This window comes from Schistocerca gregaria, chromosome 2 (assembly GCF_023897955.1).
Source record: "Schistocerca gregaria isolate iqSchGreg1 chromosome 2, iqSchGreg1.2, whole genome shotgun sequence".
Classification (NCBI taxonomy): domain Eukaryota; kingdom Metazoa; phylum Arthropoda; class Insecta; order Orthoptera; family Acrididae; genus Schistocerca; species Schistocerca gregaria.
Window position 1 is genome coordinate 271178086 of NC_064921.1, and position 72089 is coordinate 271250174.

Genomic DNA, 72089 nt, shown 5'->3' on the forward strand with positions numbered 1-72089 from the left:
TTATGACAGACAGTAGTGATGTTGGTTTTGCTGCTCATTTATTTCAGGAGGTTGAAGTTGATGGTGTTATTGAACATAGATCACTTGCATTTGCCAGTAGAATATTTCAGAAACATGAAAAGACATACACTGTAACTGAGAAAGAACCTTCAGCTGCAAATTGGGCATTCAACAAATTCAAAAGTTATTTACTAGATCACAAGTCATCATCTACACTGATCACCAAACATTATGTTACCTTCAGGCATGTAAGATGTGCCATAACAGAATTACTTGTTGGGCCTTGTTTTTACACCAGTCCAATTACGAAATCACATACATTAAGGGCACAGACAATGCAGTTGATGACACTTTGTCTACACTACCTTTAGGGAGTGAATCATCTAACAGCTTTGGAGAAGAAGAGGAAGAGTTTAAAACTATGTACCTGAGAAGTGTCAAAGAGGGAAAAGAGATCTTGAAAATTTGCAAAGAATCTGCAGGTATCAAAATCATGATCAAAACAGGAGATTGGTTAAGAGCATGTTGGGTAAGAAAGGAGAAAAGACAGAACATTAATATAAGGTACACAAGGGTATTTTATTCAGGAGATATAGGACTGACTCAAAGGATTGGAAACTATGTTGGCTGGAACAGTATATTTATAATTTAATTACTTATACACATGAGAGTTTTCGTCATTGTGGATTAACCATATGTACACAAAAGATTCAGGAAACCATCTGCTTTTATAACATAGGTATCAAAGTCAAGAAGAAGATTGCCAGCTGTGACAGGTGTCAAAGAGTGAAGGTAAGTAACCAAAAAAGTAGAAGCCAAATGCAAAACACTAGGCCTAATAGTAACCTAGATCTAATGTCTGTGCATGTTTTTGGACCCTTACCTAAGGCTAAGGATGGAGATTTTGTGGTGATTGTTGTATTTTCAAAAGTTCATAAAGCTGTTTCCTCTTAAGAAAGCTATCAGTAAGGAAATCATCTCTAAGTTTGGTAACACATATTTTCATCACGTGGGTATTCCTAAAACAATTTTATCTGGTAATGGTTCTCAGTTTACATCACAAGTTTGGAAAGATTTTGTTGATCACACAAAAATAAGGCATATTCTAACCTTGTTGTACTATCCTTCAAGTAACCCTGCAGAAAGATATATGAGAGAGATTGGAAGACTGCGTAGAACTTATTGTAGTAAGAATTACACGAATTGGATAGATCATGTCAGTGATTCTGAGGATATTATGAACAGCTTACAACATTCTTCAATAGTTTTTTCATCATTTGAAATCATGTTTAATCGCAGACCAGCTAACCCTGTTTCTGAAAATGTTCAGTTTCCGCCATGTAAAATTCTGTCACCACAAGAGAGGGAAGAGTGTGTCAGGAAAATGATGAAAAAACAGGTGGATAGAAGAAAGCAGAGGTATGATGGTAAAGGCAGATTTTCTAAGTTTGAGGTAGGAGAAAACATTGGTGAAAGCCAAAGAGAAATCTAGAGTGTTGAAATCTGAGATAAATAATTTTTTCAGTATTTGTATTGGACCATTTAAAATTCTTGAAAATCCACATCCTAATGCATGCTGCCTTGTATACCCTAAATCTAAGAAGTTGTTTGGATTATGCAATATCACTGAACTGAAAGTGTATAGACATGACCCATAAGTATCTAATTTTTTTTCCTAGTATCATGAATTTAATGTAAGTTGATGTGATTTCTAGAGTTCTGTCTTATCTATTGACTGAATTTAAATCTATTTTTAGATTTTTTTAAGACTATATAATTGAGATTTGTTTGTCATAAATTTAGTATGAAGGTTGATGTGATTCCTAAAGTTTTATCTTACCTATTGACTGAGTTAAAATCTATGATACTCCGTGGTATATAATTGTTTTGTAATAGATTTATGCTTTAGAATGTGATACATATATGGCATGAGACTAGTAGATACTTTTACAATTTTGAAATGGGACAATGTTCATAATTTGTACTGTAAAAATTAGGGATAGTATCTTAGTATATTTCTGTATATCAACTTGTTAATTCTTTTTTTCATTGCATTTAACTCTGATTATTAAAATGTTTCATATGTGAACACTTTTTAATCGCACCTGATGCAAACCCTAAATAATTGACTTTGGAAAATGAATAGGGAAAGCATGTCTTGTGTGATGTGAAAAATGTATTGAATAGCATATTTAGTACACAAAACAATGTTTCAGGATTTGTTGTGAATGCTAGACAGGAAGTTACCTAGCTGTTGGAGCATGTGATGAGAACTCTAGGGAGGGAACTGAATGATGTGGGTGGATCCACTCCACACTGCTCTATGGCTGTACCCTGCTCGACCAGTCAACATGTAAAGAGATCAGAGGTGCTGGGTAACATACTCAAGCATCTGTGAAATACATCGGTGTTGTGATTGAGATGTGTAAATTGTTTATGTTTTTTCCTGTCGGGGGATTGACTTCCTAACACATTACATAACTTACAATCAGTATTTTTTATTTTTTATTTTTATCAATTGTAGATGGATCTTCTAGGCCTTTACATACATAGCTCAGTTTGTATGGACAATTAGCAAATAGTATGGAAGACATGTACTAGTATAGACAATATAACAAGATTATACATGTGTGCTTTTATACACTGATTTTGGTTCTCAAGCTACTTGATTATATCATCATTCAAAACTATTTATGACTCTGTTTACCTGTTTTTATACTGAGTATTGCAATATTGTGTATGACTGGAACTTGAGTTGTGGGCAGGTTCATGCTTAACTCTGTTTCGGGTATGCCTGGTCATTGTGACTCTCTGTCTCTCTCTCTCTCTCTCTCTCTCTCTCTCTCTCTCTCTGTGGTGTGTGTGTGTGTGTGTGTGTGTGTGTGTGTGTGTGTGTGTGTGTGCAGAGATGCTTCTTACAATTACTCTTTGCATATAATTGAAATTATTGATATGATTATGAGCTTTATTCATTTTGTTGTGTTGAAACATATTTTGCTGGTTTGTACCTGGTGTGGTTTGTATTCATGGGTCGATCCCCACATCGTAAGCTAGGCACTAATATTTTTTCATTATTTTGATCTTTCATGAGGCAGCATATCTTCAAATACTCTGGTTTATGGTACTGATTGGTTTTGTACTATATTCCTACTCATGATTAAGTATATTCTTTTGGTCTGTACCCGTTGTCCTGAGTTTTTTGAGTCAACTTACTTGTCGTACACTTAGGTTCTGAATTTTTTTCTCCTCTTTTGAAGACTTTCAAGGTTTGATTTTATGGATGTTAACTTACAATTTGTAATTGTTGTAATTTACATTGTCTGTATATTTATTTCTATAGTTTAGTGTTGCGGTATTGTAGTTTTGACTTTGTATTATTTGTCTTGTGACAGCATGCTCCAGAGATCTGAAAACCTGAATGCCAAATCCTGATTTATGTATACATTATAAACTTGTATAGTAGATACTTTTCTTATGTTTTCTGTAATATGATACGTATCAGATACTTCTATAGATCTGTGATCCATCTCTTGGCATCTTTTTGTACGCCGTTTGCCAAATCTTATAGTCTGTCACAAAATATTGTAAACACACTGTTTCCAAATTTTGTGAGGGGGATGCTGTAGTGGGACACCATCCTCTAACGTTACCTTTCTTTAATAGAAATAATTGATGTCAAATTATTTTTGAGTCTTGCATAGTTTAAAATTATCTCAGTTGTTTCACTAACAGAATTTCATATGAATTTGTATATGATGTATTATATTTCAGGCTAAAATGTATAAAAAGAAATTACATTATTACAATCAATATGTATTAATTCTCTATATACAGTTAAAATTACTTTTCTTTTGAAAAAAATTGAAATTATGAAATATCTGGCATACTTAAAATTCCTGTTATTGATTGCACAATCTGATAATATTTATTAAATCTATTTCTGGACTTATTTATAAAATAATAATATAACTTGGCAAAGATTCTTCTATTGTCTAGAAAGTTTGTAAATTTTTTGTTTTGTTTTCTAAACTCTTTGGAATGTAGTAGTAGTGGGCATGTCTCTAATGGAATCAGATGTGTTTTTAATTTTAGCAATAACAATGTAACTTTTGGTTTTAAGAAAGTGGAAATTGTAAAGAAAGTGTGATATAGAAGATAGTGACATAGTAAAAAAAGGTGCAAACAGAAATTACACAACACCTTACTTAATATTTACCAGAATTCTGATTCTGATTCTTTATTTGCCGTTGACCACATGCAATGAAATAGGCATTACAGTTATATCAAGATACATAAGAAGTTACTACATTAGCTAGTGTTTACACTACAAGTACAAATTATTTATGCTACATTAATCAGTTGTACAGTATTGCAATAACAGATTTAAAACTCAATTTCTATGTTACAAGTATCCAAGAATTCTGTAAGACTGTAGTATGGATTGTCTATTAACCATTTGTGCAGTTTACTTTTAAAATTGTTGAAAGGTGTAGTAAGTGCAGTATGTGGAATTTGTTAAATAATTTCAAACAGTTCACTTTGTGAGAGTTTCCTGTTTTTGTTAGCCTATATCTACGAATGTCAATACTCTGTTTCTGGTTTCATGTAAGTGTATGTTCTCTCTGATGTTAAATTTTGTTCTGTTCTTTTTAGCATATATCAATTATGCATAAATATAAAGATTTATCACTGTCATTATTTCCATTTTGATGAATAAGGGACAACAGAGTTCTCTTGGACCAACTTTGCACATTATTACTAGTACCTTTTTCTGCATCAATAATACATCACTGACATGACATGAATGGCCCCATAGTAATAGCCAGTAAGATATATGAGACTGAAAAAGTTCAAAGTAAGCTGTTCTGAGATATTTGTTAATCACTAGATCAGACAGTTTCCAGATTAGACAGGACACCCCCAATAACTTTTTGCAGGCCTGGTTGATATGGGGTTGCCAGTTAAGTTTGGAAACAATGTGTTTCCCAGACAGTTTTACAGATTTTGGTTCTACCTCCTTAGCCAGTCCCAACTGCAGATGCTGAGTTTTGTCTGGATTTCATAGTAGTTTGTTAGCCGAGAACCTGTTTAGTGTTAAGGTGATAGTGTCCTGTGATTTCATATCATCTGAAACCTACAACGTTAAGAAATTTCAGCCCCAAGAATCTATCCCTAGATGTGATGAATTTCAGCCAACTACGAGAAAAGAAGATAAGTGACAAAGTTTGTTTGTACATCTTACTCCTCTCAAAGATTATGAAACAGATCAATTATTATGAAAAGAATTAAAATCAGATGGTGATACAAGGGAGGGTAAGATTACAACTTCCAAGGTCTTAAATTCATCATTCATTGCATCTTTCCATTCTTCTGCCTCATCAAATGTACCTGATTTGGCATGTATTTTTGGTTTAACAGTATCTAAAATGAATAAATGATTCTGAGAATCTGGCAATCTTAATGATCTGCGATCCCTTATCTTATATTTCCTATCAGACTGAACAGATTCCTCAGCTGCTGCTTCCTATTGATAGGTATCATCAGAATGTACATCATTGTCTCTCTTTTCATAGACTTCTGCAGTACCCTGCATTACAGGAATATACTGACAGTTATCTTCTACAGATGATAGCTTATTTTTGGGTATAAAAAATTCCACTGCTCTTAGTGGTGATGTTTCATGTGTGCTGTAGCTGTCTTTGAACAGTTTTCCTGTAAAAGTAACATCTCTGTGGAGTCTTACTTGTCACTGGTCTGGAAACCACAAATGAAAGCATTTTCTTTTTTGGTTATAACTAATAAAATATCCCTTTTCAGCTATACATCCCATTTTTGAATCTTTTTTTTAGGTACAGGGAGATAAATTTTTTCACCAAAAGTTTTAAGGATTTTTAAGCTTGGTTTCTTCCATAGACACAGTTCACATAGCACAACTCAACTTTACTTACATGTTCTGATTCAGTTGAGTGTGAATACTGCATAATTCACAACTTCTGCCCATGTTTCTGTTGACAATCCACTTGCATGCAATGCATGCAAGTCCTGGCTATCTTCACAACAGTTCTATTTTCCCTTTCAATGATTCCATTTTGTTGCAGATGGTATGGCATTGTTTTCTGATGCAAAATGCCATACTGGTTAGTGTTGATTACAAAACTGGTTAGTCTTTATTTGTAAAACTCAAACCCATTATCTTCTCTCAATGTCTTTATGCCTTTGCACAACTGTTTCTCACTCACTTTAAAGAAATTTCTCAAACATTCGGCTGTATCTGATTTAGTCTTGGGAAAATACACCATTCTCCAGTGTCTACAGAAATCTTTCAAAATCAAGATATATTTTGCACCAGCCATGGAGTCTTCTTGCATTTTATCACACAAACCTGTATGTATATGCTCACTTATTTGTTTTGGCTCAATATCACTGGATGGAAATGGCTATTTACACATTTTCCCAACAACACAGTCTTCACACTGAAACTTCTGATGGAAATTTATTTTGGAATTTGACAAAACTTGTTTAACAAGTGTGTCATTCTGATGTGCCATCCTCTTGTGCCACACAGAAAGGAAGTCACAAGCAGCAACATTTGCACAACACTCACTATTAGACACAACCATAAACTTCATTGTAAACTGTTTGTCATATCTCTGCCCCACAGCAACAAAACTTCCATCTGTTAAAAATTTCCACATGTTATTGTCCTGCTGTGTTATACCTTCATTGAGGGCTGCACCCAAAGAGAACAGATTGTTGGTTAACCCCGGATCATGCAAGACCTTGTTGATGTGCTTCTCTTTCCATTCCTTTGCAGTGTAGGCCAGAACATTAATGTCCCCAGATCCAATAGGAGGAATGTATTTTCCATCACTGATATGATCAGTCCTTTCTTCTGCAATTTCTACACAGATAATGAACCAAGAACACTGACTGTACATGTGATCAGTTGTTGCTCCTGGAGTAATATACCATACATCTCCAGTTGCATCGGACACACTTGTACTGAATATTGCTTCTCCAATGAGCACTTCTCTTGTGGATAAAAACTGGTTTGCGGTTCTGATTTTTGCTTTTTGCAGTCACATATCCAGTGACCTGGCTTATGACAATAATGCCAACTGCCTGATGTTGCAAAATGCTTCTACACACGTCAAAAAAAGTTTGGCATCACCCCAGTTCCCAGAACTCCTGAATGAAGACTTTGTGGATATTGTATCACAGATGTAGTCCCTTTGATTATTCAGAGATGTCACTAAACCTGCCCACAGATGTAAACAACCATGCACGAGCAGCACCTTTTAGATGGAGGGGGTCTGACAGCCAATCAATTCCAGTCATTCCACCAGGAAGGAGGTGCATGGCTCATGTTGCCTGTAGTTCAACCATGCCTAGATGGTCAATACCATGGTTCGATCGCATCCCCATTGTTACTTTGTGCCAGGAAGGGCTCTCAACAAGGTGAGTGTCCAGGCATCTTTGAGTGAACCAAAGTGATGTTGTTCATACATGGAGGAGATACAGAGAGACAGGAACTGTCGATGACATGCCTTGCTCAGGCCACCCAAGGGCTACTACTGCAGTGGATGAGCGCTACCTATGAATAATGACTCAGAGGAACCCTGACAGCAATGCCACCATGTTGAGTAATGCTTTTGGGCAGCCACAGGACATTTTGTTATAACTTAAACTGTGCGCAGTAGGCTGCATGATGTGAAACTTCACTCCCGATGTCCATGGTGAAGTCCATCTTTGCTACCATGACACTATGCAGCATGGTACAGATGGGCCCAACAACATGCCAAATGGACCGTTCAGGATTGGCATCATGTTCTCTTCACCGATGAATGTCGCATATGCCTTCAACCAGACAATCATCGAAGATGTGTTTGGAGGCACCCGGTCAGGCTGAACACCTTAGAGACACTGTCCAGCAAGTGCAACAAGGTGGAGGTTCCCTGCTGCTATGGGGTAGCATTATGTAAGGCCAACGTATGCTGCTGGTGGTCATGGAAGGTGCCGTAATGGCTGTACAATACATGAATGCCATCCTCTGACTGATAGTGCAACCATATCAGCAGCATATTGGCAAGGCATTCGTCTTCATGGCTGACAATTCATGCCTCCATCATACACATCTTGTGAATGACTTCCTTCAGAATAATGACATCACTCGACTAGAGTGGCCAGTATGTTCTCCAGACATGAACCCTTTTGGAAATGCCTGGGATACATTGAAAAGGGCTGTTTACGGATGACGTGACCTACCAACCACTCTAAGGGATCTACATCAAATTGCCATTGAGAAGTGGGACAATCTGGACCAACAGTGCCTTGATGAACTTTTGGATAGTATGCCATAACGAATAATGGCATGCATCAGTGCAAGAGGATGTGCTACTGGGTATTAGAGATACTGGTGCGTACAGTAATCTGGACCGCCAGCTCTGAAAGTCTCATTATATGGTGGTACAACATGCAATGTGTGGTTTTCATGAGCAATAAGAAGGGCAGAAATGATGTTTATGTTGTTCTCTATTCCAATTTTCTGTACAGGTTCCTGAATTCTCAGAACCAAGGTGATGCAAAACTTTTTTGTGAGCTGTCACTTGCTGCATGTGCTGAACTTTCACCTTTATCAGTTGCATTCATTCTACTCCCTTCACTGGCACGTCAAATAATGGTTTGCTTAGCGTTTGTTCACTTGCCTGAACAGATTCCCACGTGCTGATAAAATATTTGTATGTTACTGGTAGAATCATCAAAACTTTTGTAACCACCATCTGCTCAGGTATTTACACATCCAGAAACTGCAAGCTATATGCAAGGTCTTCAGCTGCGTGGGGCCGCCGCATGGTCTGAGGCACTTGTCATAGTTCGTGTGACCCCCCTCCCCTGTCAAAGGTTCTAGTGCTCCCTCAGTCATCAGTGTAATCCTATGGATTGATGACCTCAGCAGTTTGGTCCATAGAAACTTACCACAAATTTCCAAATTTTCCAAGATCTTCAATCCTAGCAATATTGTCATTATGTCATCAGTTGGTTTCTTTTGCGCAAATTATATCATTGTTGCAGTAACAGGTAAACAATGGTTCCAGGCTTTTGCTTGTAAATAGACTCTAGCTTGTCCCACATTTCTTCTGACATGTTGCAGTTCCTAAAATGCTGCATAGTTCTTTCTTCAACTGATGTGGCATAAGTTATTGAGCTGTTGTGTCACACATCTTCACGTTGCAACCAACTTGCAGTATGCATAGTTTTTGGATGTTTCTTCAGGTAGTGTGTGCAAACCATTCACAACAATCCAAGAATAATGTGATTTCGAAACTGTGCGTACTTGCAACTTTCACACAGACCAATTTTTGACATCTCTGACTTTATTTATGCAGATGATCTCACTTTCAATCATGAGGTTAAGTTATTTTTCTCTTCACACATTGCCGAAATACTAACCTCACATGGCACAATCATATCTGAATTACTATTATCATCTGATACTGACTTTCACAAAATATTGTTTGTCTTGCATTCCTTGGTCCATAACCTGTCAAAACTGATTATTAGTGAGTTAATAAATAATAAATTGAACATGATGAACTTGGATTTTATTTGATACACCACTATATGCTCCTCATTTGGGATGATCAGATACATACAACACAAACATAAAGATAATCGGCTGCAAAGCAAATGCATACAGCAAAGATTTATGGCAACCAAAGAAGATAAATCACTTAGCTTTAAAAATGAAACTATAACAAATAAATTTGTCCTCCATTAACAATTTTTAAAGTACTGAACACATGAAGGCCATTTTCTGTCAGTTTTTCACATTATTCCACAGATGTAAACCAATTATCAACCAAAACATTCCAATCTGAGTCTTGGGTGAGAGTAATGCAAGTTTCAGTACATCATTGGTGATGTTCATTACCTGTGCATACAAAAGTATTACACAAAAAATAAATATGAGAGTCACACATGCACAGTATTTTTATGCCATATTTTCCAGGCTTTTTAGGCAAATACATTTTGAAACTGCATTGTCCATGAAATGGAACCAACATTTCATCGATAGTGATGTTTTCACCTGGTGCATTGTAAGACTTGCACTTAGAAACAAACAGATTTCATATTTCACCCAATGCTGCTAGTTTATCATAAAATTTTCTCTCTCCTTAGGTGGAGTGATCATCAAATCAGAGACCAAATAGAATTAACGAAAATCTTGTCACACTCATGTCCCTGCCAGTAGTATCCAATCACATCCTGATTTCATACATCATGATAAATATAACAACGCAACAAAAGCGTTTAGTTCAATCAAATATAAATCTTTCATTTATAATGGGCATGATTCTCTGAACTTATCTCTACTTGTTCTTATTTTTCCATGTGTATATAACAAAACAATATTCACAATGGGCTCAGAAACAAGTAAATCCCTGGTTCATAATATATTTCCAGCTCAATATTCTTTGCAATACCTTTCAGTACTGGCTGTTGGCAATTATATTGTCAGCTCGTTTTGCGTGCATTGTTTAAACATTTTTGACAATTTCCAGATATGATTTTCACCAGTGTAAAACCTTGTTGTAGTGTGATTTTTGTCTTCATTGTCTTGAATAAGTCTATCTGAGGATGGCTCAGACTCTGAATCATGCTCACTGGTGATAAACTGATTTATTCAGCTTTACTTCCATGATCTGATCAAACAACTGTACATCATTGACAGTCACCTCTATTTCAGCTTCTGTTGGGAAATTACTAGAGCTCCAAGCACCAATAGAAAGGACTGATGCTCAAATCATTATAGGCACTGAAAGCTGGCTAAAGCCAGAGAAGTTCAGCTGAAATTTTTGCTTAGGACCTAATGGTGTTCAGAAAGTATAGGCTAAACACAATTTTTGGTGGCATGTTTGTTGCTGTTAGAAGAAGTCTATCTTGTGGCAAAATATAAATAGATAGTTCCTGTAAGTTAGTATTGGTAGAGACCATTCTTGGCAACTGGAATGAAATAATAATTGGATGCTTTTACCGACCTCCCAACTCAGATGAGACAACTGATGAAAAGTTCAAAGAAAACTTGAGTTTAATTTCAAATATGTACCCCACTCATACAATTGTAGTTGGTGGTGATCCACCCTTGATATGTTGGCAAAAATACATGTTAAAATACAGAGGCATGCAAAAATCATCACCTGAAATGATGCTAAACACATTCTCTGAAAATTATTTTGAGCAGTTTGCCCATGAGCCCACTTGAATAGTAAATGGTTGTCAAAACAAACTTGATCTCTTAACTAAAAATAATCCTGAGCTAACAATGAGCATCAAAATGTATACAGGGATTAGTGAGCACAGGGTTGTCACAGTGAGACTGAATACTGTAAATCCCAAAAGTGCCAAAAATAAACAAAGACTATACCTATTCAAAGAAGCAGATAAAAATTTTCTTCACACCTTCCTGTGAATCACTCTCCACTCCTTCCAAATTAACAATGTAAGTATAGACCAGGCATGACTTGAATTCAAAGAAACAGTATCAACAACAATTGATAGATTTATACAAAATAAACTAACAAATGATGGAGCTGATCCCCCTTGGTAAACAAAATAGGTCAGAACACTGTTGCAGAAATAATGAAAAAATCATGCCAAATTTAAACAAACACAAAATCTCAAGATTGGCTATCCTTTATTAAAGCTCAAAATTTAGTGAGGACTTCAATGTGAGAAGCTTATAATAGTTTCCACAGTTAAACTTTGTCTCAAGACCTGACAGAAAATTCAAAAAGATTATGCTCATATGTAAATTATGCTAATGGCAAAATACAATCAGTGCCTTCTCTGTGTGACAGCAATGGAAATACTATTGATGACAATGCTGCTAAATCAGAATTACTGAAGACAACCTTCCAAAATTCCTTCACCAAAGAAGACAAAGTAAGTAATACAGAATTCGAATCAAGAACAGCTAAAACATGACTAACCTAGAAGTTGATAACCTCAGAGTAGTGAAGCAACATAAATTACTTAATAAAAGCAAATCTTCTGGTCCAGACTGCATACCAATTAGGTTCATTTCAGAGTACGCTAATGCAATAGCTCCATACTTTATCATATACAACTGCTCGCTTGATCAAAGATCTGTAGCCAAAGACTGGAAAGTTGCACAGGTCAAACCAATATTCAAGGAAGGAAATAGGAGTAACACAATAAATTACAAGCCCATATCATTAATCGATATGCAGCAGGATTTTGGACATATATTGTGTTTAAAAATTATGAATTACCTCAAAGAGAATGGTCTGTTGATACATAATCAACAAGGATTTAGAAAACATTTTTCTTATGAATCACAACTAGCTCTTTACTCACACAAAGTGTTGAGTGCTATCAACAAGAGATTTCAAATTGATTCCATATTTCTGGATTTCGAGAAGGTGGTGGTGGTGGTCATTAGTGTTTAACGTCCCGTCGACAACGAGGTCATTAGAGACAGAACGCAAGCTCGGGTTAGGGAAGGAATGAGAAGGAAATCGGCCGTGCCCTTTCAAAGGAACCATCCTGGCATTTGCCTGAAACGATTTAGGGAAATCACGGAGAACCTAAATCAGGATGGCTGGAGACGGGATTGAACCGTCATCCTCCCGAATGCAAGTCCAGTGTGCTAACCACTGCGCCACCTCGCTCGGTTTTCGAGAAGGCTTTTGACACTTACTTCACAAGCAGCTGATAATCAAATTGCGTGCTTATGGGATATTACCTCAGTTATGTGACTGGAATCATGAGTTCCTGCCAGAGAGGTCACAGTTCTAGTAATTGACAGAAAATCATTCAGTAAAACAAAAGTGATTTATGGTGTTCGTGAAGGTAGTGTTATGGAACCTCTGCTGTTTATTATCTATATAAATGATTTAGGAGACAATTTGAGCAGCTGTCTTAGGTTTGTTTGCAGATGATGCTGTCATTTATCATCTAGTGATGTCATCAGAAGATCAAAACAAATTTCAAAATGAATTAGAAAAGATAAATGTATGGCACGAAGATTGACAACTGACCCTTAGTAATGAAAAGAGTGAGGTCATCCACATGAGTGCTAAAAGGAATCCTATAAACTTCAGTTACATGATAAATCAAACAAATCTAAAGGCTAAAAATTCAACTAAATACCTCAGAATTAAAATTACAAACCACTTAAATTGGAAAGAACATGTAGAAAATGTTGTGGGGAATGCAAACCAAAGACTGTTATTTATTGTCAGAACACTTAGAAAATACAACAGATCTACTAAAGAGCCTGCCTACACTATGCTTGTTACCTCTTTTGCAGTACTGCTGCACAGTGTGGGATCCTACCAGACAGGATTAATGGAGTACATCGAGGAAATTCAAAGAAGAGCAACACTTTTTGTGTTATCGAGAAATGGAAGAGGGAGTGTCAGACATGATACAGGATTTGGTATGGACATGATTAAAACAAATGTGTCTCTCACTGTGGCGGGATATTCTAATGAAATTCCAATCACCAGTTTTTTTTTCTTCTGAATGTGAAAATATTTGTTGGCACTGACCTGCATAGGGAGAAATGATCATCATAATAAAGTAAGATAAATCAGAGCTCGCACAAAAAAATATAGTGTGTTCGCTTTTTCTGCAAGCTGTTTGAGAGTGGGATTATAGGGAACTTGTGAAGGTGGATTGATGAACCCTCTTCCAGGCACTTAAGTGTGTTTTGCAGGGTATTCATGTTATTTTCATATGTGGATGTTAGGAGCCTGCAAAGTCACTGAGTTGAGAAAGTTAACATGATTTTTAGTTAGGCTATTCAGTATGATTAATTATGAGTCAATACTTTTATGTAAGTCAATTTGCACACCAAATTTAACTTTTTGAAAGATTAACCAAAATAGTAACAAAAATAAAAATCTTACATATACGTGCTGGTGGGGTCTAGCCAATTAAAAGTTGTGCCACTTCAACTTTGAGCATCTATAATGCGCATCACTTCCATCAGTGGTTAAACAATGTTCTATAGCAAGATTAACAAAAGCCTCAATGACACCTACATTTAACTCATGAAATATTACAAAAGTGTCAGCATAGTTAGGTGCTAAACTTATATCCCTTTCAGACCCTGCATGCACAATTGTGCATTTGTAGTCTTCCCTCCTTTATTTCCTTGTGATTAACTATGGGAAATTCAGACCAACACTGCACAATTGTGGGTGGCAGGTTTTGAGATGTACAATGCCTTTTAGTTCCATGAGCCATCACTGGATGTCGCCAGCAGTCAGCAAACTTGTAGTTAGAGTGCAGTCAGCCAGGAAGTGCACCTTCAACTGTTTGTCTCTATTGTCATAATATAAGTTCGGTTTAGATCTTTTTCATGGCATAAATCTACTTGAAGTAGATCATCCTATATAAATATCTCATGAATTACTGATTTATTTGAAAATTAACAGAAATATAAATTGAAACATTAGGGCATACACAACTATGTGTATTGCGCCAAATGTCGTATTTTTAAGACAACAGCATTTTGACAAATTGTTTATATCTATACTGGTTTCAACATCTCTGTCTATCATGTCTGACAGCCAGTTGCCTTCATACGATCTGTTATGTTGTTTTGTCATTACTTTGATATCACTCTGTCTTAACTTAATCAAACTATAAGATTAAATCATTGGTGCTATTTGAGCTCCTGTGAATGAGTCTGTAATTGATGCTTTCTTAGACCCATCATATATAGATGATTTAAGAGATGATGATGATGATGATGATGATGATACACTTGATTCCACTTGGCACCTAACTACAAAGAGAAATGCTGGAAACTCATGGTAAAGTTCTTCTGGGTCAAGATTTTGAAGAAGCATCTAGTTTGAAGTACAATGAAGATGACGTGCAACAACACTAAAATGAAAACCTGGAAAACGTAAACCACCAGCAACAACATAAGCAATAGCAAAAGAAACAAAATATATATGGTCTGGCTCCAGCTGCTCCAGCAAATGGTGAAAAATCTAGTCATTGCCACATCTGCGGAAAGCAAAATTTCCTCAGGTGGCTTCACATCCTGAAGATCAGATAGAGCAGCACACCTTCCCACTTAGGCCCTACTTATATTAAAGCAGAGAATTCGTGTGTCTAGAATATTGTTCAATTATAGTTTCATTTTATTTGTTTCAGCATGTTGCTGAAGTTACAAATCCAGCATCTTTTTTCCTAAATTATTTCAATGACTAATTGTTCCAAGAAGCTCTGGCCCATACAGACATTTTGTGATCAGGCACAGGAAATGAAGCATAAAAATAAGCCTGTTTGTGCAGAGTTTATTATATGAGTAACATCTTACAACTAGTGGCAGACAACGAGACACACACAGAATGAACAGGAGAAGCTAAATTGTCTAAAAATGGAAGATAACACAAATCAAAGAAAAACAGTGTTTCTTCTTTAAGATAACATTAACATGGTATCATTAACTCCCCCCTTCAGTGTTAATTATCAGTGCTACAAAAACAAATTACAAGCTCTAAGTAAGTTCTAAAAAGGCTCTAAATTTTTCAAATTTTATTTTACCTAGTGGCTTTGTCAGAAAATTAGCTTGTTGGTCATTTGTGCTAATGTGCTTTAACATAACATTCTTAGTAAAAACCTCTCTCACAAATACAATTTTCATATCTATATTTTATAGTTTATGATGGAACTGCAGGTTCTTCCAGAGGATCATTACTGGATTATTGTTTTCACAACAGACAACAGCTCTCCGACTAACAGAAAGACTATGATACAAACTACTGAGCAAACAGGCTTCAAATTCAGATTCTGTTGATGACAGAGACACTGCCCATGAAACACTACAACCTGAAACTTTGAAAAGATAGCCACTTGTGGACTTTCTGTCTACACTGTCACCAGCCCAGTCAGAGGCGACAGAACCAGTTACAGGATCAGTACGTTTTTCATACCTAGCATACAACAGACACAGTTTTATGGTTCCCTTAATATAGTACAAGATACAGTTTAAAGCATTCCACAAATCCAGACTTGCACATGATTGGTACCTGCTTATAATACAAATATCTGGTCTGGAACCTACCATAGTGCACATCAGACACCCTATTAATTTTCTACATTGTTTCTCAGTGTCTTCATTTTCAGGTTATTCTCCTTTTAGCATACTGTGATCAAACACACACACACACACACACACACACACACACACACACACACCTGCAGTCACAGGCAACTGTAGCCACAGTGGCAGTGTAGCTACAGTTACCTGAGACTGCAGTCATGTGTGTGTGAGTTTTTTGTGTACGTCTTTTTGTTGTGCCTATTTGTGACTCAGTGTCTCCTTTTCATAATATTGTTACATTCCATGCTGGAGTTTTCATCATTTGAAAAACTTTTAACACTTTTTTGAGTAAAATGCTTTGGCAAACAGTAATAGTCCCTCCCTTAAATTTTGAACAATATTAATTCCCAAATAGTTCCTAATAATACCCAAATCTTTCATTTTAAAGTTATCACTCATTAACAGCTTTAAGTTGTCAATTTCACTCTGGGAAGTTGAAGCTATCAGCAGATCACCAATGTAAACAAGTATATATACTTTATGCCTATTTTCTGTCTTTACATACAAGCAATATTCAAAATCACTTCTTACACATCCTAGGCAGTTATTACTGAATGAAATTTAACAATCCAGTTTTTGGGTGAGTCCTTTAAACCGTACGGAGTCTTTCCAGGTTTACAAACTTTACCATTCATTTTACTGTAACTCCAGTAGCTAAATTAACATAAAAGTCTCCAACTATCTCCCCATAGAGAAATTCAGAACAAACATCCAGTTGATAGATGGGAAAGTTATCATCATCACAAAATAGGTGAAAATGTCTCACTGAAGTTAGCTTTGCTACTGAACTGTACACATCTGAATTAGACAAACCTTGCTGGAACAACAAGACAAGCTTCATAAGAAACTATGTTACCTTTTTCATCTCTTTTTTTTGCCAAAAAATCCACTTTGTGTCAATAACATCGCAGTCATTTGGCTTACATACATAATCTCATGTGTTGTTTTCTTCCACCTAGGCTTGCAGCTCTCTTGCTATAGCGTCTTTCCAATTTTTAGCTTCACTACAAGACACTGCTTCAGCATAGGTGCTGGGGTCATCATCATTCACTGCTTTCAACAGGCCCAACTCCTCATCCCCCAAGTAACTCGGGTGTTGAATTTTCCTCCTGGGACTAAGATTGTACATCTTCTTGTCATCAAAAACTACATCTTCCTCTGGATCCTGAAAGGAAATATCTCTGTTTTCGCAGTCTTAACTGATTTCTTGTTCTTCTCTATGCTGACTTTTATTTTCTTCCACAACCTCAGTCCATGATTATTCTTTTTGTTCCTATGGATCTGAAGCTTTACCTATGTTCTCTTCATCACAACATATAGCATCTGATTCTTTTCCATTAACATCAGTTTTCTTCTCCCTTTCATATACTGCTGATGGCAAGAAAATTGCATCTTGATGCACCTCCGTTGTCTTTGTGGAAGGTATAAATATTCTGTACCCCTACACATCATTATCATAAGCCATAAATAAACCTATCTTGCTTTTGGGGTCCAGTTGCAGTCTTTTTTTCTTTGGGTACAAGGACAGACACATGAGCTCCAAATGTTTTCAAATCTGCTTCCCTGCCATAAAAAGCTTCAAAAGGAGTTTTACGTTCTACAAGACTTGGACCAGTTTGATTTAGTACATAAGCTGTCGTGTCAACTGCTTCAGCCCAGAAATGTTTGGGCATTCCTGAAATCAATGAATGAGCAGCTTCAACCAAGGTGCGCAATTCCATTTCAGCTCTTCCATTTTGCTGTGGTGTGTATACAATGCTTCTTTGATGGGTTATGCCATTTTCGCTCAAAAATGTACCTAAGTCAGTATTTAAAAACTCCAGTCCATTATCACTCCACAGAACTTTAATTTTCAGACCACACTCTCTCCCATACTATGGACTGAGAATCAGATAAAAAATGTGTATTATTTTTTATGAAAACTTTTCTTTCCCTTGAGGTAACTGATAGTTTTGCACAAATGCTTTGCTGTTATCAAAACAAGCACAGATGGTCTACAATCATGTCCTTTGGGGTTTAGACCAGTGACCTGTCATGTGAAATTGAAGTGTGTCTACATGCCAGATCAGCATCCTAAAGTAGTGAGTAAAGGGAACACACAGAAAAAAGATTGGGGGCTCTGCACTGTTGCAAAAGTGTTCTGCAATGTTTCATGTATACCTCAGTTTGGGTCAGGGGAAAAATGCTGCTACACCAAAGGATATGGCATACTTTCCCATGAACAGCGCAACAATGAAATAAATGTAAGATATACAACAATTACTAAAGCCATACTATGTATCATTGTGGTCATTCATATTATTCTAAAATTCCCTGGTTGTGCACTTTAGTCTTTTAGTTTAGCTGTCTGTAATAGACAATTACATCTAGAAGTTTATGACAGTTCCCAAAGAAAAATAGTCTCTATTGGAGATTCAATGGAAAGTGACCCTCTGTCACAGACGCCCATGCTCTAGGCATGAGTTTTAGATAAATAATTAATTCTGGCAGATTTATATTCTGTATTTTATTCATACAACAACAATCAGATACTACATACTATGCCAATTCTGACAGTTCCTCAACTACAGTAATAACACATCATTTTGTCTCAACAACATCAAGCATATTCCTACAGGTACATGTTTCATTCAACAGCAGGACAGAAATACTCATCTCAAAAATATACAACAAATGACTAGCTCCAATTAAACAACAATCACTTTCATAACTTTAAATTGCTTTCACATGCTTGAATGAGTAATGCACACATATAATATATGTTCTCAAATTCACAACTTTGAAATTTAAAATGGTCATATTATTCAGAAGTATTGTCACATTCATTTATAAAATATGACAACTTTTGAAAATTACATATATTTCATAGCTTATTACTTCATTTATATCCTACAACAACAACTTCTTGGATTGAACAAATATGTAATTTATACAAATGTAGTATGTACATTTTGCTTTTCAAGCCCAACTGGACCAGGATGTATTTTCAGAAGTTTAAAAACAATATTACAGTCTTTATGAATGACTACAGAAAATATTTTTAAAAGTCACCTGTAGACCAGGAATGGAAGTCTTGATAGCTCCACACACGTATACAAACATCACATTTAAAGACTGCATACAATTCAGCCTTTTTGTATTTTTTCTGCAGCATTTTTATACATCAAACGTTGCAGTGTGTGTGTGTGTGTGTGTGTGTGTGTGTGTGTGTGTGTGTGTGTGTGTGTGTGTGTGTGTGTGTGTTTTAAATTAAATGATTAAACTTTTAGGGAGTACTTTGACTTTCTTTCCTGTTCTATTACAATTCATACTTTTTTTAATCATGCATAATATAAAAAAAGGCATTCAAATACAGCTACTATCACATTAGAATCTAAAAGATTCACATATATCAAGGTTACACACTTTTAAAAGAGACAAGCAGTAAATAATATTACAGACAGAAGATAAGTATGGCCTAAAATGTGTTTAGTATGTATTTCTTACTTTCAGTTTGATTTGATGTAATTACTAAAATATCATTTACAATGTATGACAGCGTTCCACAGTTATCTCACCATAACTAAGAGTAACAACCAACATAACACAAAATAGCACCAGCCCAATAATAACACATTGGCTTGACAAAATTGAAGGACAGAATTGAAGAAACAAAAATAAATTACAATGTATACAAATATCAATCTCCAGAAAAGCTATGATGGAGCATGACGTTTCCGATTTTGACACCACTGTGGCAAACAAATCCTGTGGCTTGTCAAACCAGCTATCACATATATCTGTTTGTATAGTTTCCTAATCACACAACTGAAAATTTGGTACATTTATGCTAATATTTTGACAGTTAAGGTATTTAGTAGATCTTGAGTCATTTGTTTAAAACTCAAATATTAATTAATATTTTTATCAATATCCCATCAATGTTTAGGCAGAACAGTGGATTACATAAACCAAGTGAAGAGGAAATCAAAGAAAGATGAAACTAATGAGCTGTACCAGAAATGAGAACAGTAACTTAACATCATAACTGGTGATCACAAAGTAAATGAAGTTAAGGAATTCTGTTTCCTAGACAGCAAAATTACTCATTATGAACAGAGCAAGGAGGGCAAAAGAAAGTAGACTAGCACTGGCAAAAAGTATATTCCTGGTCAATAGAAGTATACTAGTGTCAAACATATGTCCTAATTTGAGGAAAAAATGTCTGAGAATATAAGTTTGGAGCACTACATTGTACGGCTGTCAAACATGGACTGGAGAAAACTGGAACAGAAGAGAACATAAGCATACGAGATGTTGTGCTACAGAAGAATACTGTAAATTAGGTGGAATGATAAGGTTCTCCAAAGAATCGGTGAGGAAATGAATAAATGGAAAACACTGACAGGACGATTGGACTTCACAAAAGGATCTGTAAACATAGGCTGTAAGTGCTACTTTGAGATGTAAAGGTTGGCGCAAGAGAGGAATTCATGGTGGACTGCATCAAACCAGTGAGAAGTCTGTTGACAAAAAAGTTACTAACCTGCACAAACCTTATCACTAGTCAATAAAGAAATTAAAACAACCTTATCTGCCCACTTTATGAACAAGTGTCACTTGCAAAAAGATGCCAAGACACCATGAAGGTAAGGCAAGAAATTTAATGTAATTTAGAAACAAGTTATGGCAGAATAATGAAAACATAAGTGAACTGAACAAACTTTCATTGATGCCCACCAATAAGAGAAAATGGGGCAGGAGAGGGGGGGGGGGGGGGTTGAGTAGGAAAATTAATATGTCAGAATGCCAATAAAAAAGCCTCTTGAAGGGAAAAGAAAGAACAGAAAATTAGTTTATAGCTTACTGTCAGTTACAACATTATTAGACTTTGAGCCACACTCATATTGGACAAGTATATAGAGAAGAAAACTGGCCACACTGCTTACAAACGATCTGTTCTGGCAGTCATTTTAATAAATGAATTAAAATGTGGTAATAATTGTAAGTTGCCAAAAAAAAAATCAAGAGAGGTATTCAATGCAAATTTTGTAAATGGTGGTTTCATGAAAAGTGTTCTAAAATAAAATATAAAATTGGTAACTGTATACTACTCACGGTCATGCGATGCTTGCGTAACGAAAAAATGTGAAAGAAAGTACTTAAACACTATCAAAGACAAGAATTCAATAATTAAAGAGTTGCAAAGTATAATGAAACTTTACAAATGACATGTGCTGCTTTAGAACACAAATGCAAAATTCTGAGAAACAACAATACTTTCAAAGTGGACAAAAATACATGTTTCATTACATTTAGCTCTCATGTAACCAAAAAAGGTGCAGCATTTGAAGAAACAGGAAAGGACAATGTAAATAAATAAATAAAGAAAGAAAAATAGTGTGCCAATAGTACACAAGGAACAGTGCACTACACATATCCTAAAGGTAATTATTAAATACAGCACTGCTGTATTAAAATTATGCATATAAGTGGAATCTCAAAAACAAACATCAAATCTGCAAATAACAGTTTTGAAGCTGCACAAAAACAAATACACCATAGAATCAAAGTCAAAATATTTGAAGGCAGCCATGCATACAATGTTTCAAACTTTGTATCAAACTCTGCTAAAGAGACTGTGTCTCAGTTGTTGTTAACCCAGGTGAAGTTCTTCACTGTGATCAGCAATATAGAAACGGAACGTGACATTTCTACTAAAAGTGACCTTGTTGCTCTCATAGCAGGCTGGAGCAATGTTTACTGCAATGATGTGCCATTATCTTGCAACTGATGTTGACTTGAAATGTTATATTGACAACTCTGCCAATGATATTTGATTTGACACAGCCTGTGTTGATTCTGAAATTTGTCAAACAAATCAAAAATTAAAACATCTGTGATCAAAGTTTAAAAATTCAATCTTCTTGGCATCTACAGTTATGGAAAAGCTAGTTTCACAATGCATGAACGACACTTAACTTGATCTGATGAGGCAAGACTTGCATTGGATATAAACAAAGCTGTTGACAAAATAATGTGTGAAAGCAATTATAAAAACAAACAAGCCATTACCCTAAATGCTCACACACTGTGTAACTATAGAAAGAGGCCAATTCCAACCGTAAATGTTCCAACATTAACAATACAGAACAATTATTCAACATATAAGTGGAAGTTCAAAAATCAAACTAGTTTTAAAGATGCTTTACCTGGTAATGCAATCATTAATAATTTTATAGTGGATTTGAACATTGGCAGTCTATCTGAATGAATGATCAACAAGCTTTATGATATGCAAATTCTGTGACAAAAATAAGCAGTAAAGGTAATACATCTAAAACCTGAACTCAGGTGGTTGGGGTAAAGATTGCACAAGAATATTACAAGTAATTTGTTATATTGTTGCACACCAGCTCTCCCTCATAATCAACCACTCTTTTCACACGGGATATTTTCCAGATCAACAAACATATGCTGAAGTTCAGTCAATTCATAAAAATGGAAAACGAGGAACTACAGACCTATCTCACTGTTACCAATTTTCTCAAAAATATATGAAAGAGTGGCATGTGATGAGTCAGAAAATTACAATTCATTCCACAGCATTATTTTATGCAATCAGTACTGTCTCACGAAAGGCTGCAGCAGCACAACACATACAATAAATGAATTGGTCATTAAAGTTAGCAAAGGCCGTGATAATAGAATATGTGCACCAGGAATCTTCTGTAACCTCATTTAACTTTTTGGTACTATAAATCATAACTTGCTTTTCTGCAAACTGACAATCTATGACTTTAAAGGAAAATCTCTTGGGAAACAGAAAATTATATGTTCATAACAGTGGCAAGGAATTCCTCTCTGGTTGCAAACACCCACAATCAGGTATTTCTCAAGGTTGAATGTTAGGGAAACTATTATTTTTGTATTATATCAATGATATGAATGCCATGCCACACCCAGTCTAATACCATTTGTGTAGATGACTCAACAGCAATCCACCATATTTGAGTAGGCCCTAGGGAAAGTGGTGACACAGGTCAAAACAAACAATTTGAAATTAAACAGTAATAGTTCAATTTGCCAAAAAACTGTGCAATATATAGGAGGAATACACCATATGGACAAAATTCCTTGGTGTTCCAGTAAATAAAAATATGTTGTGGAGTAATTACGTGCACAGTATACCAAGTCACTGGACAGTCTTGTTTATGTCATGAAGGTCTTATGTAATATCACTGGTTTAGATGTAATAATTGTATTATGCATAATTTGTTTTAGTCATTAGATATAGTACAATTTTCTGGGTCTTTGAGTAAACTAATATATTCAACACTTTTAGACTGCAGATAAAGGTCATCTGAGCCACACTGGGAGCTAAGGAGAAATAAATGCGCAAACCTTTATTTGAAAATCTAAGTCTAATGGTCATTCCAAGAATATGTATATTTCATTTTCACACAGAGAAACCTAAAACCTTTGGAGAGCAACTGCTTCTTGCATGAGTATAAGACGGGATGTAAAGCAGCTCACATGTTGCCTAGCCACAGACTAAAACTATCTGAAAGAATTCCTCATTACTTAGGCATGAAATTGATAAATACATTTTGGAAGGAGAAGTTGGACCCAAATCTAAAAAAAATACTGAAGAAGGCCTAGAGAACTACTAGAAAAGTAAATGCTACTACAGATTAGCTATGTAACTATGCAAAGTAGTGTGTGTCCGAAGACGTAACACCTTATGATTTGGTAATATCGTGTCAAGAAAACAGTGCAACAACACAGCACTCTCATCAAAAAGTCAAAAGTTCGATATGTAAGAAATCAAAAACATGTATCAAAGGCATCTTATGTGTTGTCTGTAATTTCTGGCTACATGAAGAATGTGCAAAGTGAGAAAGAAATTCATAAATAATGACTATCCTCATATATGCCATGACAGGCAGAATTACAAAGCACAGTTAATTTAAAAGCCAAAGTCATTACATTAATGCAGAGTGATATAGAAACACTTAAAAATGAAATATTAGCAATAAAGAAAATTTATGCTAATTAAGAAACTGAACAATCACTAGTTTGAAAAAAAAGGAGCAAACTCATGTGTTTGTAATGACAAACAAATCGTAGGCTGTGTATCTAATGAGGACACAACAAATGAAGTACTTGGGAAATCAATAACAAAATATGAACGAAAGACAGCAAAGTATAGTAAAAAGAAAAACATTTGGTGCTCTGCAGCTTGTAGAAATTGTAAATATGTCACCTTTTTAATTAATTGTTCGACAAGTATTTTATTTCCCTGGACTAGTTTTGAGCGTTGTCCATTACCAGGGGGATGCATTACACAAAAGATATGTATTTCTTAAAATAAGTTCCTTACTGTGTATATTGCAGAGTTTTATGTATCTGTGATTTTTCAGTTCATTGTAATTTGACTTGCCTAATATGTAATGCTCTCATGTGTATCCCAATGACAATATTTCTTTATGTTCATGTCATAATTCAATTACTTGATTTATGTACACATATTGGCAACTGCTGTACAAGCAAAGGTTATTTTTGGTGTATATCCCAGAATATATATTACTTCTAATTTGTATTATCTCTGTTAGCAGACGTATTCAAACAAGATCTTAATATGTATATATATTTCCATTTTAAGATGTCAGGATGTTTTGTTACATATGTGAAAATTTCTTTTTGTTCCAAAATATTTAGTAAACTGCCTTTTTTGGCAATATGTAGGACTGACAGGCATTGTGTCATGTCACTGGGATAAGCTAGAGAACATTACGTATAAGGCAAGACAAATAAAACTGAACTGAAAAATCACAGATACTTGTACATACAACTCTACAACATACACTTTAAGTAACTTATTATTTAAAAAAAATGTGTGTCTTTTGTATAATACAGATGCCACTGTTGATGGGCAGTGCCCAAAACTATTCCAGCGAAATAAAATACTATCACAAACCAGCTACTGTAAAACACTTAATTAGTTCTCAACAACAGATTATAATGCATTATAGCTCAGTATTCCATTTTTGGAACAATTGTACTGAATGGGGGTGTTGAAATAATTGTAAGCACTTGGTTTTCAGGTTGACTGCTGAAGACATTACAGCCTTACTGGAAGAAGATGCTGATTTTTGAGGGAGATTTATAAGTATATCCCCCCTGATGATGGTAGTCAGATGAAAACTCAGGTGATGAGTGTGAAAATGACATAAATCATTTAACTGGCAACCAGTTAAGATTGGTTGCAGAAGCAAAAGTTACAAAATACTGTGATTGGGAAACTGTTACCCAGGAGGTAATTATTATACTGCAGTACCAACTGAAGAGTCTGGTTATGAAATTTGTGTTTTAGAATGTTCTTGAATATTTATCTGTAACCATAAAAATATGATTTATGGTTTCTAGAAAGTTAATGTTTTATATTACAGTTATAGCCTAAGGAGTCTAATGAGCCATCAGATTAAACTTCTGGTACCACCAGCCCGAATGATGTTTTCACTCTGGAATGTTCTAACTCACGTACGATTCCTGTTACTGGAAGAGGAAAGAAGGCTGATAAGAAGTGGATTCAGAATGATGTCAATGAAGTAAAAATGAAAACATGGATGCTTGCAGGATTTTGGAAGAAGAAATGTCACCAGTACAGCTATTTGAGCTGCTCTGTAAAGACATTATCCTGGACATGTTAGCTAATTACAGAAATATTTATGCTCATCAGCATGCAGATATAATATTCAATGTGTGAAGTGCAGAAGTAAGTGTTATTGGCCATATTTCTTCTGACAGCTTACAACCCTGTACCCAAGACGTAGTATGTATTGGGAAATGAGCTGTGTCAACAGGAAGATTTGAAAAATTTGTGAAATATTTACAAAGATGACAGATTTTCAAGAGTACGATCCATTCAGGAACTCTTGAATAATAAATGGCTAAGATCTTTCTCTAATGAAAACCTGCTATGTACTGATGAAGACAAGATTCCATATTGTTGTAGACACAGTAAAAAACAACATGTGGCAGATAAACTGATAAGGTTTGGTTATGAAGTTTGGTGTCTATACACAAGGTGAAACCTAACAGGGTGCTGCAACAGGAAACACTACACCTTAACTTGGTGTATGTTGGTCATTTGTTTTAGACCTAGCATCAAAACTTCTATTTGCAACTGAATAGACATATGATTTCTTTTTTGATAACTTTTTTACTTAATTGCTACTTCTGGATGCACTGAAAGAAATTACTGCACTGGAACAATTCATTCCAACAGGATAGCAGATGCTCCTCTGCAAGATTGTCAGAAAATGGAAAAGCTCCAGTAGGATCATATGATCAAGTAATCGATAATAAATCTGGATTGACTCTGATTCACAGCCATGACAATAATATTCTTACCATTCCTCAAACAGAAGACGCATACAACCAAGTTAAAAATATAAATGATGCAGTAAGAATGAGAATCTTTATTGACATAATTACACCTACTGCAGTTGTTAGATATTACACTTACATGGGAGGAGTTGTCAGAATTAATGAAACTATTGGAATAGACAGTATTAATTTCTGAAAAAAGAAATGGTACTACCAACTTCTTGCTTTTCCACTAAATAAATCAGTCTTGTTTACTATACAGACAAACTCTACAGTACAAGATCAATCCAGTGGATCTACTAGTCTTCACGAAGTATGCGGTAAACTGCTACTTTCAGAAGTACAGCTCATGACAGTCACCAGCCCATCTAGTTCAAAAACTGAAAGCATTACACAAAAGGGTGCTCTGTGATGTACTCTAAAATGTGCAAAATAATCTGATTGTACCATTAGGCAAAAAACTAAGATGTGGCAAATACAATGAAATAATGCCAAAAACGTAAAGTTCCTTACCACACAAATTGTTTTGAACAGTTCTGTATACGCTAAAGTTGTGACAGAACTCACTAACATACTGTAAAATTGTTTTCCATTATTTGGTCATATATTTACACACAGTATAATGAGTGAATAAGTTTTTTAAAATATGTAGTCGGAAAAATAAATGTAAAAATAAAAAATACACACTCATTTCTCCCATCATTATATGTTAGGTACCTGTAACTGCCCATGTCCACTGTTCCATTCTGGAACATGCATTATTTGTTACTAAATGTATTGCTAGAATCATGAAAATGGTATTTACAATTTATCTACATTTCAAACACAAAACAAACCGTAAGTCATAAAAGATTTGAATGGGAAACCTTCCTGGATCAACTGAGTTAATGATCTGTCCACAGAACACAACAGCATGGTCCTTTAACTATGCAGATGATACAACAATAGTTAACTGGGGGGGGGGGGGGGGGGGGGGACAACGTGAATGACGAGGCCCAAAATTGTTCCGTTTATTACTTGGACAGAAGAATTACTTCCAAAAGAATCATGTAAGCTTGAACATCAGTAAAACAAATCTAATGGACTTTCAAATACACAACCAACCAGATGAAGTGCAATGGAGAGTTGTGTCTGATGATGGTACCGAAATAAAATTGAACGACAAAATAGCTTTTCTTGGCAATATGTTACATTGACATCTCTCTTGGAAGCAACATATTGATTTCTTAAGCACTAATTTAAAAAATCAATTTACGCTATGAGGACAGTGTCACAAGTTTAATTATGAGCAAATGAGTATTGTCTACTATAGTTTAGTGTATGCATATCACACATATGTAACTGATGTATGAGTGCTTACTGCTGCCAAGTGTATATAAGGGTGGGACTAAATTTTACAACAAACTTTCAAAACATTTAAAAAGCTCTAGTGGAAGCTGCTTTGAAATGGCCTTCAATGAGTTTCTTACCACTATATGTTTATATACATTAAGGATTCCTTTCGGAGGAGTAGAACACTTTCACCTGTACAAATAATCTCTATATGTATCAGTAATTGAGCTATATTTATTTTCTTTTTTATTCATTGTAATTGATCTCTTATAGTTATGAAAGGAAATGTAAAATATGTCAACAATTCACAACAAATACTTGTATTTTCCGACGCAGAACAAAGAAAAAATGTGTTGCAGCTGTAGATTATTTTGTTAACTATAATCACATAGAATAGTACCTGTTTGAAGAACTAACAACATATGTATTTACCTTAGATTACTTTTATTTGTCTGTATATAGTGTTTTAGCTGATAAGTCACCTATGTCACAATCTTTGATTGTATGACACATGTTACATGACGATAAAGATTTGATTTGATAGTAGTTAACTTCAGTATAAGATGTGGGTTCTAATTTCCCCATTCGCCTCTACTCCAATAGGTGATGTAGTACTTAATAGTGCCAAGTTTGTAAACAAGGTAGTATCTCAAAAAATTCAGAGGGAAATTTGCAAGTAGTGCTCTGAATAATACCACCAGATTCCAACCAACCTCAAGTTTTGAGATAGAGATGTGACTGTATACTACTGCCACCTACATTTCATGTGATGGAAGTATCAAATGAATTGTAGCATGGCAGAGCTCTCATTTGGTACATTTAAAATTTGTCTACAGTGAAAATGCACATATTCTTGGAGTAAAAATGACACAACAAGGCCACAATAAGGTTAATGGTAGTGTCCACATCTGTTTGGATTGTCCTGGAATTAAAAAAAAAGTGGGGGAGGGAGGCGATAGAGAGAGAGAGAGAGAGAGAGAGAGAGAGAGAGAGAGAGAGAGAGAGAGAGAGAGAGAGAGAAAAGAGTGGACAAGCCAACTGAATGTGTAATAAACAAAAGGGTGTTGTGCAGAAACAGTGGAAAAGCCAACTGAATGTGTAATAAACAAAAGGGTGTTGTGCAGAAACAGTGGCAAATCACATTTCACAAAAGATACACCATGTAAAGAATATGTGATCCACAAGTTTTTAGACATTTATGCAACTGGTGTTCATTATAAACAAAATGCCTATTGGTTAATCTAATCCAGAAAAATTAACCTCTAATGATAGAAAAAAATGACAGACTTCTTGGTGATGAAAGTAGGCACAGTTTACAAGCAAATGTCATGTTATGGTGAAGAGTGAAGCAATGCCACTGTGCCAGCAGGCATTCCTTAACTTGTTTGGTGTTACTGTATGTTGATAAGAACTGTCAGAGGTAAGAAGCTTGTGCTTTAAAAGTCGTGTAACATGGTGGGCTGATATTTTACATTACTAGTTTACACATTAACACAGAATGCAATATATTCCTAATTCAGTCAGAGAACCTAGTATACTGATGCCTGACTATAGAAAAGCATGGCATACAGACAGATCACTGAAGATTAGTATAGAAGCCAATGAAGCTGTGAAACGTATTTGCTGCTCCCAAAATATACTTCTCATTACAATCAGTTTAAAAGTCCTATCAAATCATACATATCTACTGTCCACTCCATGAGAACATGTGCATACTTCACTTTTAACCAATGCAATGAAAATTTGCTGATACTAGTATAGAATCTGATCAGTAGCAAAAAATAATACCCATAAAGCATCATGCATAATGTGAAGTATTCAATACATGCTTCAACTTAAGTTGTAATTTACCTTTAACAAATACTTGGAGGATTTGTGAAACGTGCACAGCCCTGAACCTACAACCATAAAAAGTGCACTTAGCTCATGTGGCAGCAGTGAAAACACAATCGAACAAAGATAATAGTGGTGTTCTATTTGTTATTGCTGATTTTCAACAAGCTTTTCCCACATCTCACATTTTGAATGAAACAACATTTTATTTATGTAAGTACAGTTATGGTATTCAGGTGTTTAACAATGACCATGCAGTTATGAAAGTATAATCTGAAATGTAGCTTTCTGTGTCTGTCACGTTATTGGTTCTTGCTCTTTTAAGTTTTGCCTCAGCTGATGTCAAAGCTCAGTGCTAATAAGCACATCATTTGGACTGATTTAGTGCTGCACAAGACAAAAATTTTCAAGTCAGTCTTGGAATGTATTTTGTGAAAAATAATGTTTTTAATCCTGTAAGACAATTTTTTCAGGTCAGATGTGGATAGTGATTTTGCACTTACACAAGAAGAAATGGGAGATTCAGTGTGTTTACTGCCAAACCAATGGTGTGATGTTATTGCTGCAGCAAAAGAATAACATTTTTTCACATTTAATAAAATGAACAAGGAAGGTTTGTTGACACAGAGAATGGCATTTCTTCAAAGATGAAATGATAAAAAAAAGATGTTAATTGAGCTTGTCTGTGTTTACTTTATAATTTGATAATGTAAAATTGGTTTAGATTTCTCTGATGCAGAAGCACATTAAACAGTTCAGTTTATGAATAGAAGTACAACGTCACATATTATTCTTTAATTTATAACAGATGTATAGTGAACAAAGGATGGTAAAGAAGGCTAAACACAATGAACTCATGAAACAACTGAAACATACACCATGACTTCTATACCAAGCTTCTTCATAATGGTGGTAATGGCAATGACAACTGTGGAATCTAGAACCACTATTTTAAGATGTTGCAACAGGAGAATTCTATTTCACTTCATTTTTTCCTCTGTTCATTTTTTTCTTATTACACAACACATTTTGTTTTTTAAAAAAGCTATTAACTATGGTTCAAGAATTTGCAGGCAGACATGAAAACCCAAATGTTAAAGACCATTAAAATATCAAGTTGTAGTGTTAATTTCTCACAGTTTGGATCAAAACAGATAATATCTTTTTCAGAACAAAGTTTGGTTGGGATCTGCAGTTATTATTCTGGGTATCTCAAATATCTTTGCAAATCATATTTATGACTCATTCACATGCAAGATAATGTCAGCATTGATGCTAGGCCAAAAATTCATTTTTAAAAGAAGAGGTTTCTTGCCACAGTTCAGGTCACCTTTACTCTCACAGCAACACACAGATGCCTGAAGATCACACAGACAGCTACACAATATTATTTTCATGTACTGAATATTTAGATTTCAGTTCGAAACAACCTTCAAATTGTTCCTTATCATAACATTTCTACAGTTTCTCTAAAATGTGGAAGAAAATTCTTACATAACACTCAAAAACGTACTGCTGTTTCTAACACAATTTGATCACCAGATCCTCATTGCAATTTGGGAAAGAGCAACATAACAACATAAGTGAAGCAGCACCAACTTTGTTACAGCAGGCCTAATACGTACAGTAAGGCAGGCTTGTGTAGTTTCATACAGAACAATAATCTCCAAAAAGAGACTTTCTGAGGAAGTTCAGTGTATTTAATAGCTGAAAACAATGCATTAATTCCCAATCAAAGGATGAAATGTATGTATCATAAGAACTTTTAAGTACATGGAAGAAGCAACAAAAGTCATAGAAATTCAGTGACCAGGTGTAGTGCTAATAAAAGAAAAAGCCAAATGAACACTGGAAAGCAAATAACTTTCAAATGGCGTACTTGTAAGCATCAGACATCACAATACTCTGGACAAAAGCAAAACCAATCAATGGTAATTGGGATTACATATCACAAGAAGTATGGACAACATGCAAGAAATTGAACAGAAAGCCAAATTGAAGCATATGACACACATTAAGAAAGAATATTATGAATAAAACACTTGAAGTGAAGGAAAATGATGGCAAACACCTGGAAGTTATAGGAAGATCAACAGTATACTTAAAGAAGTAGAAAGGCAAAAGGAAGAAAAAACTGGCAAAATAAGAAAAAAAGATGAAATAATGGGACAAAACTGAAAACCCCCTGGTTTAAAGATATTCAGCAAGCTTTAGAATCCTTAAAGTGACAATCATGTCACTAAGAGTAAAAAGCAGACCATGTACAAAAATATTTTCAGCATATTTTTCCACCAGTAAGCACATAGTTCACATATGGAAGAAAGCCATTTCCCTAGAAAGAAAAATACAGACATTTTTGATGCAGAAGACAGTCCTTTTCAGTAATTCTTGAGCTGTTTACAAAAATACTAAAACAATTGTATGGCATTAGCTTTACAAAAATATGGATCAGATTAAAAATCTACACCACAAGTTCATGTATTGGATCAATCACATAAAACCACCTTATCAGGCTGACAACGCAATTCTTAAATAAAGATTTTTCACAAAGGAAATTTAAAATATCTTCAATAGAACACTGCTTAGGTGGAAAACATACCAAATGTTCAGTCGAGAGATAACCAAACTTCTAAACATCTACACTTGATAACAGTACAAAAATTTTCTACACTTTTAGAAACATGATAATTAAAGCTGTTATCATAGATGAGATGGAATTAATTTCCCATTCATCTTGTTTACTACACACAGCCACATATTATATAGTATTCAATCACTTAGGTTATACTTATCACATTTGTAACAATAATATAGCTGTACACCTTTAAAACCTGAGAAACAATTGTGAACATTACCCATGATGTGAAAATTTATTAGACCTTCAGTCACTTATCAGTGATTAAACAACAAACATCCACAGTAGTAGAGTGTTAAAAAAATTACCAAGTAAATGACTTAGCCCATGTTTGGTAGTTTTATTAAAAAACACTAGCCTTTATCTTTAAAGGACAAGAGATCCATGGAGCATGTAAAAGTAACCTGCCCAGCGAAGTAAATGTTGTGTAACTGAATATCACATAACACACAAAAAGCAGGTAAACTTTCTACATTAATCAATGTCGCTAAGTCTATCACAGGATCGAACAATTAGTAACTGAATCATGAGATTCCCAAAATCTCAAAATATGTTAAAAAATATATATATCACACGAATAAATAACTTCATATAAATTACTAAATCAGCACAAAAAAGCATAATACTTGTTTCACAAAATCTATGCTTCTTACACAAAAATAAGTACCTTAAATATGCACTTCATACTACTTTTGGCAAGAAGGCCAATAATACTGAAAAATATTCATTCAATACAACAATACTCAAGCAACAGCTTTATCAATTTGTACCTTAAAATCAGTCTGTTTCACAGTAGCAACCATAATACTTCTCTGAGTCACATTATCATGTCAGTAACTTAAATCACAGAAAGACATTGCATTCAAAAGAAATTGCTTAAGAACTTTACCTGCAACAACTCATTATAGACATTGTCTCATTTGAAAATCAAAATTATAAAATGAAATTTAGTCTTTGGAAAATAAGCTTTGCAGTGATGCAAGTCTTTTAACATGATCAGCATGAAGATCTTCAACACAGTCCAAAACACCACCATAGTCTCTAGGGAGACAGTTTCGTGGAATAAATTCATACAAGGAGTCATATCCATCAGCTGCTGGATGAAGATGTAAGAGTGAAAGCAATTCCTTTTTCATGAATGGCTTCGTGAGACTCATTATTCTTCCCATGATTGGAACAACATTTACAATATGTATAGCATGTAAGCGAATAGGCATACCCTCCTGTATGTACTGGAAAAACTTCCTAAGTAAAGAAATATTAAGTTTAGTGAGATGGCCACTCTGGACTCCCTTCATATCAAAAAGCATTACGTAACCTGGTGACGTTCCATCTGAATGGACACAGGCATCTATCATCATCAACAATAGTTTAATTCCATCACTGAACACGTACCTGGAGGGCTCATAATTGCATAGACTATGAAGCAAAATAGTGTGACCAGCAGGGTCACAAACTGGCAAAACAGCGTAATTTAAAGCTGAAAGTGCCATTTGCAGTTCTGGACGTCTAATATCTCTGTTTGCAAACAACTCTGGAGTGCCACTACGTATAGAGAAATACACATTAATGCACTTTTTTGTTCTCTCAACATTAAAATAACAGCTATGGTAGAAAATTCTCAGCTGGTGTTCTGTCAGTAAGTACCGTTCAGCAGCAGCCCACTTCCTCAGGCTCTGTATGTCACTTGCGTTACCTTCACTCTGATGGGACCCAGAACTGCTTGTTGCGGCAGCCATCATACTGAAATCAGTGAATAATTTTGTACTTGAATGACATATACTGCTTGCAATAAAGCACCAATTTTCAAAATTTTGTCAGCAACACACTAACTATAAATTTACAAACTCAAATTTTTAATATCTTTGAACCGCAGCTCATATTGAGAATATATACACAGTGAGTGAGTGGTGCTTTACATTATGTGCATGTTTATACAAAAAAGTGCATTATACAGTTTTCGCTGCTGCAAGATGATAAGCAGCCTGCACTGGAACATAATGGTGTGGATTCTTCATTGGCACCACCACCCCAAGGAAATTTTGTCAGATGGGAAAACAAAAGGCAAAATCTAATGTAAAATGTGAACCAGTCATCTGAAGATGAACTTGTCCATCTGAAAACGGTAACAGCACTGCTTAAACAAATAAACACCAAAGCAAAAAGTAGCTGGTTGCTGTAAATTATGATAACTATTAATATTTTCAAGAAATGACTTCTGATCATCAGAAACGTATGACTCCCCACATTAAAAATGTTCACTGTCTCATTGGCTGCATTTACTCTTAACCCCCTCCCCCCTCAACACTCTCGCTCCTCTCTCTCTCTCTCTCTCTCTCTCTCTCTCACACACACACACACACACACACACACACACACACACACTCTCACACACACACACACACACACACACACAGTTGCCCCTGATATGCACACACCCAATAAATGGAGTAAAAAGAACATTCAACAGATTTTCATTTCTGTATGCCCAACTCTCATAATTACAAGCAGATAAATCCAAATGCATTTTTGGTGACAATGATACAGTAAGCTCTATGTGCAAGTGTGCAGAAAACATTATCATCAAGGATATGTTCTTCATATGACCATGGTTGTAATGGGTGACCTGTACTGCACAGGATGAGGGTGCAGCTGTGTAACAAACTAAACTTTTGCTGTTCTCCACTTCTGTGCCAATAACTGATTTTTCATATTAACATGAATCTTAACACAGTTTGTCTGTAGTATGTGTCAGACACGCCAAAACTTCAGTCATCGCACCTGTCTATCACAATCCATGACATTGTCACTTACTACATATACATAGTATAATGTTTTGCACCACTCACATGTTCAATATTTACGGAGCAGCTGGTATCATCATACTGCACTAGATGGTTGCAAGAATCACTGTGAATGGCCTACCAACCCACAAGAGCAAATTTACAAATTATTAAATTGGTTGTACATCGGCAACCATCCAGTGAAAGATCATAATTTTGTGAACTATCATCCTAGGACTTATCAATATAACCCAGAAATATGTTCTTATTTGAAAACATACCCAGTAAAATGATTTATTTATCTAACAGTTTCTCCAAAGATCCAACATCAACACAGTAACAAAATTACTCTGAAAATGCCAAAAAGGCAGTGTGTGTTACAGTCATTATCTTAGACTGAAAGTATAACCATCTTAGTTATCATACTGAATGCCCAATATTTCGATTTAGAAAGCACAGCAAAGACAGCAGCAGTGGCTCACTCAAGAGACTAGCATGATTCAGGTGGGATGAAACACAGAAAACTTGCCTCAATCTGGTGCTAAAGACATTCAAATTGTTGTCTTCATGAAGCAGCCAGCATTTTTGGAAGCAGGATGGAACACAAAACAGGCATCAGCTTTTAACAGTGCCACTGTAACCACTACATAATCAGTTGTATTTTTATTTTTTTTTTAAAAAAAAAAGAGGAAGAAAAGAAAAGAAACATCAGTGCTGGTGTCTTCTCTTTCTTAGCCAACCCATGACCGAAATTCTGCGGCCTCCAAATCTAACTTACTCCTTGAGCTATGCTACTGATCACAACATTCATTTAAAAATCTAGATTATTATTGGATATTAAAGGGCTTCACTAATGCACAGTTAATATACCACCTTCTTAGCCAAACCTAGAGATTGGCTACTCTGAAGATAAGTCTGTCAACATTACAATTCCCATTTTAACAACACAATATCAGTAGCAACACCAAGGCCTACTTCCTCAATATGTCAATAGTCAAATCGGAGTGGCACCCAAAACTTATTCCTATATAACTTAATAAAAAAAATAATAATAATAATTTAATTCCTGCAAAAATGTTCGTAAATAGGAAGCTTATATACAACGTGAAAAATTGAGAAACTGCCTCAAATACTTACAATTATAACACTGAATTTGATGAACCATGACACAATTGCCTTTATTTTATGGCTATTTTAACACCTTCATAGTCATTTGTAATCCAGTTATACACCTAGGAGGTGTATAAGCAACCAGCAGTAATGCCCCCGACTTAAGGCCATGCCTAGCAAAAGAAATATTTGTTTAATATTTTTTATCACCATCATAATATTAAGTATGTTTTATAGTAATATAACAGAAACCACATATCACATATTTACTGCCTGGAACTTCACAGCAGGTGCGTATGCTTACATATTGTGATTATGTTAAATGTTAAGTTCCATATTAAAAGATAAGTGAATCCCACACATGCATGTCTATCTGATTATTATTTTGGTGTATTCTTGCAGATAAAATAACACAAAATAGCCTCTCCCAGGAAACTACAAATCATGAAACAATTTTAAGGAGGACTTTTTTTGTGCTGTTTGTACACCAAGCCACTTGTCTAGTCAGAATTGTTTGAGTAGTAGCTGCTTCAACGAGCAATTTCTTAGTCTTCATCTCAATCTCATTCAAGACAGTCTACATCTACATAGACATCTATACTATGCAAATCACCATGATGTGCATGGCAGTGTGTACAACCTATTGTACCTGTTATTAGGGTTTCTTCCTGTTCCACTCGTGTACAGTGCACGCACGCACGCACGTTCAATCAATCATTCTACCTGTGCTCCGTCGTACACGAGTGGAACAGCAAGAAACCCTAATAACAGATACAATAGGTCGTATACACTGCCATGCACATCATGGTGGTTTGCATAGTATAGATGTCTATGTAGATGCAGACTGCCTTGAATGTGCGTGTGTGTGGTAATTATTCTAATCATATCTTCACGATCCCTATGTGAGCAATACTTAGGGGGTTTTATCATATTCCTAGAGCAATCACTTAAAGCTGGTTCTTCAAACTTCATTAACAGACTCTCTCGGGATAGTTTACACCTACCTTCAAGAGCCTTCCAGCTCAGTTCCTGCACTCTTCCAGGGATTAAACAAATCTGTGACCTTCTCTGTATACATTCAATATCTTGTTAGTCCTATCTGGTAAAGCTCACACACACTTGAGCAATATTCTAAAACTGCTCACACGAGTAATTTGTAAGTGATCTCATTTGTAGATTGACTACACCTTCCCAGTATTTTTCCAATAAACCAAAGTCTACCACCTGCTTTACCCACGACTGAACCTATGTGGTCATTCCATTTTATATCCCTACAAAGTGTTACACCCAGGTATTTGTATCAGTTTGCCAACTCCAACAGTGACTCGCTGATTTCATAGGCACAGGATATCATGTTTATTTTGTTTTGTGAAGTGCACAATTTTACATTCATGAATGTGTAAAGCAAGTTGTCAACCTCTGCAATAATGGCTCCGAGCACTAAGCGACTTAACTCCTGAGGTCATCAGTCGCCTAGAACTTAGAACTAATTAAACCTAACTAACCTAAGGACATCACACACATCCATGCCCCTGGCAGGATTCGAACCTGCAACTGTAGCGGTCGCTCGGCTCCAGACTGTAATGCCTAGAACCGCAAGGACACTCCGTCCGGCTAATCTCTGCAATACTTTGAAATCTTATCAAGATCTGACTGAATATTTATGGAGCTTCTTTCAGTTAGTATTTCGTTATAGCTTTTCTTTCTGCAAATAGCTTGATCTTACAATTAATATGTCTGCAAGGTCATTAATGTACAACATGAACAGCAAGTGTCTTCAACCCACACTTCCCTGGGGCACATTGAAGTTAATTCTACATCTGGTGATGACACTGTGTCTAAGATAACATGCTGCATCCACCCGACGAAAAAGTCCTCAAACCAGTCATAAATTTCACTTTATAGTCCATATGATCATACTTGTGTAGGCATAGTACTGAGTCAAATGCTTTTTAGGAATCAAGAAATACAGGATTTACCTGATTGCCTTGATCCAAAGGAAGATTCTACAACAAAGTGATGCCAAGGCTAAAGGGTGGTAGTTTTGTGAATCACTTCTACTTCCCTTCCTGTAGACAGGTATGACCGTGCCTTTTCCAGAGAACTGGGCACAGTTTTTTGTTCGAGGGACTATGATACATTATAGTTCGAAGAGGGGACTAACTCGGCCACAAATTCAGTACAGAATATGAAAAGTAAGTATCCCATGAGGCCCTACAGCTTTCTTCAATTTTTTATGACTTTACCTGTTTCTCAACATCACTGACACTAACAGTTATTTCAGTCATCATTTCAGTGGTACGAGGATTAAATTGGGGCAATAACTGAAATAAATGTTAGTGTCAGTGATTTTGAGAAACAGGTGAAATCATACATTTCAAAATGGAGATAAGCACTTCAGCTACCCTCAGTTTCAGTTCACCGCATATGCTAGGGTCTGGACACTAACTTTGGTGCCACTAACAGTCTTTACATACGACCAGGATTTCTTTGGGTTCTGCAGAAGATCACTTGACAATATTCTGCTACGAAAAGTCACTGAAGACATTACACCTCTCTTTAGAGCCATGTGTGTTTCATTCAGCATTTCTCTATCTATAGTCCTAAAGTTGTGTTTTACACATTATGCTGCAATCTGATTATTTAGAAACATCTTCACAGTATCTGCATACCACAGTGTGTCCTTCCCATCATGAACTGTTCTACTTGGTGCATATCTATCCAGTGCATGGCCAATTATTGTTATAAACTTGAGCCAGAGTTACTCTACATGTTCCTGCCCTGTTCTGAAAGTTTCAAGTTCCTCATTGAGATATGATACTACTGATTTTTATCTGGTTTACTAAACATATATATCTTTCTTCTTGTTTCTTGGTGATCCTTGTTGCCACAACCATGTCATGGTCACTGATACCAGTTTTGATGTGGACATCCTCAAAGAGGTCAGGTCTATTTGTTGTCATTAGATCCAACACATTTCCATCACGTGTAGGGTTCATAACTACCTGTCCTAAGTGGATCAGAGAAAGCATTCAATAAAGTTCCACAGGCTGTCTTATCACACCCACCCCCTAACAAAACTGTAATTCCCAATTAATTTTTGGATTATTAAAGTCACCACCGATGATTACAGCATGATTGGGTAACTTACGCAGAAGTGAACAGACGTTTTCTCCAGAGTTTTCAGTTACATCTGGAGACGAATGTGGTGGGCGATAGAAGGATCTGTTATCAGTTAGCAAGGATAACTTCTCATAACTACATATTTTGGAGCAATTTACACCTAGAAAATTGTGATAACATTAATAAAAGTATTAAATTAGTATAACCTAAAAGTTTGAAGGGAAGCTACTTTCTTGAACTATGGAGTGGTAATTTTCTTGAATAATGAGTAATATTAAATAGGTGTACTTAGAATTTTCTGAAGGAGGTAAAAATACAGTCGGCATTCTGAGTTATATGGGGAGTGACATTGGTGCTTACCTATCTGAATGTCTAAGAAATTATATTACAGCGTAGTTCTCTACAAGTTAACTCCCAATTCTGGAGAGTATATATATATATATATTATTCACTGAGTGCAAACAAGAATAAAAACAATATTTGATGATAAAAATGTTAATTTAAAGGCAATAGGCTTGCAAGTGTTCTACAAACAGCCTCACATTACAATAAGTTTGTCCTGGAAACATTACTATTTGAAAAACATTCAGAACAGTAATAACTAATGGAAAATGGCAATAATTTCTACATTTAGCTACGAAACATTCCTCTGAAAAAGGAACGATGCAAACAGAAGTAACAATCTCTGAATACCAGTGCAGTAAATTAAAATCATAGCACAAATAATTTTCTTTATTGAATTGAAAATATTTCTTCTTACTGATCTTTTTACTTCACAAATATATTTGGAACAAATACAGTTACTGTCTAACAATAAACTTGGGTCAGTTCTTATGTAAACTTCTGTACAAAACAACCGTATGAAAGAGTAACCACCCTATTTTTTTTCCGTAACGACACTGCAAATAGGCCTATGTGTAACTTATTAATAAGTAACACATGGCTTTTACCAAGAACACATTTTACAACGCACAGAATGTCATTCCATTACAGAAGTTCGCACACTGTAACAACTAGCTCGGGAATAACTACGATTTCTAGCAATGTTCTTACTCCAGGTACTTGCCGGCTGTGGTGAATGTAGACTGAAATGAGCGAAAGATACAAAACGTTTCAACTGAATTGAAAGTTTTAAAATGTTGCGCTAAACTGAGAAATTTACTGTTTTTCACGGAAATACATATAAATTACGCAATTATACGGAGCAAACTATTGCTTATATTCAACGTCCTCTTCCCTAGACACCATCGAAACTGGTTCCGCTAATACAGAACTTTCTTGTTCAGTTGTTTGACAGAATGCAACACACGACGTTTACGTTTAAATTATCGTTACCAAATCTCTCTAATTGTTATATGCAAACAGCTCGTAATCAGTGTGTACTTTATTTTTTTGATGTGTTGTTTCGTCGCGTAATTGGTTACAGCTTTTATGACTGCGAACAAATATCGATTAAATTTAAAACACTTCAACTTAATAACACAATTATGACATAAGTCCATTTACAAATTTCTCTCTCAATTTTAGCATGTGATGACAACAAATAAGATATATTTGGTAACCAACTCCATCAAATATTTACAAACCACTAACTTCAACACCGTAGAGGTGTAGATTTTACAAACATCCCAGTTCTTCGGATCAATGCATCTTAAACGTCAAATGAAAGACCAACCATATGAGTGTCCATTGTTCGTTCGACACTGCAACTATATCGATTTATAAAATCGAAACTCCGAAGACAGTTTCGCTCTTTTCGCGTTACCACTGCGTTGAATTAAATAACAAAAATTGCTAATAGTTCTAGAAATATAATACGCTACTTAAAACATAACATTCGATGTTGAATTTAACACGAAATAGGGAATATTTTGTATATAATTCTTTTAAGAAGGAGATATTAAGTACAGCACGTCTCTTCCTTTGAAAGTCCGACTGCCGTCTGCAGAAAAAGATTTGATGTTACCATCTCTGCCGAACGCAGCAGATTATCAGCAACTGAGACGTTTCCTGGAATGGTACATTTTTATCGACGTCACCTCCCGGCAATGAAAAATGTACGGACACAGCTCACAGATGTACTCGCTGGCTACGACACCACAGGACACCAATTTGTTAAGTGTGCAAGGCATTCCACGGTGCCTAGGTGAGCTGTTGCCAGCCAGTTTCACTTACTCATCAGATTCCCCAAGTGCACATAACTATAGTCGTTGACACGAGTCAACCAGTAGTCAGTGCAGTGCTCTGCCAACAAGTAACTCAACACTATCGATCACTGAAGTATCTCCCTAAAAATCGGCAACCATCCTAACAGAACCGCGGTGCAGATGATAAGGACTTATTGGCAATATACGATACAGTCAGATACTTCTGATCTCAAACAGATGCTCGGCCAGTAACCATTTTTACAGATCCATAACCCTTTAGCTCTGCATTCAAGAATGTTAGCGACTGTTGTTCACGTACACAGTTTCGATTTATTGAGTCCATAAGTCAGTTATCAACAGGCATTTGCCAAGTAAAAGTTGCTACAAATTTAGTGGCTGACTCATTGGCGATTGACCTCATTTTCGTTGGTGGGGCACAGAAAAAAGTCAATTAACTTTATAATGGAACTGATCCATTGTTCGTTATAAAGTTTCATTCATATCATGCTGCTTAAAAACAATAGAAAAACAGTAAATATGCTCAGTACACAGTTATAGATGTAGGCCTAATGCAAGAAATACTGTAGCTAATAATAAAGTATATACACACGTTAACTCGATTTTTTGTGTGTTGTTTGTGTAATACTGTAATTGATTGATGGGAGCCTAACCACTTGATTTCTAGCTTCTCTTCCATACTTAATAAATTACTTAGCATTTTTAACAAACAGTCTACTTTATTTATCTTAAAATCTCCGTAAGAATACTCGAGTTTGAACCATTCAGCTCCAGAATACATGACACTACTGAGAACGCCCCCATTGCTGTTCTCTACAGTGGGCAGTATTGGCGGGGAGAAGGGTGGATCTGAATGCAGGACCGAACATACGCCACTTCGGCTATGTGTCAACAATGGACTTAATGCAAACAAATGCTACCTATAGCGCCAGCTCATTTCAACAATAGAGTTTCTGCGGTACTTTGCTACAGTATTGTACAATCTCAAAGCATCGCCAATATGCCTTGACGCAAATAATATGTAATTTAACTGTAGGCTTCGTATTGTTGCCAATTTTAGCCATCTCAGGATTCGAATGACACTGTTTAAGCCAGACTGCTTCAAAATATTTGCCAGAGTATTACGCAGAATAGGAAGCTTATATGATACTTAATACATGATGAATGATGAAATATTTCCGTAACAATTTTCATCCTCTATTTCATCACCTTAAGGGTTGAATTTCCAAAAAAACGCTGAAACACATATTTCTTTTTATTTCTGACCAATGAGTCAAATACAGATTTTCAGAGATTTACTTTAAAAATGCTATCATAAAGAAATATTTTCATGACAATTTTTATTTTCTATTTCACCCCCTTAGGGACTGAATTTCCAGAAACACTGAAATACGTATTTCAAATACAAAATTTCATAGATGTTGCTTTCAAATGCTTTAGTAATTCTTTAATAATGATTTATTTTCGAAAAACTGTTCGGACCAACTACTTTCCTCTATAGGAGCTAAATTTCCAAAAATGCTGAAACACAATTTCTTTATTTCTGACTGAGAAATAAAATACCAATTTTCATAGTTCTAACTTCAATATTGACCTAAAAGCGACAGTTTTTGAAAAGCAACTTCCATCCACTATTTCACCCACTTAGGGGTGGAATTTTGAAAACCCTTTCCTAAACGACGCCTACTGGGTAAGATCAACATAGTCTCCAAATTTGTATGTCTGTCAACATTTTGGGCTGGGCGAAGATGAGACAGTCAGTCAGGACATTTCCTTTTACATACAGAGATTAATGACTGATACACTGTTAACAACTCAACAGGAGCAGATAAATGTACAATAGCTGAAACAAACAGTAAGACATTGATATTTGTTTTGTAAATAAATACCAGCCTTTCTCCCAAATACAGAAATAAAATGAGGTACAGCAAGAAAATGTGGTTTTATATACAAAACAAGTATTTCTGCCTTTGCTGTGGAGGATGTCCATGCAAACAAACTTGTTAATAAAGCAGAGATTTTATTTTACTTCCAGTTTTTTTAGAAAGTTCATACAGTTTGTAATGTATTTTCTGATTCATAATTTATTTACTCCACTAATAAATTTAAACTGTTGTGTGCAATACTTTTAGTCTATATAGCTCATTTGTGTAATGTTTTTCAATATACTACATATTTATTAAACTAATCTTACAAATTACAAAATGTCATATCTGTGTGGAAAAAATTGAAGAGAGGTAGTTTTGTCTGTGGGAGAGGGGTGCAAGTTCTTCCAGGTGATCAAGATCACCTCGAGTTAGCTCTGTTTACAGGCCCTAGCCCCTAGGAGTAGGAGGGCAAGGAGGGTAGAGTAACAACAAGATTCGTTGGGGTTGGAGGTTGCAAGAAAAAGGGGGATATGAATAAGATGGTCCATCCAGGGAGACCACACAAACTGGTCCTACACTAGCAACAGTGAGAGGTGAAGCAGAGAAAGAGAATCTTCTTGGTGACACCAGGGATAGGAGAGACAGTAAAGGCCACCTGCCGCTGGCCCCTGGCACTCATCGAATGGCCGAGCTACTGACAGCTATGAGTAACATAGTGCCTCTTCAATGGAGAAGTGGAAACTAGGCTTATTGACCTCCGGCCTCTGCCAGTCGCACTGTGTCGAAGTCATATCATAACCACTGTTTGATATAATGGTGAAAAAATACACGAAATAAAATTATATCACAAAATTTCTGGTGGGACCATGCCCCTCTAGCCCTTAAGAACGAACCTCCATTGGGCCGACTACTTTTCTCGTGGTATGGCAGAGACTTTAGACTAAAAAAAAGTCGCTGCAGAGCTGACCGCAGACCTGCACTTACAACTACTCTTGGACGACTCATATATAGAATTAAACCTAGAACAGATTTCTGTGTCCAACTCTAAGCTGAAATTGTGGTGTGACATTTCTTGGAGCAAACTACAACAATAAATTTCAAGAAGTCTGAAAGACATCCTTTGATAGCATCCACTGCTTATCCCACCTGGGGACTGTCAGTATGAAAAGATTATTTGCAGACTGCTTTGTGTGACCTTCTATGAAGAACGACTCACGCATGCGGCAAGTCCATGTATTTCATCCCAAGAAGGTAGAGTGAGCCATCATATACACAGGACACTGGCAGCTTTGAAGGTGCACCTCTAGATTTGTCCACATTTAATCGATCTGGTTAGCTGAAACAGTGTCTTCTCTAGGAGGCATTTGTTTTCGTTTACTACTGCTCCATGGTCAAACATCCACACTTTGCACAGAGGCTGTTTATATACTTGGGCTCAAGAGGAGAATACCAAAACGTTGTCCAAGTATTCAACACAAAACTGAAGCCTTTCGAGTACCTCATGGATGAAACACGTCTAGGGGACGTTTTGCAGGCGAAAAAGCATGAGTAAAAAATCAAATTTGCCAAGTGGCGTGATCACTGCAGTGTTCGCGACGTCCTTAGTAACTAATGGTATCTGGTTGTATGCATTTATACACTCCAGGACGCTAAAAAGCTTTGCGCCAGCCATCGTACACGTGAAGTCCTTTATGTCGGGCAATGGGTAACTGTCCACTCTAGTTCTTGCGTTTAAGACCTGGTAATGATCAAGTCACCTCCATGAGACCTATGTTTTGTGAACCAGGGATAGGAGCAAATACGACGAACTGTTCGACTGGCGAATAACTGTAGACTGTAACATTTCCGCAAAAATCGGCTTGGTCACTGTCAGCTATTCCAGTGCGATTCTGTGCGCATGTAGCGAGACAGGCTGTCCTGATGTAGTGCCCTATACTGTATTTGACACTATTGCAGTTAACCTTTACTTGCAGCTCGTCGACTGACTAACGTGGACGACCGTAGGAAGAATTCCACATTACAGTTGTGCTAGGTTCCCGCGAGGGGCTTGCATTGACTGCCTACATACAGCACACTGTAAGCTTGCAGACCCCTAGCTCCTGCTGCTGTACTGTTGTTTACTAAACTTACCAGTTTTTTCTGCAGGTCAACTGCTAACGGAAAATGTTCTAGGAAGTAGACACCTAATACAAGTTTGGAGACGTCAGCGACTACAAACACTACATGTACTGAGTGGAAAAAGTTGCCTGTGTACACTTCGTATCCACAAGTGTTGACCATGGAGTTATTAACTGTGTTAGCTACCTTCAAATGTGGCTTAACATCCTGCTTGTTGCGCAGTGTATGGCTAACAGGTGGAGTGCTGATATCTGAGGCAGTGTATACATGGAACATAGTTCCAGCATAGCTATCTGACATGTGCAGTCTTTTCGGCGAGATAGAATGTGTGTGTGGCTGTGGCTACTGGCGATAGCATGTAGAAAGTGCATTATTATTGTGAACACTCTGGTCATCTGAGTAAATGAATGGTGACATACGCGTTGCAAATATCGGCTGAAACGTTGTTGATATAGTGTACCTTGTGAGAGCCTTTCCTCTGTTGGCATGAATCACATGGTGCCGGTGGTGGCGGCATCGGCTTGAACTGATCCTGATTTTGACTATTGACGCTTGTCGTCGTTGCTAGGTGGTTACATACGTTGCCAGCGCTTCCACTGTGGCTCATAAATCTTGACTTTCATCGTAACCGCTGGATGGATGTCGTAGTGTGATAGATACATTGTCCAAAGTTGTATCCTCAGGTGATTTCGGTTCCATCTGGAAGGTCTGCACATGTCATAGCAGTTGTTGCAGAAAGTTCGAATGTTACATAGACTCTTGTAACGTCCCCCTTCCGATACAACTGACTGTGATTGCGTATGCCTAGTGAAATTTTACAATGAGTAAGGCTATTGTTACCAAAAGAAAATAATACCAGTTAGTAGCAGGGAAGTGTACAATAGATCCTAATGAAAGAAGGATCTGTTCTAAACCTAATCTAAACACTGCTGATAATTCTGAAATGGGTGGAATATAGTGCAATCACTCACGAACCATACAGGGGGGAAAAGGGTGCCACATAATACTTTAAAACAAAAAATACTGATAATACAAAAATACTGATTAGCCAAAAAGGGATAATTAAACAGTCACCATTAGGACAATGAATATCCTAAATCCTAAGAAACGTAATGGTAAAGAAAATTAAGCAAATAATCAATGGCGTGGCAACAGAAGGTTGTCATGCTTTTCCACAACATGACAGTTCATGGGAAAATAAATAATCGGGAAGCACTGAGTTAGCAACTACTTATTCTGAAAAATTAGATTTTGAAAGTAAGGTTGAATGAATTTGCTGGTTAAATAAATGACTGATTATAACTGAAACTCTGTTATTTGAAAAATGACTTTTCATAACCTCATTGTACATAAAGCAAAATTTAGACAAAGGCAAACAGTTTACTTTTGGTTATTGAAAGACTGAATTGAATTTATTTCAAGCAAATGAGTAGCTGATTTTACTTTTAATGCAACAACAATGAAATACATACCAAGCCAGAGGAAGTCACTCACTAAAGTAAATACAGAGTAAATGAAATTGCGCACCCTTAATTTGTGCTGTATGTTTAATTATCAGTTTTACTTTAAGTGACTGAAGTTAATACTCAAAATCGGAAATTGGTGAAGGCTCTGTTATGGAATACAAGAATGAGCGGTTGCTGAGACAGCAAAAATTAGACCCAAACAGGTCATTAGCAAACTAATAAAACTGGAAGTAAGTAGTTAACCATTTTTCATTTTTTTTCAACACTCGGTGATTACATGGAAAGGGACCCTGCTTGGTAATAGTGTCAGGAGACAATGACAATACGGGTCCCCTACAAGTTTTATCTATTGCAGGTTACTACTGAAGAAAATTATGAAAGTTTGCGAAAGAATTGCCACTGGTTAATGCCTGCACAATGTTAATTAACAGTCTTATGATGCTGTACATGTTCGGACAACCAATAACGTAACTGCTGACAATAATGAGCTGCCACTGTTGCTGCTGCTGGTGGTTGAGAACCACAAGTCGTCTCCAGAGCCACAGACAGATAACAGTGAGAATAGTAGCTTCCTCTGTCTGTTCTCTCTTTCTGTGCTCTCAATACTCCTGGGTTAACGAATTTGGTGCGCCTACACTGGCGTGATCACAGCTGCACAGCTTGTCTGTGGGAGCACCCAACAAACACCTCTGCACTCTTTCATAACTCAAGCTTCTCTGCTCTCTCTCTCTCTCTCTCTCTCTCTCTCTCTCTCTCTCTCTCAAAGCAATGGAGACTCTCCATGTACCAAGATAAACAATGCCACAGCTACTGTCATTTTGTCGGTACTATCGATACATGAAAATGAAGTCCCCTGGCTATTACCCAGCAACTTACAATATTTACATTATATTACAATCAGTTACATACATTAACAACTAAATTTGCTATTACATCCATTACATATTAAATGTAGTTTCTGTAATAATGTTTATAGACTCAGAATTAGAAGTGCAGTATTAGTTATCTATGGATATTAAACAGTGAAACATTTTGGAGGCTTCAGAAGATATTTTCTCCGCATTTTCGGTCTTATAGTCCCTCTGCAGCCTGCAGTAATTAGTTGAGCGATCTGTCACCATATAATGCTGACTCCCCCATACTTGTGTTGATAGTTGTTGCTGGCACTCATGTATGAACAAATCTTCAGGGACTGTTGAGATGTCTATTAAATTGCATAGAACACAACAGAAATCTGACTAGGTCTGGTCACCATATTTCTTCTGATATAGTACAAGTGTATTCTGATATCGATGGCCTTTGTGCAACAAGGGATAAGGTCTTCTTTCAGCTTATTGTAAGTTTTGTCTTGTGGTGGATGCGTTGTAATATCTGACAGCAGTGTTGTTGCTTGTTGGTCTGCACTGATTATCTCCAAGGTGAATAGTTCATGGTTACTGGCCAGAATATGTTCTCCATAACTACGGGCCACATTTGGAATTGGGAGGGCATAAATGGAGGTCGTCATAGTTGCAATCATGACAGGTCCAAACAGCTGAAACTGATGGGCCACATCTTATTGCTTCGAATTATGATCGTGGTTCCACATGGAGGATTTAATGAGCCTGCAGATTCCTTAAGTCTAGCTTAATATTATTCCTTGCCTGGGCAAACTTATCCACTATTCTGCAATGTATGGGCATTGTGTAGTTAACATTATTTCTTTTTTCCATTGTAGATTTCATCCCAGAATTGTCGAAAATCTGAAGTTTTCAGTTTCATCGATGACGTCATGGAATACGTTCCTGTAGTCATTCATTTTCCCCACATATATTTATCTGCTTGCTGCTTACACTGTTCACAGGAATATACGAAATTTTTTAGATGGTGTGACCAATTATGGGCCTCATAGTTTCTATACAAATAGTTGTGGGAAGCACAGCAGTTACTTTTACTTCTGAAAGTATAAAATACAATGATGCTACATAAAAGCAAAGTTAAGCATGAGAACTTCTATTACACAGCAAAGAAAACAATTTGTCAGAGAGTTCATATGTGCCATTTTCTGCTGTTTAGGTACCTTCACACCGAAAACCAACAACAACAAACTCGGTTGACAATTATATTGAACTCGAAGTTTTTCTTAGTTTTCAAATGTTGTCAACAGTTTTTCGAAATCGCAAGGTTGAAAACTTAGTTGCCAGATATTTTGTCCTGTGTTTGCAGTTTATAGTGATTGAGAAAAATCAGAGATTAGTAACTGATGCATGTGTATTGCTGCATCATCCGTTCTGTCTCTATCTTGTGTTTATACAACAGCAACTCCAGATTAGTCCACGCAGTAATATAGAGATCACTGAGTCCACAGAAGTGACTACACAAATTTTATTAGAAACTGAAGTTAGAAAACCTCTGTGGGATCCTTCTGACTCGATAGTTATGTGGATAAATTGTCTTAAGGCAGTGACATCTATGTTTACTTTGTGTCTTAAAATATATTTTGGTTTCTTCCTTTCAGAGGGAAATTCTGAGTAGGTACAGTAAATCTGTGGATAGGTGCACGTATTTAAACTGTTTCTAGCAACTTAAATTTTGTTTACTTAAAGGCCGAAGTGCCTGAAAACTATTATGGTAATCTGAGATCTTACCAATAACTTTCAGTTTCTTGCCTGCAGATAGTGGAATATTATAACAGAGCTGGATATGCAGTATGTGCCAATAAGTTCACATATTACTGATAATGTCTTAAGAATATATAGAAAGTGAAATAACAGTACTTATTTACATTCATGATAACCCATCACATTCTAGACACAGTTTCACTACTCTTCACCAATTAAATTAGATGAGAGTACATTAAACTCGCATAAGTCATCTGTGGCAAATATGGAAGGGTTACAAGAAGTTGTTCTTGTACTGCAGCTCTAAAAGTTGTGTCTTTCTATCGAATATGTGCTATTACTAGCCTCAAGAGTTCTTCGAATTGCGCAAATGTCATTATGAAAAATATCTTGAAACCATGCCTGTCTTCGATATAGAGCTCTTCCAATACAGGATTATAATCTCCCGGGGTTTCCCTTTGTAACAACACCTGTCTGGGCCGAATACATCTTTTTTGGGTTGGTTTTCTTGAGAAACAATTACATCAAGAATTATAACATAAAGAGCTAATGCATCTTTACATCCAGGATCCATTTTATTTTCTTGAGATAAAACCTTACAACAGTTGTATGTTTATGTTTGTTGGAGTTGTTTTTCAGTATGAAGGCACCTTTACGAGGAACAAGTACACGTAAACATATTACCAACACTGCTGATTCACAGAAAATATTCGGAATTGAACGTCACCTACAAATTCCACACTGCATTTATGGGCTGTCAGTGGCACAGAACAAAATGGCAATTTACCATAAAGATTTCTTGGGAAGTAAGTTTTGATGTTGATGTTTTTGAAGGGAATATGATGTCATGTGCTAACATTGACAGTAAACTTATTTTCACTGCACTGACCTGTGATATAATAGTGGAAAATGTGCTTTTCGTCTGTTGGTCTACATTTTATTCGCTTATAACCTCGCCATTGAGCGCCTATAAACACTCACCAACCTTTATTTTATTAATGTAGAAATTGCAAAGGCTCTATGACGATTTGGATACTTTTCCCATTGAGCTTCTTATGTAAGAGATGTTACACCTCTGCAAGAGAAAAATGATGTAGTTTTTACAACAACTGAACAGAGCTGAAGCCTTTACTGTGCATACGTAAGCGCATAAATTGATGGAGCATTTTTCATTAATCAAGCTTTTGTTAACTGAAAAATTTTAGAGTATTGAAGGAGGAAAATGCACTGTTTTTGCCGTGTTATTTGGTATGTAGGAAAAAAACACAATGGTGAAGTAAATGGGCTCTATGTACTTCCTGATAATTATCTTTTGACATGCTGGCATGTGCACAGTTTTACTACAAATAAATGTCAGTCATTTGAAATGTTGTTTCACTTTTCAGCAATTTATCATACAAACATTAGTTAGGAAGTTCACTTTGGCCATTAATAAATTTTATCCTTGTTAGTTCCTTAATTCCTGTACTATATTGCAACTTTTTGTATAACAGATGGTGTCTCTCAACTGTAATTGATGTTGCGTCCATGTTCCATCTGGTGTGAATGCTCCACTATTTTATGATAATATCACCTGACATTCTATTCTGATCTATTGAATCCTATGTCAATCAGCATGTTCTGGGTCAATTTAGTATGGAGCATTTGTAGGAATTCAAATAAATAATATGTCTCTCAGAAATGCTAATGGGTGACAAATATGTAAGACATCTTTGTCAAACTGTAATGAAAAAATATTCTGAATTATGCGAAAAGAGTGACAAGTGATGCTCAATAATAAAAGCCCAGAAAATATCTATTTAAAAAATGATAAATTTTACTGAAAGTTTAGACCATGTGTGTTCTATAACAATGAACAGTACGGTTAACATCAGTTTTTCTACACCTGTCTTCAATATAAACTTATTTTTAGTCAACAAGAGAAGAAATAAAGCTGTAGAAGAAAAGGTCAGTTGCTTACACTATAATGTAAAATGTGTTTACTGCAAAAAAAAGATTTTTTCTTCTGACACCTCCCTCTGACACGAGAAATAATTTTAGCGGAAATCTTTGTTAAATATGGGCATCTACAGCAAAAAAATAAAATACTTACTGTTGTCATTGTATCTAAGCAGGAAGATATGGACTACTGTTATTAACAGAATTCTGCATTATATTTTCAATCTTTGTCCAGGATAATTTTTTCTTTTCAGTACTTTGTATTAGAGATTCCTGTCTTTGAGTGAACCAACAGGTGCTTTACCTTTCTTTGTACGCAAAATACTAGCATAAATGACCCTTTTTAAAAATTCAATAGAAAGGAAATTCTGCAAATGTTAACCATAGATTCAGATTTCAGTATCAGATTATTGTTTTTCTCACTTAATAATATCTTTTGCACGTTACATAGTCTCTAATACAATAGCACAGACTTTCAGCGTAAAGAAAATTGATCGAATGATGATGGTCTTTTCTACACAGTCGGTATTATCAGTCACTGCACTTTGCTGTTACAATAGACAAAGTGGGTGGCATTTTGGAAAAATGAAATGAAATCATTTATGAACCATTAACATTTGCTAACGCATTTCAACACTGATAACACATGAACTAGGCCTAAGAGTTTTTATCGAATGAATAAATTTGTTAGACCTTAATATCAGATATGGGCAGGCACATTGCCTTTCGGCTTGTATATCAGGAAACTGCAGAGATAAAGGTTAGTCTTATCTGCTTGTAGATGAATTCCATGCAGTGATTCTTAGTCAGATCAAATTTAGTGTTTGGTTGCTCATTAAAGATGGAATTTTTCTTTTTGTAACAAAAATAAGTGTGTATAAATGTGCTTTGCAAATAGTGTTTCTTAGAAATATGTTCAGTCATTTTCATGTAGAGAAGCAGAATTCAGGTTATCTGCTGTTAAAGGAAGTATTGTGACTGTTTTCAAAATCTTTAGTTGTTCTAAGAAAGTGAAAGTAAAGTCGTTTGTTCAAAGATCTAATAGTAAATTTAAATCTCCACCAAGCTTTACAAATTTTCCTTTCAAAAATAGCATTAAAAGTTCTGTGTGCATTTTTTGCTTATCAGACAATGGAACCAATTCAACATGTGATAAATTTATCTATTTTCTACACTTAACTCGTTCATTGATTCACTAATTTTAGAGTGGAAAATCTTATTTTCCATTTTCGGCTGCATACTGCTGCTATTAGGGAAACAGTACTACAGGCATATCATGCACATTTACAATCTAAAATGAATGTGGAATATATTCTGGGTAAACTAATCATGTAGTGAAACTATATTCAAAGCACAAAAACATGTTTAAATCATCTGCAACAAAGAGAGACAAGATTCATCTAATTCTCTTTTCCAAACACTGAAGATCCTCAACTTTCAGTGCTGGTATATACATGATGCAATAGTCTGTGTAAGAAAATATTTAACAACTACCAAAGCTTATAAACAACAGTTCTTTACATAACCATGAAACAAGAAAATTCAACTGTATTCATATCTCTCACATGAGAACATCGTACTTACAAGAAAAGTGTCCTACATAGTACAACAAGTTTGTATAATAGACTCCCATCCAACAAAAATGATAAGTAAAGGGAGCCTGTGCAAAAAAACTAAAGTCATTTCTTATGAACCACAATTGCTACTCTGCTAATGAATTTTTGAGCAATGAAGTGTAACACAGTATCCTACTCCAAAATAAAATGACCAGTCATACCAAATACTACCTCTGTGTGAGAAATATAAAATATCAAATAAATTGTATGAATGAGATCATACATATGTATTGTTAACTGTATTGTTTATGGGAATATCAACTATAGATGTAGTAAATGTTAATAGGACTGAAAGTGTAATCATGATTAATTTCTGTATTGTCTTTATGTATAAATGTGTTAGTATATATATGTTGTCTAACTGTACTGTCTACAGTAATCAATTGTGGAATATCAACTATACATGTAGTAAATGTTACTTAGACTGAATATGAAATCATGATTCATTTCTGCATTTTTCTGATGTGAACAATTTGTAGTGTTTACCTCTGCATTATATTTTGATTGGTCCTATATTTAAATAAAACGACATAGGGCCAAACAAAAATTAATAAATATCTTGCTATTTATATATGGCATGTCTCGTTTTGACAGTTTACCAGTTTCTGTAATATACAATGCACACTCTTTTGTACAAAATTATAAAAATATGATGCTTTGTGTCTATTTTGCTAGATATTTACATTTTATGAGTCACAGTATAATGTCTTGGAGTGTTTGTTGAGACTGTTTCTCAATTTCAGTGCTGTTGAAATATGACTGAACTCTACTTGTGATACACACTTTTTTATTTGCACTTACATTCATTTCACAACACAATCCACTCCAGTGTTTTCTTGCATTGTGCCAAGATACAGTATCTGTTGCGATGTCTACTGCTTTAATCTCTTTACTGGCATAGTGGGAACATCGAAATTTGTTCTTTTTTCTTAGGACATTAAATAAAGCTTTTTAAAAGAATTGCTTGTGCTATATTTCTATTTATTCAACTCGAACTTTTTCTGGATATGCATCAGTGTCAATATAAATTTCACATTAGTCCATGATATTAATTTTGTTGTTGCTTTGGGTACACAATACAGTAATTTCATTGCAATTTCTACATGTTCCACTTTGTGTTTATGATTGTTTAAGCCCAAGTAAGCTGTTCACAATTTCACATATGTTCTTGAAATGTAATTTAGCAATTCCTACTTGTTTGTCCAATGTAAAATGGGTTCAATAATCAGATGTTTTTTTAATTTCCCATTCGAGAAAATTGGGATTTATGTCTCTCCTGGTTGTATTTTCATTTGCAAAGTGTTGCTGGTATAAAACGCCATTTTCACATTCTTCTTTCTAATTTTTTTGTTGACTTTTCCTGAAATTTGTCCAATGTATGGTGTTATGTAAGTGGGCTTTAGTGATTTTTCTTCTCTTTTCAACCTTCTTCCCCATTTATGTCTTTTTTTGGTTGTATGCATTGATCATATAACCTAAAAAATATTTGTGATGTAACTTTTTCATAAAAAAATATTGTGAATGAGATGATACAAACTTGCTGCAAATATGTCTTTGTGATATTACACATCTCAGATGGGTGGTGTAAAGCAGATACTTAACTTCATATTTGATGTCCTGGTGATCTTGACAAGTACAGGATCGCTAAAATTACCATTCGAGTGCATTATTACATCTGAAAAGTACCTCTTCAAGTCAATTTTACATGGACACAGAAAAATATGATGGTTCAAATGGCTTGGAGCTCTATGGGACTTAATTTCTGCGGTCATCAGTCCCCTAGAACTTAGAACTACTGAAACCTAACTAACCTAAGGCCACCACACACATCCATGCCTGAGGCAGGATTCGAACCTGCGACCGTAGCGGTCACACGGTTCCAAACTGTAGCGCCTAGAACCGCTTGGCCTCTCTGCCTGGCAGAAATATATGAATGTTATTATTTGTCTCAGATATACAATTTAGCCAGATAACTATGACAATATTGGAATTCATTTCAGATAGAGAATAATGAATTTGGTAATTTCATTAATTAGAAATAAGCAAAATGAAGTATGGTTTTGCTACATGTCATCAACAAACATTTTAACAGATGTTTCAGTTAACGTTTCCAGTAGTTTATTTTACATGGAAAGTACCTTTTGACAATTTGTTTACATGTGTTGGGTTTTATTATTTCGTTAAACTTACATAATTACTTTGAATATCAGTAAACTTTTACACTATGTTGCTTCTAAGGCTGGACAACAGCAATTATTATTTTATTCTGAACATTGGTTTTTGTGTATTTGCCAATAAACGAAATTGAGCAACTTGGTATAATACATTTTCACTATATGTTCATGAAAACGGAATATGGCAGTTTTAAAAGTTCATATCAAGTGACCAAGTTTAGAGGTTTGATGTGTTAGTAGTTCATATTTATGTTCATATTATATTATCCACTAGGTGGGCATTACTGCTTTATTTACGTTTCTGACATGTTTATCTTTTTCTTTATCTAATTTAGAATAGTTGCATGTGACCTAATTAGTGTCCTAAGGTAACATTTAAGTAGAACCTTTAAATTCTTATAATAGTATTAGAATCTGGCCTGTGGCGAGCTCTCAATGAGCTATAGTGCATTTAAAATTGGTTGCGACTTTTGACAATGTGGAACGAACGGAGGGAAGTGTAGGTGCCAGCATGAGCTGGGCATGTCAGCAGCTGACTGTGTGAACAGCAAGCTGCTCAAGTTGGCACATCTGCAATTTTCTCAGAAGACTGTAAATCTATCAGGTAAAAGCATCTGATTCTTTCACATCGTGTAGGTTAATTCGTCAGCTTCATGGTGAACTGCATATCATTTTGTTAATGCTCGTAGTTATTGTGTATTTCTATATTACAGCAAGAAATTCTTAAAGTTTGCAGTGAAAAATAAAGGTCGCTATGATTTAGTGTTTCGTGAGTGTTAGGTCATATCCACTATCATGAACGCACATGCTAGCGAAAAGTGAGAAAGAAATAGTTACAAATTCCACTTAGCAAATGAACCGTTCGAGGTATTTAAACAAGATTTTGGCAAATGATAGCACACAAAAAGCAAAATATTTTGCCGTATAATTAATACGTGAAACTTTCATATCCGCTGCAATAATCGAGCAACTGCAGACTTGAGTGAAGTTATGTAATTTTTAAGGATCATCGATAGCTGGCGAAATGAGAACTGCTGTGAGTATTGTGACAATATAAGTGAAGGTACACATTTATTTTATTCGAATGGGCTGTTTCATAAACTGCTGACCTGACTTTTCCTCATTTACTTGTTTAATAGCACTATTTCATGACTGTTGCAACTGTGTTAGAACGTTAGTGAGGTGAATATTTGTAAACTATGCTCTGTTTTGAGAAAAGATGGAGATTTTAACATGGTAACAATGGAAGTTACGTGATACTCGTTTCAAATCGCTTCTTTTTCAGAATTTTAGCCTCACTGGACTTATTCTCTGTCGGATTTAAATTAGTCTGATGCAGGCGAAGCCTGATTAAGTTGTATCCTTTAGTGTCCGCCAGAGTGTCGATCTGGTGCCATGGGGTTTTTGGCTTTTGCAGCACTGTAAGTTCTATTAACTTCACCTTACATATGCTACGTTCAACTACATCCACTATGATGACTCTCGACCTTCCACCATTAACAAGACCAACACGAGGTAGCCAAGGAGGTGAAAACGTTATCTATGCCAAGACTGCTTGGTAGCTACAACAGGGAAACACAGTTAGCAGGAGAACAAAAAAAGGAAGTATTTATTATTTTATTGTAGTCCATGATGTGTTGGTGAATCCATCAAACCCGACAGGGTAGTTACCTCGGGAGACGATGCGGCGGCTCCAGCTGCGGCGGCCCAACAACTGGCGGTGGTGCGTCGGTCGGTACCCAATCAATGGTTTCTAGGTCGGCGTACCCAGAACGATGAGGCGCGTCTACTGAGGGCAGATGTCCTCCGGCTGTCTGCTACGCGGCGAACATACAAGTAGCGGCAGGAGGCGGCCCAGGACAAGGGCGCAACTGAGACAAATGACGTTTGAAGTGACTGCCTTGGGGATCCCAAAGAAGGAACATGACAGACCCCAACAGACGGATGATACAACCTTCGCCCCAACGCCGTGAACCAGAGTAGTTTCGAAAGAAGACAACGTCGGCTTCAGGGAAACATGGCTGCACTGGAAGCAGAGGCGTAGGATGAGTAAGGGGGCGCAGGAGCTGCAGAAGGGTATGGTGACGACGACCGTGGAGAAGCTCAGCTGGCAATGGACCATCTCGCAGTTGAGAGAGGTATGTTGACAGGAACAGCAGAAGCGCTTGTCGGTGGGTGCGGTGAGGATATAAACGAACTATGTATTCTTTGAAGGTGTGGACCAAGCGTTCCGCTTCTCCATTAGACTGGAGATGGGAAGGAGCTCTCGTGAGGTGACGGATGCCATTGGCAAGACAGAATGTCTTCGAACTTTTGCGAAACCAAATGTGGGCCATTGTCGCTAACAGTTCTACAAGACCTCCAAGACAAAAGGTGGACTGAAGATACCGAAGTTTCGATCTAGTCGTCATGGACAGCATAGGAATGACAAAAGGGAGCTGCAACTTGAGCTGCGTTGGAATAAATGTGATATAATATGTTATCTTTCCAAGGACCAAGTGAAGTTTGGACATGTTTGTGGTTGTTTTAAGCTGACTGATAGCTTGGAGATGGGACTGCAACGGGTGGACACCTTGGCCTCAGTACTCAAGTTCAGGCTTGAAAAATACTTGTCCTGATTACACTCAAGGACAGCTTGTAAAAGCACTTTAAACAGGGTGCGAAGATTTGACAAATGTTCTTTGGGCGGTACGACCCGACACCACGAAATCGTCGAGATAGCCGGTACAACACGGCACTATAGCTGTAAGCTGTTCAAGGTATCGTTGAAATATTGCAGGAGAAGATGCACTACGGAATGGTAACCTCAAAAATTTAAGCAAACCTTTGAGTGTATTAAGCACGAATACCTGTTGGGACGTTTCATCCAACGGAATTTGCAGGTAGGCATCGTGTAAGTCAATTTTGGAAAAATAGCGACCAGTACCTAACTTGTTTAGAAGTTCTTCCGGTCATGGCAACGGGTAAGTATCACAGTCTGTGGATTTACTGTTGCCTTGAAATCGGCACATAAACGCAGTCTACATGTCGGTATCTCCACGACAACTAACGGTAAAGCCCACTGGGAAGCAGAAATGGGAGCTAACACGCCGTTTGCTTGCCACAGTTTTAACTAGTCTGCTACTTGGTCAAGTAGTGCGCACGGCACATTGCGGGCACGGAAAAAGCGTGGTTGAGCATTTTCCTTCAATCTGACATGTGCAACAAAATTATTGGTCAGACCTAAACCTTCACTACACAAATCTGCAAATTCGTCGCACAACGATATAATACTATATTCAAAACTCACTGAGTTCGCTTTCAAAACCTGAGTGTGGATAGACAGATTGAAAATGCTAAATAAGTCCAGACCAAAAATGTTTGCACATGACTTAGAACGGGCAATATGAAACAGACAGACTGTCACATTGATATAAGTAGCAGGCAAAACACAAGAACCAAAAGTTTAATGTCGCTTCCATTGTAGGTCAGATTTCTCTAACTTGGGACAACCTAAGCATGAATGTAGAATAATTGAGTAGTGAGACAGTGGAGCCTGTGTCCAGCTGAAGCTGAACAGCTTTATCACAAACAGTTGGTCAAATGAACAATTTTCTATGACTACGGCACACTTCAGAGACACTGGAAATGAGTGGTAACGTAGCGTCGTCTTCTGTGCTTGTGGACACGTTACCGGAGTCTGAACCACTGTGCGAAACACTATGCAATATGTCTTGGGAGCGAGTGGTAGCTTGGCGTCTACGTCGGCCGGCATTTAAGATTAGTGGGTGCCTGTGCTCGGGCAACACGTTCACAGTTGCGTTGACACTGTAGTTTGTGCACCTTTCAAAGGTTTCAGTTCCTGTTATAATGTTAATCTGGTTACATGACTTACGTGTGTTCTTACGGGGAATGTGAGCACGTGGCTGTGACCTAGAACTCTGTAAGCAGAGTGTGGCCCAGTTTGCCACATGTAAAGCAAGTCTCATTGCGACAAGGAGAATTAGTGCGAGAATGAGCATTAAATCAACGAGGACAAGACATTTTTGTTCCTGCTCTGGGAAGTGAAATCTGCGGCTGCCCGAGGCGTGCGGGTCTCCGTAGCATGTGAGAGCCGTTTACGTCTAGGCGCGGCGGCTGAGGAAATAAGCTGGGCCACGCGCTGAGGCTGTTTCCTGGTGGTAGCAGCGGCGGAACTGAAAACATTGCCGACTGCGCAAACACCGTGCGGTGGGAAATCTTTAGCCAAATCCGCGGAATCTTGTGTCTCAAGAATTTGCACAACTTGCGTTAGAGTACGGTCGGTGTAACGGAGAATTTGGTCGAGAAGTTTCGCACTTTGAATATTTTGCGTGACGGCGTCACGAATCATGCTATCATTGTAATATTCTCCACACGAGCACCGAAAATAGCACTCGTGTGTCAACCCCTGGAGCTCAGCGATCCACTGTTTGAAAGTCCTATTGGATGCTTTGCCACAGCGAAAAAATTTAAACCGATTTGCCGCAACATGTATGCGGGGAGCATAATAGGCGTGAAGGGCCTGCAAAACATCTGTGAAAGGGACTTTATCCGGCGTAGTGGTAGGGAAGAGCTTCGCAATGACGCGAAACACTTCTGTACCTGCCGTCGCTAGAAAATAGTTGGCGAGCGCTGTGCCTTGTATTCCGTATGCGATGGTATGGGCGACATACAGGAAGCGTCACTCATCCCACTGTTCGTGCAGCTCGTCCAACGCCCGCAACGGTGGAACCGATACAGACATGGCGCCGGCGACAGGGGCAGCGGTTGGCCCGGCGGCTTGTGGGACCGTGGTCGCTAAGCGCACGGACTCCGATATGGCTTGCGTCAGCTGAGTCATCTGCTTCAGCTGAAACTGACAGAATTGGCCTAAATCAACTGTGTGCTGCGAGGGCACATGTGTGGCAAGCAGCACATTTGGCATTGCATGCATGGCAGCCATGGGAACAGGAAAGCAAAGGCACACTAAATATACAAAAGCGAAATAAAAGAAAATCACACTAGAAGAACACAAGCAAACACTGAATATAAAATATGACTGGAAAGACTGGAAGCCTTGCTCAAATGTGTACGAAGTGATGCATACAAAGACACTTTCAAAAAGTCACAGTCAAAACAAAAGACACAGGAACAGAACCCAAGCACGAATAAACTGGAAACGTTCAGAAAATATTTTTGGGCACATACAGACATTGTCTGGGAAACCTTTGCATATGTAATACGGCTTGATTCCATAGACTAGGAAGCATCTCAAAGCCATAGGAGAAGGACTAGCTTCAGAGCCAGGCTCGTCGCCATTTCGTAGCTCTCGATCTTCACCTACATCTACATTTATACTCCTCAAGCCACCCAACGGTGTGTGGCGGAGGGCACTTTACGTGCCACTGTCATTACCTCAATTTTCTGTTCCAGTCGCGTATGGTTTGCGCGAAGAACGACTGTCTGAAAGCTTCCGTGCGCGCTCGAATCTCTCTAATTTTACATTCGTGATCTCCTCGGGAGGTATAAGTAGTGGGAAGCAATATATTCGATACCTCATCCAGAACCGCATCCTCTCGAAACCTGGACAGCAAGCTACACCGCGATGCAGAGCGTCTCTCTTGCAGAGTCTGCCACTTGAGTTTGCTAAACATCTCCGTAACGCTATCATGGTTACCAAATAACCCTGTGACGAAACGCGCCGCTCTTCTTTGGATCTTCTCTACCTCCTCCGTCCACCCGATCTGGTAGGGATCCCACACTGATGAACAATACTCAAGTATAGGTCGAACGAGTGTTTTGTAAGCCACCTCCTTTGTTGATGGACTACATTTTCTAAGGACTCTCCCAATGAATCTCAACCTGGTACCCGCCTTACCAACAATTAATTTTATATGATCATTCCACTTCAAATCGTTCCGCACGCATACTCACAGATATTTTACAGAAGTAACTGCTACCAGTGTTTGTTCCGCTATCATATAATCATACAATAAAGGATCCTTCTTTCTATGTATTCGCAATACATTACATTTGTCTATGTTAAGGGTCAGTTGCCACTCCCTGCACCAACTGCATATCCGCTGCAGATCTTCCTGCATTTCGCTACAATTTTCTAATATTGCAACTTCTCTGTAGACTACAGCATCATCCGCGAAAAGCCGCATGGAACTTCCGGCACTATCTACTAGGTCATTTATATATATTGTGAAAAGCAATGGTCCCATAACACTCCCCTGTGGTACGCCAGAGGATACTTTAACGTCTGTAGACGTCTCTCCATTGATAACAATATGCTGTGTTCTGTTTGCTAAAAACTCTTCAATCCAGCCACACAGCAGGTCTGATATTCTGTAGGCTCTTACTTTGTTTATCAGGCGACAATGCAGAACGTTATCGAACGCCTTCCGGAAGTCAAGAAAAATAGCATCTACCTGGGAGACTGTATCTAATATTTTCTGGGTCTCATGAACAAATAAAGCGAGTTGGGTCTCACAAGATCGCTGTTTCCGGAATCCATGTTGATTCCTACAGAGTAGATTCTGGGTTTCCAAAAACGACATGATACTCGAGCAAAAAACATGTTCTAAAATTCTACAACAGATCGACGTCAGAGATATAGGTCTATAGTTTTGCGCATCTCCTTGACGACCCTTCTTGAAGACTGGGACTACCTGTGCTCTTTTCCAATCATTTGGAACCTTCCGTTGCTCTAGAGACTTGTGGTACACGGCTGTCAGAAGGGGGGCAAGTTCTTTCACGTACTTTGTGTAGAAACGAATTGGTATCCCGTCAGGTCCAGTGGACTTTCCTCTGTTGAGTGATTCCAGTTGCCTTGCTATTCCTTGGATACTTCTTTTGATGTACGAGGATTTAGAGAAGGAACTGCAGTGCGGTCTTCCTCCGTGAAACAGCTTTGGAAAAAAGGTGTTTAGTATTTTAGCTTTATGCGTGTCATCCTCTGTTTCAATGCCATCATCATCCCTCAGTGTCTGGATATGCTATTTCGAGCCACTTACTGATTTAACGTAAGACCAGAACTTCCTAGGATTTTCTGTCAAGTCGGTACATAGAGTTTTACTTTTGAATTCACTGAACGCTTCACTCATTCCCCTCCTTACGCTAACTTTGACATCGTTTAGGGTCTGTTTGTCTGAGAGGTTTTGGCTGCGTTTGAACTTGGAGTGAAGCTCTCTTTGCTTTCGCAGTTGTTTACTAACTTTGTTGTTGAACGGCGGTGGGTTTTCCCATCCCTCACAGTTTTACCGGCACGTACCTGTCTAAAACGCATTTTACAATTGCCTTAAACTTTTTCCATAAACACTCAGCATTGTCAGTGTCGGAACAGAAAGTTTCGTTTTGATCTGTTAGGTAGTCTTCTTCCACCATAACCGAGTCCAACATGAGATAACAAATATGAGGTAGCCAAAGACGTGGGTTCTACTTTAGGAAGACTGCTTGGTAGCTACAACAGGAAAACAATTATTTAGCAGGAGTACAAAATAAAGTATTTATTACTTAGTTGTAGTCCATGATCTCTTGGTTGACAATTACAGAAGATGCGACTAGACTAGGTGTCTGTAGAATGACAATTTACAAGTCACAAATCTTGCAGTGACTAATTAATCTCTCATAATCTTGAATGTCGAATCCGGTTAATTTGAAGACTAACTTGGCTGTTGACACAACAGAACGTAAAATTGTTAATTTAATATGAGGTCCATATGGTGTCAGGAACATTTACAAAATATACAGAAAAATTAGATGTAGGGTGATCAATAACATGGGAACATCTTAACACATAAGTACAAATTATTCAGTTTAGCAAAACAGGAGCTGACCTTATCTCAGTTTGAAAACTCTGAGTCTATGCTATGTGCTCCATCATTCTGAAGAGCAAAACATTATACACCTACAGGAAGTGACAGGAAGCAGCAGCAGAGGTTGAAAATAAAGAATGTAACTTCATAAGGGATTCCTTAAATCTGGGACATGTGGATTTTTCTCTCTTTTACATTGTCTGGCCCTGATCATTCTCAATAAATTCTCTATACATGTAATGTCCAGTTGTCCAATTTAAAGGATTTCAAATTTTAGAAAGTCTGACTAAATTAAGATTGAATTGCAACAAAATCTTTTGGAAACAACAAAGTGTAGCAGTCTACAGCTCTGCATTCTGGTTGATGCAGTGTGAAAAAGTATGATACATGAGTGGAACCACTCCTTAGAACTTATCATGGAAGCCACTGTCAATGATAATCTTACTACCATGAAGCACTCTGGCACAAAAGAGTTTAGCAGGTCTGTGTGCCAATGATCTAGTAGACATTTATCGAACTTCATCTAGTACGCAGTGATAGAATGATCAGATGAGAGGACATGAAATAGATTCCTTTCAATGCAGATGTGGAAGTAGTGGAAGTGAAGGGTCTAAAGAAGTGGGGAATAGATAGGTATGGCGGATATCGCTGAAACAACCAATTTTTGGTCTCATTGTTTTTTTTCCACACCACTTTAACCCAACCGTTAAAACCACACAAAATAACCTGTGCCTGAAATAACCAATTTTAGGTTTTTTATGACTATTATTTCCCTTATCAAACGAAGAAAACGAACAAAGATCGAAGAATTTTGACTCCATTCGTGTCAGATTAGTTAGAATCAAAATATGAAATTGAATAGGCAAATAAAAGAAAACTGAATCTCTCCATTGTTCCCTGTCTATCTCGAAAATTGATAGTGCATTTCCAGTATTCTCCTAATGATACTAATTTTTTGAAACTCTGTTCATAAACAATGGTGCAATCGGGAATCACACCATTATTTGGGGGTTACGAATATTAAGTGGCTAAAGGGTCAAAACTAAGGTTGAAGAACTCTGCTTTTCATGTTAATTTATCTGTTTTCAAGGACTACAAGAAAATAAAGACATATTAAGTGGACACAGGCAACAGATCAGGTACTTTTTATTTACATTGAATATTGTGAATGAATTATGGTTATTTTTTTTTCATTTGTTGCTGTTACAGTTTGTGGCAGACAAATCCTTAATTTTTCAGATCAAATAAAGCAGTTTCATGCCACTCTGGAATACAATAAAAAAATTGAAGAAATCATTAGCATTATTGAAATATATGGTTTCTGTGTCTGAACACTCAGACCGGTGTGAACTCTCATGTCCTGGATTAAAAGTATGTAAATGGATTTCTTGACATTGAAGAAGGTATACAAGCGAGTCTCTAAATGGTTTCCATGGCACTGAAGCAAATCTGTGGAATCTCTCCAAGCTCTTTACAAATATGTTTACAGATAACCAAGAGTTACCAGTCTTGACAGCAAGAAACCATTATATAGACAATGTGATGGCAAGTTTTGCACATACCTTGAGCCACTACACATGGCAGTAGGGACATTATTGTCTCAGTAGTGCTGTAACAGTTCTTATGCCATGTGTTTGTTGCTAGTTTCTGTCTGCATTGTTATTATAAGAGCACTGATTGGTTTCCCATTTTCTACAACAATGCAATATTTCAAAGCAATGCAGAATTCATGAATAAAAAATACTATTTGTTTCAGAAGAAAGTTTATTTAAAAACGAAAAATTTTAGCATTGCTGATAGAGCGAATTGATATTTCGGTTTTTTAATTACTTATAACTTAAAAATAAAGTTATAAGTGAGACCAAATATATATCTAAAAATGATGATTATTCAGAAGTAAAATATGTGTATCAGTTTTAACTGGTCTGTTTTTCCCAACCCTAGAAGTAGATACTGGACGATGCTGTGAGATTACCATCTGGTCCATATGACCACTACAGACAATATAGCTTTGTTTGCAGTCTTGTTCTGACAGGGGAGGACCTATTCTAATCAATGGTTCAATCGCATCTGATGCGCGATGGATTGGTGCTGTCGGGTATTATTGTCCGGAAATCTAAACAACTTCTACTGCAGTGTGAAAGCACATGTCATCACTGGAATGCTGAGCCGTAAAACGTGTTTTCAGATAAAATACACTTTGAGTTGTCCCACTTAGATATCCATATAAATGTGACCACCTTGCAATAGCAAGTATTAGTGACTGGCATAGTGATACAGATAAAGTGAAATGTTTTGGGTGCTATTTGAGACAATGTGTTCCACATATTCATTGCAGTGTGAACAGCAACCATTACATTAGGAAATATTGGAGACAGATATATTGCCCCTTCATCAGGCAGCTCCGCATATCATGTTTTGGAGGTTAAAGTCAAATCATATGAGGCTATGAATGCATCTGTCTTCTTTGTATAATGATGAATATCATGCTGCTAATACTATATTTGCATTGGTTGACTCATGGCCTAGTGACTATGTTTAAAATATGGATAGTCTACAACTTACTCCTTATGACCTTCCAGAAACCACTTTTTGTTATCTGTAAACTTGTTAGTAAAGAGCTTGGAGAGAGATTCCAAACAGTTCCTTCAATGCGATGGAAAGTCATTTAGGGACTCCATTTTGTACCACATGGATTTTCCAGGCCTTCTTCAATGACATGCACGCCATTTACACACTTTTAATGCAGGACATGAGGGTTGATACCAGTATGAGTGTTCAGAGACAGAAATCATGTACATTTCAGTAATGATACGATACTGCGTAAAGAATTTGACAGAGCACTGAAAGACCTGAGACGAAACAAGGCCCCCGGAGTAGACAACATTCCATTGGAACTACTGACGGCCTTGGGAGAGCCAGTCCTGACAAAACTCTACCATCTGGTGAGCAAGATGTATGAAACAGGCGAAATACCCTCAGACTTCAAGAAGAATATAATAATTCCAATCCCAAGGAAAGCAGGTGTTGACCGATGTGAAAATTACCGAACCATCAGTTTAATAAGCCACAGCTGCAAAATACTAACACGAATTCTTTACAGACGAATGGAAAAACTAGTAGAACCCGACCTCAGGAAAGATCAGTTTGGATTCCGTAGAAGTACTGGAACACGTGAGGCAATACTGACCTTACAACTTATCTTAGAAGAAAGATTAAGGAAAGGCAAACCTACGTTTCTAGCATTTGTAGACTTGGAGAAAGCTTTAGACAATGTTCACTGGAATATTCTCTTTCAAATTCTAAAGGTGGCTGGGGTAAAATACAGGGAGAGAAAGGCTATTTACAATTTATACAGAAACCAGATGGCAGTTATAAGAGTCGAGGGGCATGAAAGGGAGGCAGTGGTTGGGAAGGGAGTGAGACAGGGTTGTAGCCTCTCCCCGATGTTATTCAATCTGATATTGAGCAAGCAGCAAACGAAACAAAAGAAAATTTTGGAGTAAGTATTGAAGTCCATGCAGAAGAAATAAATACTCGGAGGTTCGCCGATGACATTGTGGTTCTGTCAGAGACAGCAAAGGACTTGGAACAGCAGTTGAATGGAATGGACAGTGTCTTGAAAGGAGGATATAAGATGAGCATCAAGAAAAGCAAAACGTGGATAATGGAATGTAGTCGAATTAAGTCTGGTGATGCTGAGGGAATTAGATTAGGAAATGAGACACTTAAAGTAGTAAAGGAGTTTTGCTATTTGGGAAGCAAAATAACTGATGATGGTCGAAGTAGAGAGGATATAAAATGTAGACTAGCAATGGCAAGGAAAGCGTTTCTGAAGAAGAGAAATTTGTTAACATCGAGTATTGATTTAAGTGTGAGGAAGTCATTTCTGAAAGTATTTGTATGGAGTGTAGCCATGTACGGAAGTGAAACATGGACGATAAATAGTTTGGACAAGAAGAGAATAGAAGCTTTCGAAATGTGGTGCTACAGAAGAATGTATGGAGTGTAGCCATGTATGGAAGTGAAACATGGACGATAAATAGTTTGGACAAGAAGAGAATAGAAGCTTTCGAAATGTGGTGCTACAGAAGAATGTTGAAGATTAGATGGGCAGATCACATGAAAGGAAGTATTGAATAGGATTGGGGAGAAGAGAAGTTTGTGGCACAACTTGACCAGAAGAAGGGATCTGTTGGTAGGACATATTCTGAGGCATCAAGGGATAATCAATTTAGTATTGGAGGGCAGCGTGGAGGGTAAAAATCGTAGAGGGAGACCAAGAGATAAATAGAGTAAACAGATTCAGAAGGATGTAGGTTGCAGTACGTACTGTGAGATGAAGAAGCTTGCACAGGATAGAGTAGCATGGAGAGCTGCATCAAACCAGTCTCAGGACTGAAGACCACAACAACAACAACAACAGCAACAATGGTTTCTTCATTGTTATCATTGTTATTTGCCTCATATGCATATTTATCTTCAGTAATCACACATTTCTTTTTGCTTTAGCAATTTTAACAAACATTGTCCATAAAAGTCACTATACATTCTCATAAACGTTGTATTGATCTCTTGACACAACTGCCTTGAACTCTGATGCTTTGTTCAGGATTTATGTCCTGGCATTGAAAGAAGCTTGTCAAACATTAATCATATTCCCTCTAATGCTTCATTTCAGTTAGACTTTCAAGCAGTCGGCAGAAAGATAAAAGTGAATTATTTCTTACATTTTATTCTTGGTTTATTTATTACATTATTTTTAATAATGGAGTTTCTCTTTTCCTTTCCTTCTTTGAAGCTATTTCTCCCTGTCTCTTCACAATCAGTGAGAGATGATTTATAATGTAGCAATCAGTTTAATTAAGTATACTTCAGACAATTTTTAAATAATGACATCATATACATTATAGCAGTTTACCAACAGTCTTTAACTAGCATATTCATTTATCGATCATATATCAGGTCTTGAATTTTGCTATGTGAAAAAGGTAAAACAATGAGAAAAATCTGTCTTGTGAAACTGCATCTGAGTGAGTGAGTAATCATGCTGCAGTGCAGGATATTTCAAAAGTGCTTTGGCAATTTCTCAAGATTATATTTTCTGCATTGGCAATACTCCACCTTCTTGTCCCCACGACCCCTCAAATATTAAAATAAAATTAATATTTTGTGACCTTCCCACCCAAAGGAATAATAACAGTAAGCCTTACCATTAGTAATCGAATTTTGACTGTAATTATAAATTAAAAAACTTATTGAATATTATATAATCATGTTATATTTATATTATATGTTAGGAAAACAGCAACAGTATTAAGAACAGATTATGACTATCACTATTATTTTATGTTGTGTTTATAGCAATGGGTATGAATATGCATGCATGATATACACATACATTTGCAATTTACAAGTTTGCTGCTCTTTGTAATTTGGTCTCCTGTAATACTTACTGTGGGAGTATGTTCAATATGCGGATGCCTTGGAACAAGTCATGCTGTGATCAGGATAAAAGAGGCACCTCTGATAGTACAATTTCATTTAGGTTTCGAATGCAAAGGGTACTTCTGGTGCTTTTATCTTAGTATGTCGTCCACTTTGAAACTAAACATTTCTTTAAAATTTTTGATCCCACTGCTAAGTTACCAGTTGAGATTCAAGACTAGCTCACCGAAATGTCTACTGACAGGACAATACAACTGCAATTTACATCTGAATATTTAAATACGTTTTGCCTTTCTCATCGAAATGAATATGGAAATTTAGTCATAGAAACATTGAAAATATGAATCTCTTTCGCCATGTCTCATCTCTCTGAAAACGGTTTTTGATCTATGGTTGAGCTAAAAGTAAATATGGGAATCGTCTTTTATCAGTCAAAAACCGTTTGCTTTTCTGTTCCTAATGTAGGTCCACATATAGAGAAATTTTTAAATGAAAAACAAAGTCAACCATCACATTATTTTATTTTCTTGAAATGCGGACCTCCTATGAGTAAAGTTTTCATAATAATGATTTTTTATCTTATAAAATGATTTTATTATTATTTAGGATATTTTGTGATCTCTCTTTAAGATAACTACGAGCTCCTTGGTGATTGGGACGGCCAGGTTGAGAATCTATATTCTACATGAATGGCGATAGAAAGTAACTTACTCAAAGGAGCACAATTTTTTTTTTATTTCCCGAAAGAACTATTCAAGTTTACAAGGGTATACCTTTTACAAACATATAAGTACACAATTACATTTAGGATAAAAGTTTTCATTTACCTTACTCAAATGAACAAATGTGCCATCCTTCAACACACGAAAAACATCCAGATGATAGTCAAACAAGTTTGATTCATTTGTGAGCATGTCCAGAGTAGCTGCATCACTGCTGCTGCTTTTTGGTGTTGTGTTTCACCCAAAGTTGTTGGAATGGGATGTGTGTAGCTGCAGTCCAAACAACCACAGAAAGTCACAAAGAGGTGATATACTGGGAGATCAGGTGACCTTGAAGGCCAGCTATGCAGTACATGATACACACCACTGTTATAGCCAACCTATGGTTGAGGCAGGTCATTGTATTATGTGCTTGCACGCCTGTAGCAGTACACTGGTGCTCAGTACCACTAATAAAATAAATTTTCCGTATTTTCTTGCTATTATTGATAAAGCTAGATGAACAAGAGTGTGAGTCAGCTGCAGCACAGAGACACCTACTGGGAACCACATGAACAAGTATCTTACAACTAACATCACGATTAGGTTTTAGTTTGGATGCAAAAGTTAAAATTCACCCCATGTTTCTATCTTCGTTCATATAGAACAGGGACGGCCAAGAATTAGGCTCTTGAGCCCTGACCAGGCTCACATGTCACAGCGCTCAGCTTGGCTGTGCAGTTCCCCCACTGCCATGCCATGCTGTCTGAAAGGGAAGAGGGGGGAACGGAATGCGGCATATTTAGATGGCAATGCAGTCACACTGCATACGAATTGGTTTCACATTTCATATTTCTCTACAACACAGGTCACAAACGAAACACATTTTCAGTATTATTTAATTATTCTTCGCATGCTGAAGACATAATATAATTTTTATCTAGTAGAAACTGTCCATGTACGGACAGACACAGATAATTTCATGGATTTTTGCACTCAGGTTGCCACATATTCGTGACTTATTTAGTTTCATAACTGAAAAAAGTCTTTCATACACATATGTCTTCCGCAACCCGGGAGACGTGGAAACTCTACCCCAGGAAAACAATATTAATGTCCTGGACGGTTTTAACGAATAACGGTGGTGGTGGTGGTGGTTAGTGTTTAACGTCCCGTCGACGACGAGGTCATTAGAGACGGAGCGCAAGCACCGGTTTGGGAAGGATATCGGCCGTGCCCTTTCAAAGGAACCATCCCGGCATTTGCCTGAAACGATTTAGGGAAATCACGGAAAACCTAAATCAGGACGGCCGGAGACGGGATTGAACCGTCGTCCTCCCGAATGCGAGTCCAGTGTGCTAACCACTGCGCCAACTCGCTCGGTTTAACGAATAACGGGAATTGCACTGCAGATTAGTCAGTTCCATCTGCAAGTATACAGGCACACTTTCAACTGAAAAGACAGACGGTCTCAAAAACAGACGTAAGATTGGCAGTGTCCTCAAAACATTTAAGAAAATATCTTTGTAATTCTCTTAAGGCAACAATGATTCCTTCAAACTTTGCATTTTCTTTAACACCAGTGAACTTCGGGAACTGGACTGTGTTTGTCAGCATTTGTCGCTTCTACAATGCGATTTTCTTTTTAAATGCGTGCCCATCAGAGCAGAAACAGTCGTTCGTCACCTTGCAGTCTCTTACTGAGGGCAGCGTGCAGTCAATTCCACTTAAAATGCAAGGTCTGTAATTAATTCCGGATGCTCTAATTTTCATTCCTGCTCTCCTTTTTCCATCATAAATTCGACAATAGATGGTTTTAAATCGAAAAACCGTCCACGCTTCGTTCAATTCAGTAGAAAACTGTTGCAGCTGACAATGGAATAACGTGGGCGACTTCAGAACAGATGCTGAGAATTCTACTCCGTCTCTTCTGTCACTCATATTCCTATTTAAGAGCTTGTGACTACAGATCTCTAGACTGACTCTTTTTGTGCAAATAGCCACTGAACCCGCAAACGTATTTCATACCACGAACAAATAGCTAAGGATAAACAGCTCTGTCACGGCGAGTCTGCCGAACTGAAGTTGTGACGACTGAGGAATACCACACCGCAATACTGAGGCTTTGCACGCACGAAGTCACGCAATTTTTGTACCTAGACAGTGCCTACAAACAATTGAGCGATTTTGTGCACAGATAAGTGAAAAACATTTCTTGTCTACAGACGCGCTGTTGCAACAAATCGTAAAACTTTTCACTCCCGTTTGAAATGGGAGGCACAATGTTGCCCAATACTTCGTAGTGTGGACTCGATAAACACGGGCTCCAGTTGTTATCATTGCGCCGAGGAAATCGCTTCGTTGTTTTTTTTATTGTTTTTGTTTTTCTTATTGTTAAACATCACTTACAAAGATGTGGTCAACGGAGAAAGTGGTTGCAGCTGACTGACGTGGCATCATATCTGCGGGAAGCTAGAAGTTTCGAATATAGAAATCTAAACAAGACAAAGTTGGTTATCGAAGAGCTCGTTAAAAAATATTAAGTATAAGTGACTGATGTTAAAAAAAAAGCATACATGCTTCTTCTACTTTAAAAGTCGAAAGTATATTACAGTCGAAACGAGGTCCCTCCGCAAACTATACAAGTTTCCACCAACGTCTCCTCTTTCGATTTCTTGCACTGTCCATTCCTATCATTGCAAGAACCAAGATCCCAACAAGGTCAGCCGTATATAGTAAATACCGAAGAACAAGACATTCAAGTGAGTACACGAAAAAAATATCTAGACTGTTTATATACGGAGTGATAACCATATGAAATAAAATCGTCATAACCTATGAACGGTTTGTGTTAGGACGTTC

General features: G+C 36.8%; 1 protein-coding gene across 1 annotated transcript; it reads right to left on the bottom strand.

The window, feature by feature from the left end:
- Nucleotides 1-19340: 19340 nt before the first annotated feature.
- Nucleotides 19341-41009, bottom strand: LOC126336863 (alpha-tocopherol transfer protein-like). The gene is made up of 3 exons (XM_050000961.1): nucleotides 40928-41009; nucleotides 36239-36384; nucleotides 19341-34061 (listed from the first exon to the last, which is right to left on the bottom strand). Exon 3 carries the CDS (start codon nucleotides 34055-34057, stop codon nucleotides 33266-33268), a length of 792 nt encoding a protein of 263 aa, XP_049856918.1. The 5' UTR covers nucleotides 34058-34061; nucleotides 36239-36384; nucleotides 40928-41009; the 3' UTR covers nucleotides 19341-33265.
- Nucleotides 41010-72089: the final 31080 nt, after the last annotated feature.

What these genes read in the sequence shown, in the direction of transcription:
- LOC126336863 (XM_050000961.1), bottom strand. Translation starts at nt 34,057, where the DNA reads ATGGCTGCCGCAACAAGCAGTTCTGGGTCCCATCAGAGTGAAGGTAAC.